At 32.7% G+C, this 65,716-nt stretch overlaps 1 protein-coding gene across 3 annotated transcripts; it reads right to left on the bottom strand.

The window, feature by feature from the left end:
* Window positions 1–16,361: 16,361 nt before the first annotated feature.
* LOC142327349 (DNA repair protein XRCC3-like) lies at window positions 16,362–59,770 on the bottom strand. 3 transcript variants are annotated; one of them, XM_075370317.1, is made up of 7 exons: window positions 59,443–59,763; window positions 41,113–41,173; window positions 35,295–35,432; window positions 30,035–30,238; window positions 24,094–24,230; window positions 23,342–23,554; window positions 16,362–16,654 (listed from the first exon to the last, which is right to left on the bottom strand). In XM_075370317.1, exons 2-7 carry the CDS (start codon window positions 41,168–41,170, stop codon window positions 16,616–16,618), a joined length of 789 nt encoding a protein of 262 aa, XP_075226432.1. In that variant the 5' UTR covers window positions 41,171–41,173; window positions 59,443–59,763; the 3' UTR covers window positions 16,362–16,615. The 3 variants fall into 3 exon arrangements, with proteins under 3 accessions (XP_075226432.1, XP_075226431.1, XP_075226430.1); XM_075370315.1 differs by lacking the exon at window positions 16,362–16,654 and adding an exon at window positions 19,158–19,981 and having other exon boundaries at window positions 59,443–59,761; XM_075370316.1 differs by lacking the exons at window positions 16,362–16,654; window positions 35,295–35,432 and adding an exon at window positions 19,154–19,981 and having other exon boundaries at window positions 59,443–59,770.
* Window positions 59,771–65,716: the final 5,946 nt, after the last annotated feature.

Raw genomic sequence — 65,716 nt, 5'->3', positions numbered from 1 at the left:
ATACCATTATAGTATACCTAGCAGAGATAAATCTTGGAAAACTGCTTAACATTTTTAAAAACTTTCACTCTTAACTTTAAAAAAAACAATTAAGACTTTCTGAAATTGTCATTTAATGATTTCCTTACTGGTAAAAAACTTTACTTGACTACCTAGATTGTTGGCGGTTCATTAATAGTAATATTTACTGACACTTTGAACTTTGCACTTCAGTAATCTTAGAGATATTTTTGAATTTGTTTTGTTTAGTATGGTCTTTAGATATATGATAACATGCACAATTGGCAAGCCCTTTGAAGAATTAGAACATGTGACCTAACATTGGTTCATGACCTTTAAGGAACTCCATCCTTCATAACCGAGAGTATAACTGATGTAGAATCTTCATGACAGTACACATGCCAGTAATTGTGAACTGAATAGAAAAGTATCCTAGATAGCAGTGTAGTCTGTGTTCTGAATTAAACCCGTCAATATGTTTTGTTCAGATGATAACTAAAAAACAAATTAGATCTTTTTAATGAGTCCCTTGATTGTATTAAAGATCTAGAAATTTAACAAATTCATATGTAGCCTTAGTCAAACCAAAGTTGTAGCTTAAAGAATCATCTAGAAAGTACATATCAAGAGGTTGCAGGACTAATTATGTCCCTGGTTTTACTGCTAATGCTGAAGAGCTCTTCCTGAGGTATCAAGAAATTCTTCTTATGTGATTCTTATTAGAAGTTTAATTCCCTTATTAAGTAAGGAATATTTGAAGAATTTCCATTTTAAATAAATAATTTTCCTGATTATAAACAAACTTTGGTTCTAGAGACTGGTTGGAAAAGATTTTTTTTTAACCCTTTTTTAAATATATATATTTAAAAAAAATACATATTTCTTTAAATAAGAATTCATAATTTATTAAAATCAGAAACTGCAGATTTATTTAATCAGTTAAACTTTTAAATTATTTTATTACTTAATTTAATATGGTATTTAAAACTTTTCCTTCACAAACATAATATTTTAATGTTAATATAGGGAGTCATTGTTCAAAAACATGGCTTTTTCTGATCTAAAATAATAAAGTAATTTAATTTGTATTTTCTGTATCCTTAAACAATATATTTGCCAGCAGAGCTGCATTTAAATCCAAAGGTGTAAAATTTAATTTTCAAATACAGTAGATGAGAAACATTCCAAAAACCATTTGGGAAAATCAAATAAAATATGTTGTTTTTTTTTTGTTCATGAGTCAGAGAAATGCCATTTATACATGCCCCATAAATGGGGCAGTGTTGGACTCGAACAGATTCCGCTAGATGTTACTGAGCGTATGTATACCTGCACCCTACTGACTAAAACTCGTCTCACCGATTTTCTACCCCCCTGGGGTCGGCCCTGCAATGTAGTGAAGCATACTGAATGATGAATGAAGGCTCTGCAGAGTGCTGTCCATCACCTCATCACTCTCAGGTCCTGTGCTTCTACCTCGCACTGAGGACTTATAATAATAAGTCCTCAGTGCGAGGACTTATTATTATAAGGTCTCCTCTGATCTTCCGGAGTGGACCACCATTCGAGTCCAAGTAGTATAGCCTCATCTTTCTTCTTCTCTAACATAGAGGCTCCCCAGGGTGCCATCAAGCTCAGGGGTTATGGAGTCCCCGTGCATCATCACAATACCCATCCTTGCAAGTGTGGACAAATGAAGGCTCTGTAGAGGGCTGTCCAGTCCTGTGCTTCTGCCTCAAACTGAGTACTTATAAGTCTGTCTGATCTTGAGGTGTTCCATTATCCAAGTCCAAGTATCCTGGCCTCGTCTTCCTTCTCCACTAGTATGTCTTTAACGAGTCTCTCTACTGCATTCCACTCATGAGGGCCTTCCAACATTTGAGCCACAATATTGTTCGGTGACAGCCACTCAAGATCGTGCCTCTCTTTAAGTTTGATCCATCTGACGCAACTAAAAAAGGTATGCTCCGGAGTGTCCACCTCTTCACAATAGACACACTTTGGAGACTCCCTGTTTCCAAAACAATGGAGGTAGGCAGAGAACCCTCCATAGCACAAAAGGAGCTGGGCAAGGAAATAATTGACTTCCCCATGACTCCTCCAGACCCATGGTGCAGTATGACGGATTAATCTCCTAGTCCTCAATGCTCTACTTCTGTGCTCTTCCTATGTGTTCCCAGGACGCCTGCCAGTGCTCCATGATAATGCATCCTGCCTCACTTTTGGGTGTACCCACATGACAGTTTCAACTGTTTGGCAAATAGATGTACTGGGATGATGACCACCCACCGCTGTAGAGAAGCCAAAATCCACACATTTTAGATACCTAGGCTGGCACCACATAAAGCAATATAGATCTAACCAAAGCAGGATTATCTTTATGGCTCTTTGTCTGGGCCCTGCTCTTACAGTCATTAGTCTGCCCAGACTTGACATGACACCTTGGCTTTACGCATGACCTCCCCAGTGATCTTGTTGAAAAGGCCCAACTTCTTGAACCACATGCCGAAATACTTAACTTCCCTTGACATTTCAACTTGTATCCCATCCACACTTATAACCATATCTCTGATCTGTCTGCTGAGCATGACCACAGCTACTGTCTTGCTAGAGGCCAATCGTGTGCCTCTGTCTGCCAACCACCTACTCATCCAGGCCACCATAATGTTGGCCATCTCCTCTACCTCAGCCGCAGTTTTTCCAGAGAAAAGAGAGGCCAAATCATCAGCATAGGCCACAATTCTTACATCATCTTGGAATGCTAATCTCAACAAGCCATCAAAGGCTAGGTTCCACAGGAGTGGACCCAAGACAGAACCCTGCTGTACACCTCAAATTCAACCGGACCTTCCTCTGTCATTAGTGCCAAGTTCCGGTTATGTAGGTACTCTGTTATGGTGGTTGTAATATACTCACTGACCCCTTGCTTCCTAAGAGAGGCCAGCACCACTGACCGTGGTAAGCTCCCAAATGCATTCTTAATGTTGAGGAGCACCACCACAGGGATCCTCCTCACTTTTCTCATTGTACAGAGAACGCAGTTGCACAATGATCAGAAGCAAAATCGTCCTCAACCAGCCTCGAATCTTGAATGCATGGCACAAATATGTCTGAAGCCACCGTGCCACCATACTAAATGAAGCCAGCATGGAGGCTAAGGCATATCCCCTAGCTGTAGATCTTAGCCTTCCCCATGCACTCGGCATTAAAATCCCCAGTGATGACTGCAGGTTTATGTAGATTCCTGATGAGTCCTTCCAAAGCAACAAGGAAATCACAAAGTGCATCATCCTCACTATTGGGGGAAATATAGGCACTGACCACGACACAGTCTGACAACTCAACCGCAACTAGACCATCACCCTAGTGACTCCCAGCACAGCAATATGATCTGATGTACCTTTAATCGCTGCATCTCCCAGCCTGTCAACATTGCAGCCATCAGAAGCTACCACTTTTGTATTAGGCTTTGTTATTAAAACAAAGTCTACACCATCAGAAACCGCTGCCCTCCAGATTAGGTCATGAGCAACAGAGCATTGGTTGGCGTTAGTTGGAGGAACTTCATACTTTTCCTTTCCACAACTCCGGCTACCTACCTGATGCCTGGCTTCTCCACAAGTCACACATTTTTATGGCTCCTGACACTCAACATGCTTATGTCAGTGTTCGCCGCAGTTATAACAGCAGCGGCTCCTGTCTGGCTCGTTGGACGTAGCTACAATGTGGCCTTTCTCCCAGCAATGGAAACTATTTGTGTCAGGATTACGTACTTGACCCGACTAACATCCTCCTGGAAGCTACCAATCTGCTCACTTCACCAGGGGAGAGCACAACTGTGGCATGCTGGGTTTGTTCGTATTCTGGCCTAAGCGAAGTCACCTGAGCCATCATTGCCTCCTTGAAAGTCCATCTACTGCAGTCAGGACCTCTTGTTCCATAGCCTCTTGAGTTGAGGTACTTAACATATATGATTGTTGATTTCAAAGATCTTTCTCCACAACAATAGCCCCCGGGAGCCTGCAGCGATCTTCAATGCAAAAGAAACCCTGTCTGTGTACCTTCTTCAAATAGTTGACCTCCATATCCTCTCTCCTGCCCCATCTGTCAGAAAGGATATCTCCTGCTAAGTCTCCACCACTAACTTCTTTACTTGTTAACACAGATCAGCATAGGAGGTACCCTGCTACCCGCGACCATCGTTGTAGCATTCGGCCCCTCTTCATGCTTCTTTTTGAGATCTTCCACCACATCCTTAGTCTGGTTAAAGGTTCTGACCACTGCATTCCTGTTAGTTTTTTGGAGTCAGGATGCGTGTTGCAAAGGTCCACCAGAGCCCTTGCCTCTTCCAACAATGTGTCCACCTCCAAAGCAGTACCACTGTCCGTATCACTGCTGGGAACACGCCACCTCTTCTTCGGGCTGGACTTCTCTCCGTCCCCTTCGCCGACGCTGTAATATCGGAAAGGCTTGTAGGAGGGGTAGACATTGGTGACTTCACCATCTTGGCACTACACATGAATATCGCCTCAGATTCCATTTCTTCAGTTTCCTTGGACATTTCCACTCCAAACTTTCTTAAATTGATATCAAAGTCAAATGGGTACTACTGATACATCGGGGGCCTAAACCAACCTCTACAACACCTCACATGCCTCTTTTTAAGGGGGTGGGGGGGTTTGTGGAGAGGTAAAATGTATCTGTGCAAAAAAAAATTTGGGGAGTCAACCAAAAGGGAAGGGCTTATGTTTCCATAAAACTGGAGGAGTTTGGGGATAGCGGTGATAGGAGAGGAGAAACAGAGGAAAAGTAATCACCTTTCTGAATGGACGAGGACTTAGAAAAATTTCTTCAATTTTTCTATTATAAGAGGCGAGTGATTTTTCTAAGTGCTTGTTTACCGTCCAGACTACTTGTCTGTGTCTGCACAGCAAAGTAATGTCAACTATCGTCCTTATTGCCTATGGCAATAAGATCAAACACAAAAAATTTGTCCGTAAACTAAAACACAATAATCATGTAGAGATAACCAATAAAATTACCACCATCAGTTCTCATCCTCCAAAAAGAAAAAAAAAGCACCAACACAGCGGAGCAATAAGTTACATCCTTTATCGCCACGAGAGTTCTTACTCCACTAAAATATGTAAGATTATGTTACATAACTGAAAAGTAATATTCATGAAGTTTAAACAAATTTTAATACATCTGATTGTGAAAATTTATGAATTATCATTCTCATTTTTGTAATTATTTTGTAAATCTGGCAGTAAGATATAATTTAAAGTGACATGTATTTCATAAAAAATGCAATTACTTTTATAACTGTTTCGTTTACCACTTTATGAAATTCTTGTTCTTTTATTTATAGTCGTCCATAATACTGCACATATACCATTACTTTCCTTTTGTTTTACTGAAAAACATGCCTGACACATGTAGTATAAGTAGATGGTAAAGTTTATGTAGGCATATTCTTTCTATTGTGTTGTTTACTTTTATTTTACTCAAGAATAAGACTTAAGTTAAAAAGTGGCTGATACTACTAATAATATTCCCTTCTGACATTAATCTGTTGGCATCCTTTTAATAATACCACTGATTCCAACTGGTGTATCTTTGCCATGTCCAGCCAGCTTCATACTGGTTTCAGATTGGAATATTCCAAAGTAGGAATATAATTAGATGATTGTGGGAGGGACAATCCAGAAATTAAATGAAATGACAATTCCAAAAATAAATGTGTTAATATTATTATGCAGTTTTATTTATTACCTAAAATCACACAGGTAAAACAATAAAAATAAAAAAAAAAATGCATTGTATTTGAAGTTGACAAATAGGACATAAGACATACATGTCTTATTCACATAAGACATGTGAATGAGTTGTTTGGTGTGTTTTTAAACCAATTTTTTTCTTCTAAATTTATTTGTATTATTTTCATTCCGTTTTAATTATGAATTGTCATTATTTAACAGATACTGAAGTTTAACCCTGATATTGGACTATTTTCTGTCATCAGAAATGATCTATTTTTTTATCAGATTATATGAAGATATTCTTCCTTCTTGGCTAACTGAGACAGTCATTAATAGAATATTATCTAAAAAAAGTAAATAGATTTTAATTTGTATGAGATCGAGATAAAGTAACTCTCTATGATTAATTCTTATTGCTCATTAATTTTTTCAATAGTTATTTGTGATCAATGTTAATGTTTACAGGGTAATTTTTTCTTACTGACAGGTAAAAGTGAACACACTTTTACCTGACTGAAAGATATATCCTTTTTGGTGTCGCTTGGGATTTCTAATGTTTTAAAAAATCACTTGTTGAGAAGCTGTCTTACTTTATTTTAATACAATTTTAGAGAAATTTGACCACCAAAAAGTGACAGTTATTTCTCCTACAACCCTCTGTACTGAGTTGTAATAATGCAATTTCAAATATTTTTTTTTTGTAACTCCAGAAAACTCTTAACAGTAGTGAGTTCTTTTTAAATAAATTAAGTTGCATCTTATTGTCATTAGCCACTAATAAATGCTAAAAACATGCAGGAAAAGTGTACTCTGTGTTTTAATTTTTTAGTAAAAATTTGATTATTAATTCCTTTCCAGTTTTCATTTATTTCACACAAAATTTCAATTTTTCCATAAATTATTAATTACACTATAAGTCCACAAATATTGGTTTCTGGTAACTTTAGTTTACAAAAGATAACAAACTACTTTTTTACTAAATGTAAGATAAACAGAACATTTCTTTTTAAAATAAAAATTTATCAAAACATAAAAATAGAAGTCAAAGTTATTTTTTAACAATTGTGGTATCACATTTTATCCTATTATGAAAGTGGCACGCGTTTTAAAACGTTTAATATGTCAACACTATTTTACTGTAATGATGTAAAATTTAAAAAATATTATTTCTGTTGATAGTCAATACATCACTTCTGAACAGTGATTAAGAGGAACTATGAACACACAGCCTGATGTCATTTTTGAGATAAAAAATTTGGCCAAAAGGTAACAGCTTAATACTATATTGGGACATTTTATGACAGCATGATTATATCAGAGGCTGGGAAGCGGTTAAATGTGGCTTAGGGCATTGACTTTTAACTTGCTTTACACCTTTCAATTTCCAGAATGCTAATCCCTGAGACATCCACTCATTACAGAACTATCTGGTTGTAAGCTGATGCAGTTTATTGTCTTAAGAATCTTTTAGTGAGGTTAGATGTTGTATGTTAAGCATAAGTAACTGTATCAGCAATTATGGTTAAAAGAAAGAACATCAATTTCCACTGCAATCTTTCATTTCATCTTATCTTTTAATTTAACTGTTATTTACTTTGTCATTTTTACATTATTGTTTTTTAGTAATCTTTTTTCCCTAGAGAAGCCATTTTCCTTATTTCTGATTGTGTTTATACCAAATTTTATTCTCCTCTTTTTAGTTCTTTGCTCTTTACCATGTCAGATTCTGTAAGTCTCAATTAATTTTGTCATCTGTAAATAATGGACAGTATTATTTTTAAATGTTATGAATGAGATAATTACTAAATTGAGTTTTTTTTAATTTCTGCATTTAATTTCTTTTTAAGTCGTATTTATATGTAATAATTGAATAAAATCATTGTAATTTAAACAATGTTATTTAATTACTTTTCTGAATGTGTCAATTAATAATAGATTTTATTGACTGTTATAAAAAAAAAATAATAAACATTAAATAATTGAATAATTTTGAAAATAAATATATTTATACCAAATGGTTATATTAGTGAACAATAAAGGGTTTTATTAAATGCATCTAAAATTAATTGTCATTTCTATAAATTATTATATTTTGTTTTCAGGTACTGAACTACTAGTTTTCACAATTAACAAGCTTGAGTGATTGCTTTTTCTGATGCTTATTTTAGTTGTAATGATTATGAACATATATTTATGCTATATTTTTAAACATGCAGCCATTCCCTGATTTATGTGTTTTTAATTACTTGATAATTTTCCTATGAGAGACCTAATTTTTAATATTCGACGTCAGTTTGGTTCATAGGAAACAAGAATTTTAGGATGTTATTTAGAATGTGATGTGCTAATCATTTAGTTTATTTATTATAACTGAATAAAGTTAATAATACAAAATACTAAATTATGTTGAGTTAAATATTGCTGAATAATAAAATTATTACTTTTATTAGAATTGAAATTATAAAAAAAACTTTTGGGTTTTAAAATAAATGGTCTGGTTTTTTATGCTCTACTGTTTGTTGTAGTTCACAAAGTTTAATTTTATATCATTTTAAAATAGTCTATTATTTTTCATACTTGGATCATGTGCAGGATTATTTGGAACAACAGTTACAAACTTTTTAATGAGTCTCAAAACTTCTGATAATTCTTTCACTGTTAATCGTGGCGTAGAAGGTAGTGTTACAGTCATGCAGTATTTATAAACTTTCCCACCGGGCTGGTCTAGTGGTGAATGCATCTTCCCAAATCAGCTGATTTGGAAATCGAGAGTTCCAGCGTTCAAGTCCATCTAAAGGTTTTGAATTTTACACGGATTTGAATACTAGATCGTGGATACTGGTGTTCTTTGGTGGTTGGGTTTCAATTAACCACACATCTCAGAAATGGTCGACCTGAGACTGTACAAAACTACACTTCATTTACACTCGTACATATTATCCTCATCCATCCTCTGAAGTAATACTTAAACAATAATTCCCAGAGGCTAAACAGGAAAAAGAAACGTATTTATAAAATTTTATCAAGTGGATCATTACTATTTAAACCAACATCTTGTGATTCTTTGACTGATTCTGCTAATATTGACATGCTTCATTTTTATAAGTTATTTCCACCATCTGAATTTATCTCTTGGAGGTGGAAAGGTAGTCAGTCATATTACAGGTCTCTATTTATGTTTTTAATTCTTTATTCAGATTCCTCAAATGTTATTGATCATGGTTTCTGCTATATTCCTGACCACATACTCTCTTGTAATTTGTTTTCTGGTTTCTCCTATGTTGAAGTCTGAAGGGTTTCTTACTTAAAATATTTTGAAAACCACAGAATCCAATGAAAATGATATCACCATTGAATAAGTTGTTGCGATGCTTAGGTTTCTTTCCCATGACAACTATAAGATTATTTAAAAATTTTTTAGATTTATTAAATTTACAATATCTGTGTTGAGAATCATACTTTACTTATTATGAAAAGTTTTGATCATCAGCATGGTTTATATTGGATGTAGAAACTGGTGCTAGTTTAATATATTTTATCAATTAAAAAAATATGTCGTACAGATATGTTTTTGAGTACCACCTTCTTTAAAGATGTTCATTATTTTCTAATAAATTTTATAAAATTTTGAAAGTAACATTTTTCTGCAAAAATTAAAAATTGAGTTGGTTTTTTATTGTTGTACTAGTTAAATTTTACAAGCCCCCAATTCATTTGCTACATCATTTTTTGTATATATTGTTTCTATCTTCTCTAATTTTGTTTTAATAGTGATTATTCTCTTCTTTTTTTTTCCACAGATTTGTAATCAGTCATCTTATACCTCTATTATAAAATGCACAAAAATAATCATTAACACTATCAAATTACAAAAATAACAATAAAATTGGGTCTCCACCTTTTTAGTTTCAACCATTTGGATTTACATAATTAAATTATACTGTCTTTATTTTAAGCACATTTAATTGGCATACAGTAAGAAAATATGTACTGCAGAGTAGTTCTATAAGCAAAAAATTCTAATTTCCTCATTTATTAAAGCAGTATGTTTAATTATTTAAGTCTTTATCAGAGTTTTTGTCTATATAATTAATCTGTTTTCTCAGTTAATTTGAGTAATAAAGAGTTATCACTATATACAGTTAAACTGATTACATAAATTCCTTTATTATATCATTTTATATATGTATGCATTTAATATTAACTTGGAACCTATATCTTCCTTTGTAAATCCTGTCCAATTATATGTTAACTTTAAGTATTGTTTTACCATATATGCAACGTAATTCACCTGTATGTTGTTTATTGTAAAATGTATTATTTTATATTTTTTAACTGTACTTGAATAATGTTAGCATTCATAGAAGAGCTGTTGGCAATGCCATTTGAAACCATAAACTAAGTTTGATTTTCTAGCTGTATTCTCTTCAGATAGTGTAATCTGGCAAGGAATATTGTATAGAAAAAACAAAGTGATTGGAATTGGATAAAAACTCAAAATAACTCCTTTATATATTCTTTTACTAAACATAGTGGCGTTTATGAAGATATATTGAATAAGTTTGAGTCAGATCCACCTTCAGAATTTAAAATTTTTTCAGAATATATGGAACCTTTGTTTAATAAAATTTGTGACGAAGCTAAATATGCTACGAAGCAACTGAACAATCACATTAAGAAACAGTTGAAAGATGATAATAAATGGTTTCAAACTATGATAGATGTTATTTTGATGTTGTAAGTGTAAAATTTGCATATCCAATTGTTTCGTAGTAAAAATAGATGCATTGACACACCCATATTTCGCAAAACAATGAGCAGAGAGAGATTCAATCTATTTTCAAGTTTTTTGCATTTCACTAGCAACAACAATGAAAATTATAAACTAAAAAAAAATTAAGCCTACCATACAAAATTTTCCAAATTACATCTCCCTTCTCAGAACTTAGGTTTCAATGAAAGTCTAATGAAATTCAGAGGTCGCCTTTCAGTTTTGCAATGTAGTAGATCTAAACGACAAGATTTGGAATAAAATTTTACAAAATTTGTGAATCTAGTTTAAGCTATTGTTTATGTTTCAAAATTTATTTAGGTGATGATATGCTAGTACTACCTCAGTACCTCTTCCTGCCAGTACTAACGTTGTGAATGACATGTGTGAACCATTGTTGGACCAAGGTCACATACTGTTTTAAGATAATTGGAATTTTTTCCATATTTATATAGAAGGCTAACAGAGAGAAAAACAAATATAATTGGAACTGTGGGACATTTTCAGAGAAAAATATTTATTGGTTGATTTTTTATGTATTACTGTGTTCTCCAACATACTGCCAGGGAATTTATATATGACATCATTGGGTTAAGATGTATCTTAGACAAACAAGACATCAATTTATCTTCTAAAAAAACTTCCAGGATCATCTCTTGTGAAGTTCTTGCTTAGACTATGCCACTTATTCATTATTATAATATTGCTCTGTTGTGTTAGCATGGCATTTATTGCAAAGCTTAGTTATTTTTTTAGCTATCTTGAAGAGATCGGTCGGTATAAGAACAATCATTTGATTTTTCTCTTTTTTCAAAATATATGTTATGGAAAAAAGTATACATACATTTGTAATTATAATTAACTGTCAAGAGTATAAAATTGAAATATGGAAAAGTCAGTAATTGCACGGTAAGTTCAAATTTTATTTATAGTCTTGCTGAAGTAAAGATTTTTTAACAAGTTTTGGTTTTATAGATATGTTGCATGGCAAGTTCAGATATATTTATAGTCTTGCTGAAGTGAAGATTTTTTAAGTTTTGGTTTAATAGATATGTTTGACCTTATTCAGTTTCTCTGAGTTGGGGGAAAAAATCATTGATTTAATTCTGGTTGAGGACAGTAGGAATTTATATTTTGTAACTGTATTTATTATCTATAACAATCTGAAAATTAATAATTTCAAAATTATGCTGTAATTGTACCCAAACAACCAAAGTATACTTGTCGATCTGAATTTTAGTTCATGCAACAATACAGAACTATGATCCATCAGTGTTGCATTGCTGACTGGATAATTAATGTATGTGGGATCATAACATGGAGCAGGGGATTGCATGGTCCACACAAAATAATTAATTAGTAATAATTTTGCCCAAAATGTTGGGAGCATTTGCTATGTTCAACTATAAAATTTGTAAATAACATTTCCATATTAATGATGGTACTGTTTCACTACTTTAATTTGTTGCCATTAAAGATGAAAAATTTATTACTAATTTACATACTTGAATTTGCGTTGATTGATTGGGGGTTTAAACGACTATCCCTTCGCAGTCTGGGATTTTCAAATTGCCTTTTTTTTTAAATCTCAAGGCTCAGTTCACCCCTACATTAACCTTCCAGTATGGAATACAGTATGTTTTTGTAACAGTCTTGTTCCATTAAGCAGTTTATTAACATTAATGTAGCTGTGAAGTCCATAATAAAAGTAGGGCTATCTAGAACTTTTTAATTAAATAAAAAAATCAGTAGGAATTACATTAATGGATAATCCATAATAATTGACATCTCTGTTATAAAAATAATGAACTTTATCATTAATTATTATAATTTGAAATTTAAAACTGGAAATTTTAATTTAGTACATGAGAATCAATTATGGAAACCAGTAATGTCAAAGTAGACCGATTGATGAATGTAATACAGTAGTTAATTACAATATAGACTTCTCTTTATACTGGGTGATCAAGTTAGAGGTATCCAAAAATAACAGCTTATATTACGAGATCAGTTAATATAATTTTTGTGGCTTGGCAGACTAGACGATAATCTAATTCTTTCAAGTTGTTAAGAAGCATCTGTGGCATTATTACAGCTTCAACAATTCTCTATAAAAGATTTGAAGAATTCTCTTTAAATCGTTCAAATTTCAAACTTTTCTTTGGCACACACAACTTTTAATAAATCTCTAAGCAACAAAATCCAAAGAAGTGTTACCGGAGATCTAGGTGGCCATGCAGTTTGACCTCCTCATCTGATCCAACATACAGAGAAAGTGTTGTTGAAGAACATAGTAAAATCTTGATGAAACTGGTGGAACACCATCTTGTTGGAAACTGAAGTCTGCAGGAATCTGAGGGACAGTAAAGTTCTCAAGCATATCGAGGTACATGTGTCCTGTCACAGAGGGCTTCATGAAAAAAAAAAAATGGACCAATAACACCATTTTTGTGCAGTCCTAACCAGTGTAATCTCCTTTTTATTTTCAGTTACTGTATGGTGGTTTTTATAACACAAATTTGACAACTGTGCCTGTTAACTTCCCCTCATGTATGAAAGGCCACTAAATAACCATTTATAAAGATAATTAGGATTGTCTTCGACAGTGGATTACCTCTGCAGCAAACTGATAGCGTCACAACTGGAACTGCTGATGACAATGTTGTGAACAATGGAATGAGGAATTTTCAGTTTGTAAGTAACCTGCCTAATTGACTTTCTAGGACTGGCAGTGAATGCAATGCAACACAAGCTACAGTCTTACCACTTACTGAAACTTTTTTATGATTTCCGGTTTGTGAAATGAAGGCTTCAATCTCTCTTAAAGTTGTATCCCACTGATGAATAGACTTGGTTGGATGTTGGAAGGTTGATATTCCATTCAGTTTGTACACATCATTGCACACGTAACTGACTGAGACTCCAGTAACCAAAGGGTGCACTGAAGCTTCTGTTGTGGGCTCCACTTCTCAACTGACTACAACTGCATTGTGTCAGCTTGCCATGTGTTACATTTACTGTACTCATGTACTATTGTACATGTGCTATTCCACTTCTGAGTTTACAGAAGAAATCTTGGAGATATTTTCTGTTAAGAGATTATGGCAACTGGTTTTCTAAATATAAGCCATTACTTTTAGATACCTTTAGCCCTGACACTCTGAATAAAATAAATGAAGTTATTATCTCAACACCTTATTAATCTAAAGACCATGACCAAAATAACCTTTTATATGCTTGTTGGTTACTCAGGTGCCATATTAAACTTAAAATTGATATTTCAACTCATAATGTGAATCAGTCTTCTAATCTAGTGTCTGGTTTTTGCTACTCAAGTAAAATCAAATGTTATCAATTGCATATGACTTTTGTGTTCAATCATTTACTAGTCGGTCTAAAAAAAAAATTAATGACTAGAATTAGATTACAAAATACAAGCGATTTGAATGCTTGTTACACTGACATATTGTATTATTTTATTTATAAAAATGATCATGAGTCTAGAAGTTAAATATTCATCTCTTAGTAATTCTACAGAATTCATTTCAATATTAAAAGATCACTATTTGTTACATTAAATTGCAGCTTATGAACAGTTACTTGATAGAAAGCATTCAGTGTAAACGATAAATACATATTTTTTTATCAGACATTAGGTAATATTAAGAGTACGTTTAGGTTACTTTTAACTAAAAGAGCCGAGTGAATTGAATCAAGTTATAAAGCCAGTTAAAAATATTTAACAATAAAATGTAAATTATAATTGTGAACGTATTAGAATTTATATGGTTGAATTTAACGCCATATGCATATGAATTAATTTTGTTTACTAATACGCAAAATGAGTACATTAGAAAGAAAAGTTAGATGATTATGTAGTGAAGTTTTATAGAAAGAAAATAAGAATATCTAGCTAAGATATCACATAATGCAATATCAATAAAAAATCAAATTATGCATTACTAAGTTATTACATTTTTTAAAAGATGAAATATTAATCTTAAATTTTGTTGTGCGTTTTAAAAGTATATTTATTAGAATACATTAAGAATCCAGAAATGTAAAAATACTGGACATCAACAACTTTAAAAAAAAAGTAGCAACTGGCATACTATAATGAAGCAAGAAACACTGTTACAGATTTATCTGTGATGATAATTTCATTGGTGTATATTTAATGCATTTGTAAATGCAACTAATTCTACTTATTGTTTTAACCCTTTCCAGAATGAATAATCTATTTATTTTGCCCTAAATAAACCTAGTTTTTATTCTGAGATTTTCTTTTTGTAATAAAAGATAAAATTAGTAATTCAAATTAGAATCATTGGGAGTTTGGATACTGGGATCCAAAAATCACTTAAATGTTAATAAAATATTTCTTTTATAAAGGATAAGTCAGTGAAGCAGGAGAATTTAAAACTTCTGTAGTTAAGTAAGTTTTTATTTTAACGTGAATATTTCTTACAATCTAGCAGGCAATGTCACTATTTTTGAAGATATGATTTGAAAAAGTTTTCTTAAAACAGTGCTATGACTTGTGGCATCATCTTTCTGGAACCAGGTAATTTGTGGAAACTGAACTAATTCTTACCTCAAAAATGTTGTGACCATGCTTGTGTAATGTGTTGCAGTGTTTCTCTAATAGTTTATTTTTCAAGGAAAAAGAAATGGTCCAATAATGCCAGAAAACAAAAGTGCACATCACTGTGACCTTTGTACTACTCAACAGTTTCTTATGTATCTGAAGTGGGTTTTCAGTGCTCCAATATCAACAATTCTGCTTATTTACAAAGCCATTCAAGTGAAAATGAGCTTCATATGACAGAACGGTGGATTAAGATTTCTTCATCATCTAAATGCTGCAGCATTTCTTGACAAAACATTTACGAGCAACCAAATCAAGGATTAAAAGATGTTTCTTTTAATCTCTGAGTAATGAATTTCATAGGAATGAAAAATTAAGTCCTTATGTAAGATTCGATGATTCACTGATATAATGCATGTTTAATCAGAACATTTTGCATACATATCACAACATTCAAACTCTTATCAATGTTTTCTGACATTCCAACTTTTTTTGCTACTCTTTATGTTTTAAATTTGATGTGGACTAGTTTCCTCAAACTTTTTAACCCATAAGTTAATTACTTGAACAGACAATATCCACCCATTATGCAGAATATTGATCCTATTTTGAGGTCATTATTTTTATAAAGTGATTTAGCACAGAAAGTATGATGTGCACCTGAACACTACTTACTGGATGACATTTATTGGCTGATAATATATCATCAAATTTTCACTACTCTCTCCTTAATATCAAATGAATAACTAAGTTTTAAATTTTTTCACCAAATTGCTCTTTTTTCCTTGAAAAAATGAATTATAATATAATAACTTTTGATCCAAAATTAATACCAACAGTATATATATATATATATATATAAAACCAACAATAGCCATGTTATTACTTTCCCACCTTTATAGTTATATAATGTACTACAAAAAGGAAAGTATTCTAATTGGGTCAATTTTCTACATGTCAGGTTAATTTGCAGACAATTCACGATCCCCTCTAATAAAAAAACACAATTTTAACAGAAAAATTACATTTCTGAATTCCAGAAATGTATATTTATTGACCTGGTTTTGGTTGATATCTCGAGACTGGATGAAACGATTTAAATGAAATTTGGGATGGTTTATGTATATATATTGTGGGGGGGGGGGGTTGATGCCATTTAATTATCACAGGGAAACAGGAAGGATTTTTTTTTGTATTAGATACAGAAGGTGATTGAAAGTGCTCAGACAGTTCAGTTTTTTTTATTATTATAAATTACAATCTACCACAAATTTAAAATTGTTTTTAATTTAACTATTTTTCTAAAAAATGACTATTACATGTAAATAAAATAAATCCTCAAATTCCTAATACAAATCTAATAGTATGAGTTGTAGCTGGTGCCTGATGATTCCAGTTGAAATCACAAAAATGTTTTTGTTTGTAATAAGTATATATTGTTAAACTTATTCAAGTAATAGCCAAAATAAATTATTGTAACAAGAAAAAATTGTTTCATGCTATATATGATATTTCAATACTGGCAAAACATACCTACAACAGACAGAAATGCTAACCTTTAGACACAGATGTTCTAGGCTAGAAAAATTTTAAAGCTAGTGAATGTTATTTCACTAGTGGAGGGAATGACAGAGTATCCAACAAATTATCATTACTAACAGAGATATTAATTCAAAAAGCAATAATTCCAATTTGAATCATTGGGCTGAATAAGTATGTTCAATTTTAAGTAACTTTTTATTTTAAATAATTATGTATTCATTTTTAATTTGAAAATCGTTGGGATGGTAAACACACAATTGGTTAAACAGTGTATTAATTTCATCTAGAAATGAAATTAAAATTAGTTTAAAATAAACTGGTATTATTTAATATTGAGTAATTTATATGCAAATTATGAAAGTTAATTTATTAATAAGTATTTGTTATATAAATGAATGCTATATCATTTAGTAACTTAGTAAAATTTGTAAATTATTTAAAATATTGTGCATATTCTTAAAATATAATTTATTAATGTTGCCTGCACATAGAAAACATTTTTGTATTTTAGTAATTCCTGATAAATATGCCATTTTAATTTTTTTTTATCTTTCTTTATCTGTTCAGATTTGACAAATAATTTCAAAAATCGATTATATAAAACTTACAAGATGTCTTTAACCTTGAATTAGGTTATAGGTTATAGATTATTTTAAAATTTTCTACTGGACTTTATTGCTATTGTAGAAAAGTTACAATCCTTCTTAACAGATCCATGAAATAAACTGCACTTTTAATCTTACTGTGATTATTTACGAATTGCCCATGTGTTAAGAATTTAGTTGATAGAATTGTAGATAAAGTGTAGTGTGTTTCTCACAAACGTTGGTAATATATTGTAACAATTGTACCATTGCTTAGTGGTTGTTAACATTTGATTCATGAATTTCCTGCCTAAGTAGTGGTTTTTATATGAAAAAAGGTTTTTTTTTAACATTTTAGGAGGTCCTGCATCTTTATAAGAAATAAAATAACACAATATACTGAATAAAACATGAGGGGCTCTTTCTTCAGTAGTCACTTTTTAAGTTTTTTCCCAATTTACTCTTGGGATCAAGATAGTGAATTTGTTTATATCAGTTGTCAGATAATGGGCATACTAATTACAGTTTGGTGCTCTTTATGATCAACTTATAATAAATACTTGCCAATTGTAAAATCTAAAGCTCTTAATTTGGCTTTTGATGACAAAATAGTAACATAAGTTTATTTAACATGACATTGGTTTTCAGAATGCTACTACCTGAGATGTTCATTCAACTAGTTACAAAGGCCATTTGGAAAGTTCTCGACCCGACAAAGAAAACACAAGATTTTTCAGAATTTTTTAAAATTTCAATATAGTCATCTTGCAATTCTATACATTTAGATTGACTATCTATGTTTTAATACTCTCGGTATAATATGATTTCTTCAACACTGCAAACTAAGACAAAAATAACTGAGAAGAGAAAATAATCACTGGGAAAGCACTTGCAGCAACAACCCAAGACCTGTGTGTGCATTATTACAGTGAAAGAGCATTTTCTTTTTGCCCAGATCTGGACTTAGCCTGAATAGGACAATTTAATTGGTTTAGAACTGAAGTGAAATACTCCCTGGTGATGGACCTGCCTTTTCCAGCACCATGAGATCCAAAAAGAAAACATGTAGTCATGATTTTTCCTGCAGATGGAACAGTTTTGCTTTTTTGGTGCACTAACATCTGCTCCCATCCAGTGTTTGGTCTCTGGCATTTGATGGTGAGTCCATCTTTCATCTACTGTTATAAAAAAAAATTTTCATTTCATTGGTTGTAGCAGTTTTTGGGCACCCCAAGCATTCATTATGTTGAACGGATTTATGACCACTGTTATGTTTGTTTAAAATGTGTATACTATACACAATGCCACTGATTGTAAAATATGTGCTATAATTCGTTACTTAAATAGCCGATATTCATTAAAAGATTAATGAAGTGTATGGGGATAATGCTATGTATGATTGAATGGTGAGAAAATGGATTAGGGCATTTAAAGAGATCCATACAAACAATGTGGCAAGGAGTGGGCGATTATCTGTCACTGTGTAGAATTGTAGATACTTCAGGTGAATATGAATATTTTCAAAAAAATTTGCTTGTTATTTTTTTTATCAAAAGGGTACTTACTGAAAATACATGCCTCATGTGTATACAGGTGATATTTAATTACGGAAACAGCATTATACTGCATATCTGAGAGGTATTTGGAGGCAGAAAGAAATTGGGTTTTCTACCTAGTTAAAAAAAAAAACATTATGGTGGGTTTTTAATTTTTATCAGCCTAATTGAATCAAACTTAATTTTTTTTAAAATAGGACATATGACACATGATTTTCATTAAAAATTTTACAAGAAAAACTGGTAAAACCCATTTTTCTTTTAATGCCTTTATTATTGAGTTATAAGCATTCAAAGTTGCATTGACGGAAAAATCATGTAATCAAAAAAACCAAGTAAAATGTGCTGCATGAACAATTTTATTGCATTTTACATTCATAATGCATACAGTAATGAACATTGCTGCAACATTGATAATAATAAACAATAACTAATAATTAAAAACAGTTAAATATTTAAAGTAAATAATATCAGTTGATATAACCATTTTATATATATATATATAAAACAATATATGTTGTACATAAATAAATAATAATGTATGTATATAAAATTCAAATTATTTGCCAATATAGTAGACTTGATGGAAGATATTCTTATCTTATTGAATCATTCTTGTTTATGCATTTTCAGAGGTACTTCCACTGTTAGCAGTTCCTTCAATATAATAAAGATATTAATTTTAAAAAATCCTGTGTAAAGTAAAATAAGAACTTATCTACAACTTTTGGTCTAATGTGTCATGACAGGATTAACGTAACACCTGTGATGTTTAGTTGATAGGTTCACACCACTTTCATAATTATTATCAGAAATCAATAAAATAAAATCCATACCATAAGTAAAGAATTTTCCTCCTATTCTTATTATTTTGGAATATCTTTATTATCTTTTTAATAATATAAATGTACAAAAAGGAATTTCAAAAATATAAATGGAAAGAAATAATAAAAAAATGAATTTTAAATAGTTTCACTTCCTGAAATCCCACTAGCACTTATTTTATAAGGGCATGAAGTTTGTGGTAATTCGGGTGAAAAAATGACATGTAAAGCTCTGTTGTCAGTTTCACCTTGAATCATCTGTAATCTAGTAGTTACTAAATTGGACCATGCAAGTCCTAATGCTGGTACTAATATTGATCTACAATTGTTGTCTTGTTGGATGAGAGAACTAACCTGTGAAATAAACAATTTTTATTATCAATTTATTTAAAAAAAAGAGATCCATTGAAGAGCTTGATGAAATGAAATAAGACTAAAATTATAAAATATTCTATGACTTGCTTCCAAAATACTGGAAATTATCTTTTAAAGCCTTTTTAAATCTAATTAGAAACATCTTCACTGAAATTACTACTGGTATAGTAAATAGAATCTAGTTTAAAGGGATTAGAAAGCACACCTGAATGTAACTGAATAATGTATTTGATCTATCTTAAGTTCACTGAAGTTTATTTCAGATCTTGTGGCTTTGTAAATTTCATATTGCTATAGTATAAGGGCCATTCAATAATTAGAAATAAATGGCAACATCAGAAAAACTGTAACAGAATTAATTGAAATTTGATATAAACAGATATTTTCTATGTCAGTGTGGCCAACTCTGATGTAAAAGTTGGCCACACTGATGTAGAAAATATCGGCTGTTAGAAAAGGATATTTATTATTATAACCTCTTTTGCTTTCTTGAAAATGTCTGCTTCATTTGAAGCATGAAGTGTGGAAGAACAGTTTGCTGGGATAAAAGTTTTCATTTTCAGAAGCTGAAACAAAGAGAAATTCACTTATGGATAATAAAAAGAGTATTAACTGTTAAAAATTTTTAATAAGAGGATTGAACAGTTTAAATCTTGTAGACAGATATAACCGATTTCATCATAGTGGAAGTTTTACTGATGTTTTACAAAAATTCTAATAATGATCTTATTTGCAAGGACAAACTCATAAAAATTTGGGAAATTGCTGAAATTTTTAATGTAATTATCAGCACTATCCACTTCATTATCCATAATAAGCTGAATTTACCCCAAACTATGTTCAAGGTGGATTTTAGGACAGTTGACTCAAAATCATAGCGATATCTGAATTCACATTTATGTCTTAAATGTCTTTAGAGCAAGGTAATTCTTTCTTAAATCCCACAATAATTTATCTTGAAACTTAGATTCATCATTTTGCATCAGAGTTTGTCTGCCAGGAAAAAATTCAAAACCAACATATCACCCAGTTAAATTATGCTAATGGTGCTTTGGGAGTATGAAGAGGTCCAATTTATTGTGATTATTTGGCAGAAAAGTGAGTACTACTGTGACACTATAAAGTAAAGTGAATCTGCAACATGGAGAAAATGTCTTGGTTCTCTCTCAAAAGGCATAATTACGCCCATTCCCAAACCACTGAACAGACATGGGAAGCTCAAAAGTTGGATGGGGAGGTGTTGCCACATCTTTACAGTTCCATGATATAAGAACAGTTTATACACCAAGGTGAACAATTCTTTACAACTGGAATAAGAAAGTTCACATAAAGATGGGACAAGTGTCTAAGTGTAGTCAGATATGCTGAAAAGAAATATTAGTTTCATTGTCATTGACAAATAATAGCTTTTCTAGTCATTTGTCTCTTTAATTATTGAATGATCCATATATATTGAGATCTATCTTAGTTTCTATGTGTTATTTGTAAAATTTGCATGTTGTTTATTGACTGTACATGTGATTACACAGACTATTGTGTACAGGCATCTAGAGTAAAAACCTGTATAAAATTACCTTTGCGATCCAGGTGATTTTCTTAAAATAAAACTACATGCCTGGTCGAAGGAAAATACATTATTTATGATGATTGAATTCCTACAGTGTCATAAAAATATTTCCTTTTAATCAAAATGCATTTATTTATTTCTTTAGAAGCTTACTGAACTTTATAATCAATCTTGACTCTTTCTTGTTGGGGATATAAATCAAACTCGTTGGGTTAAAGGGAGTAAAATACGATTTGATTGCAATATTATCAAAATTTTTCATTGTTCAATATTGCTAGATCAATTTCTTAAATTCAGTGGTAAGTAGCCCTGTAAAGGTGTAGAATTATTTGACAGCTTTACTGCACTTGCAGTTGGTTGTACTACTTTTAAGCTCATTTAGCTTTTTCTTCAGTCATTATTTTTTACTTATTTAACCAAGTAGTGATAAACATATATTTTTCCTGTGTAAATAATTAAGATGTTGGTGATGTATAATTATAATTTTATTATGTAATCTATTTTCAATTTTAAATCTGATACAACAGAGTATTTTTCAAGTCTTTATTTTATTTGTTAACTAGTCTTATAATTCAGGTTTAAATATGACCTAATATACACAAGAAACCAAGCAGGTTTTCTTACTTAATAAAACTGAAAATATTACGATTATTATACTTAAAGTATAGCCATTTCTTTACATTAGCACTAAAAGTCACCTGACCTGACTAATATTCCACAATAGCAACAATCAACATTATTGGCCTTTACAACTGCTTGTTTATTCATCACTGTTATAACTTACAGTGATGAATATTTCCTTCACTTTTTTTGTAAAAAAAGTGAAGGAAAAGGAAATTTTAGTAATTTATGTCCTCAGTATAAACATTGTACTTTTAATCATGCCTCATTCTACATGTGTGAAATCTCCTGCTGTCTTCTTAATCTATGCTATTGGTACCATGAAAAATCCACACTAAAAACTAAATGTGAAAAGCTGTTTAAGCAATTTAATTTATACCTTTAATCAAATTAAAAGATGAGTTACTATTATTAAGTTAAGTAGCAGAAAATCTGTTTCCTTTTAATATTTTAGAAAAAGTAAAAGGAATCTTTTCATAAATATCCAGCTAAAACTTTAGAGGAAATTAAATTTCTATCAATATCATTCATTTAACTGCAAATGCCAACTGTCAGGAAGCTAAGATCTATAGAACCAAGGATTTCTTGAAATTCTAGGACTGGTCAGGTAGCAAAGTATGTTACTGAAGTATTCTCATTAACTAAATCATTTCTTTTTATTCTCAAATGATTTAGATTTCTACATTCTTATTCCAAATCGGTCAAAAAAGTTGATAAACTGACAAGCATGAGAACTATTAGTAAAAAATCTAGTATTTATCTGACAAGTTAAACACATTGCAGCCCAATTGTACAGTTTATTCTTAATGATTTAAGGAGCAGAATATGCAATGTGGTTTCATGAAAATTGATTAGAAGTAAAAGAGGAATGAGTAAATTGTTTGATATTTATAACAGAATAATTAAAATAACGTTTGAAAGAAAGTATGTAGAACAGCATATAAATTCATATGAAGCACTGACATATTAGATATTGAGCTCAGTTATGCTGACTGAGAAGAATGCTAATAGTGAATTATAAACAGATTAAGAAATTACAATATTCTAAGGAAATTATTTTAAAATGTTACTACAGAAATTTGATACGTTTTGATCATCTGTCATTAAAAGCTGTTAGTAGCTTTAAATATACATATTTTTAGCAATCTTACCTGGTTAACACATAATACAGATATATGGAATTGATTTGCCAATGAATGGAGCTGCAGACCGACAGTACGAAGATCTTTTGCCCTTGTAGCCATATCATGTTGATCATAATCAGCACGAAATACAGCTGTAATTGAATCAATTACTACAAGACCAATAGATTGCCGAGTAAGTAAATGTGGCAACTGAGTCATTACACACTGTTTTAAACCATCCTGGTAACAATATTGAAAAAATTGATCTAATAACATTCATTATAAAATGAAAATTCTAGTCTAATTATAGATTTATACTATATATATATTTATAAAATTGTAATACAGCTAAATTGTGTTTTAAAGAATTTATAATACTTTAAGCAGATATATATATTTTATGGGTAACATACTCTCTAAGAATACATTTCTCAGAAGATTAAGAGATATAAAAGTTAAATGCATACAAATTTTATGTAATGTTTGAACATCTTACAATGAAAACAAGGAGTTCAACTCCTCTTTTGACTACTATATTTTTATATTACTTAAACATTCCACAAGCAATTAAATAAAACTTTCAGTTTTTTTTTACTTCTAACAAGAGTTCAGTAACTTTGACTGCAACTATTGGGATGTAAAGTTAAATCTTTTGTGATACTGTGATTTACTGTTAGGGAATACAGTTTAGGAAACATTTTAGTGTAAGAACTTATTACAGAATATAAAAAAAAGTTATCTATGTATTATTAATGGATTTGAAACATAAATATACTAACAACGTCTGCAATGTGTTCTATGAAAACATTATCACCCAATTTTTTTTTATCTTCATGTGTACTTAATGGAAATGTAGTAAACAACTGTTGTAGTCTTGGAGAAGGAAATTTGTCTTCGGTACATATATAAACAGCACCTATAATAATCAAAATAATTCAATTTTTTTTGACACCATCATCAACAGCCAAATAAAAATATGTTCTATTAATGAGAACTGGTCAGTTATATATATATATATAGTATTTAAAAACTACCAGTTTAAAAACTGGTAGTTTATGTGCTTTATAACTACATATAAAGCATGATTGATCTTACCTTCAATCTAATAAGTCTTTTTCAAATCCTTTAGATTCATCATCAGTTATTAAAAATACTAACATTAGTATTGAAATACTTTGTCAACCATGTCAAGATTGATTAAAATTATTAGTCTGATGTTAAAATTCTAATTTTTATATTTATTCTAATTTTTATATTTATAAATATATTTCTTCAAATGTTCCAATTTGTTTTTAACATTACAAATTTCTAATATTTTAAGATTAGTATTGAAATACTTTGTCAACCATGTCAAGATTGATTAAAATTATTAGTCTGATGTTAAAATTCTAATTTTTATATTTATTCTAATTTTTATATTTATAAATATATTTCTTCAAATGTTCCAATTTGTTTTTAACATTACAAATTTCTAATATTTTAAGATTATTTACTAACTCTAATTTTATGTCAATTTGAAATCAAGTGATCTGCCATATTTGAAAAATTTTGTTTTTATTTTTAAATGGTCTTAGATGTTCTGAAAATCTTGCTTTAAATGATCTATCAGTTTTACCTATATAAATTTTGAGCAGATAATTTGTTTAAATTGGTAGGCCTGTATAATAGAATTTTAACTTCTGACTAATAATTTTAATTAATCATGACATATTGACAAAGTATCTCAATGCTAATGTTAATTATAGTATTTCTAATAACTGATGATGAATCTAAAGGATTAGAAAAGGCTTTATGTGTATATCTGGTGATTTGTAAATGCTAATTCAACTCACAGGATAACATGTTTAAAAATTAATATATATATATATATATATATATATATATATATATATATATATATATATATATATATATATATATATATATATATTTATTTATTACTATTTTACTGAAATTAATCTTTTTAAGATACATATTGTTAAATAACATTTAAATTTGATTAAATACACCACCTAGTAATGAGCATACTTTCATGAAGAATAAAGGTAAGATGCATCTCATCTTAATATTCTGTACTAGGTGGTTTTTTAATAGAATTTCAGTATATATAGTGTAGTTATATTGTTATATAAAAATATTTCATATGAATATATTAATGGAATATTTATAATTTTAAAAGTTAATAATTTATAGTGAAGTAAAGCTATGAGTATGAAACAGCAAACAGAGGGAGTTAGTCTAGAATATACATTATTACATCAACCATCGACATAGTAATGACTCAATACAATGCTAAACTCATACCGTTCAAAATGTGTTATACGTAACAACAAATTCAGACCTACATCCCATCCCAACAACGAATTCAGACCTACATCATCCCATCACCTACAATAAACATCATACCTGAAGACCGCCCTTGGCAAGACAATGCCTCACAGCTGCTTGCTGTGAGGTGTGGCATACCATACCCTCGGTAGCGCAGTCACCCCCGCCCACCAACGACAGTGGCACCACCACCCAACTTTAACAACTATTGCTCTAAATTAACTGCGTGACATTTGAAGAGTGCTATTGGCAAGAGAGTACCATATCTCAGGACTGCAACCATACCCTCAGTAGTGTAGTCACCCCCCCTCCTACTGACAGTGGCTTCACCACTCAACTTCAATAATCACTGCTTTTGAATTAACCAAGGCTCGTTGCCAAAATGCCTACCTCCGGCCAATCAAATGTCTCAGCCGTAACCCTAGCCATTCAGGATCCTACTCCCTTCAAACAACTTCAGCCGATTTATGTAATAGAAGGAAACCAACCTCTATTGACCATTCTCCACGAACCTTCCAATTAACTCGGAGATCCAGAAAGAAATTCACTCTCAAGTTCTCTAACTAGTATGGTAATAAGCTCAGCCTCATAACGAGGACAGATATGGAGGACATGGTTCTTCGTATCATCAACCCTGCAATCCGGGCATAGACCTTCTTTTTCTTTTTTTCCTGTTTAGCCTCTGGGAATTACTGTTCAGGTATTACTTCAGAGGATGATATGTATTTGAATCAACTAAACGAAATCTAACCAATCTCTCCTGAAAAGCACCATGCCCAGAAAGGAATTGCGTAATATACCAATTGGGGGGAAATCCACCAATGCAATTGAAAATATGCCATGCATGTAACAACCAACAGGGGAGTTGTCCCACCTGGCCTGCCAAGATGTAACCTTGGTCTTCAATTTCCTGCATATGTTCCAAAGTAAGGAGGAGACCATCCTGTTTGGAAATATAACATTCCTTACATTCTACGGCAAGAATATCTATCAGCTTAATGCCAACAATAACACAGACTGCCTCCCATGACACAGTCATGTAACCACTGACAACAGCCAACAGAAGGAGATGCAGGTCTCTCAAAAGAATGTTTCTATAACACCTAAAGATCATACAATGAGCCCAGACAGGCGCAGTGTATAACATAATAGTCTCACTTACACCCTTGAAGAGGATATGCATGGTACAGAAATTCAACCCCCAATCGGGATAGATAAATTGTGAATTCCAAAATGGCAGCAACGCCCTTCTTGGCAATATATTGAAGGTGTTCCTTGAATTGAAGATTCTCATCAAGGATTACACCCAAGTGTTTGTGAGCGGAACATACCTAATGGGAAGGCTGGCTAATGAAACCCATGTTCAGCGTGAATTGGCCAGCCGACCCTTCAACATCATCGTGGTCTTTTCTGGACCAAAAATCTTCTTATGCTAGAGACTCCACAACCTCAGAATCTCATGTACGAGCAGCTTGGAGTTTTATCGTGTTCCACGAGTCCCCCCTCAACCAGCAATAGCCCATCATCTGCATAAGCAATAATGTGGCAACCTCAACTGTAACATAGAATCAAACTCAATTATCCAAAGAAGGGGACTCAATACACTGCCCTGCAGGCACCCTTTAGATAGGGTCTTCCCTACTTCCGAGCTGCTATCATGGAGGGAGACAGTTCGATGACTAATATAACTTGAGATAATCTTTATTTCATTCTACATACAACTACGTTTCTGCATTTGAAACAAGGCAGAGGGACACCATAAGTTATTAAATGCCCTGGATATAACCAGTAAAACACCTAACACATACCTACATACACTGGAAGAAGCAATATTCATTACCTTCAATATGGTGTCTTCTGTGCTCTTGCTGGGCCGGAAGCTATATTGGCTGTCCATCAGTGCTCAGTAGTTAACCTACTAATAATAAGGAGATACAAAACTTTCCCAAAAACCTTTCCAATTACACGCAAGAGCATCAAAGGCTGATAAGAACTAAAAGAAGGGTCCTTGTTACCTTTAAAAAACAATATCAATTCTCCATGCTTACAACATGCTGGGAAATATCCAGTAGAAAGCATCCTATTAAAAACCCTAGTCACGGAACTGAGAATCATGGGCAATGAGTGAACAAGGAGTTCTACTGTGATACAATCATATCTAGGAGGTTTATGTTGTGCCATACTACAGACCACCTGATGAACCTCCGCCTTGGTAATCTCAAGAGACTGTACCTCAGTATGGAACTCAGCGATTCCTTGCTGAACATGTTGGTGATATAAAATTTGACCAGCCTCAGTGTCATCAGGAAGTAATTCATTTAACAAAATGTGGAGAACATGATCTTTGTCCATCAGAACACCATCCTAAGCTGAAAGGACTTCCTTCCTATGATTATGTCCAAGGACTCTGTACACATCACAAGGGTCCTTATTTGCTTGCTTCTGAACAAATGAGCCCCAGGAATTAAGCTTAGAGAACCTAATATAATGATAGTACCTGGCTCTCTCCCTGCGATAATTTGCTAGTAGAGCCATGCACCAACCAGGATCGCCTTCATATTGTACAGCTCTCCTGAGTTGACACACAGACCACTTCATCACAGTCAAACCGAGTCCACCAGCCTGCTACATGTTCCCGGCCACAGCCCTGGGGAATGGAACTATCAGCAGCTGCTGCCACCACAGAAGTAAAATTTTCTGCCAGGTCATCCAATGGGAGCTTGTCCAGGCTTTGAGAAAAGACTTCAAGCCCGGACTCAATAAAATTAGAAAATCTAAGCCAATCTGCCCTCCTCTGTGGAACAGGAAAATGCCTTCAAAACCGGTGACCAACTGGTTTGCAATATTAAAGACCTCAAAATCATGCTTTGCAATGAAACCTTCAACCAATTCATCACTAAAATCAGTGGTCCCACTGTGCCAAAAAAGCAACTTGGCATTAACATCAGCACCTATAAGGATTGGACAATTGCCTATCAATCTAAGGATCCTATCCCATCTTGCCAGATATTCCTCAGTGGGAGCCCTGTACTGAAAGTACGAGCTGACAACAATCAACTTCTGGCCTTTAATGACAAGCCTGACCACTACATGATGTGTGTCAGAAGCCTGTCGCACAAAAAACAGTATCAAGAGACCTCCTTCACAGGATAGCAGACATTCTATTATATCCTACGTAAAACTTTTTCCAGCCATAAAAACCTGGCAGATCACCCTTAATCATGTACTGGTGCTGCAGGAAAATAACACTGAGGCTCCATCGCTCAACAATTTCACCTAACTCAACTTGGACTACATAAGCACCCTGGGCATTCAGTTGATGAGACTTGGCCTAAGAGATTTAAATTATTGCTCAACTGCCTGCAAGTAACAACTGCATTCTCTACTAGAAACTGAGTGCTTATGATTCTTGCACAACCTTTTACAATTCACATGGGTCGGAGTCTTTGACTTTTGTGGACAATTATCATGTTTGTGTCTTCCTTGCCACAATACGCACAAACCGGTGTAAATTTACAAAATTTGGCTCTGTGACCATACCTACAACACTTAAAACATCTTTGAACATCAAGGTATTCTTTGACCCGACAGGATCCAAAATCAACTAACAATCTACTCTAATGTAAACCTCTGAAAGAGACCAGGACTTACCTCAAAAACTCGATATCTTTGGGCATCATGTCTACCAGTTTTAAAAACCAGCCTACATTTCCACCTAAAAAAAGCTTCGTTCAAATCGGTATTCTCTTCCCTTATTAGGGACAGAACATCCCCATCAAAAAGACTGGTTTTTAAATGCTATTTTTAACATGACTGTATAATCATGAATTTTTCAATCACTTTCCCAAAGCTGTGATCTCTTGCATCAAACAGCATCTCTTTGCTAAGTACTCTTTATTGACATTTCATTTCATTGAGAAGCATACTTTTTTAAACAAAAAACTGTCAGCATGACCTTGCTGTAGTGAAAATTCAACACGATAACCCTCTAACCGGTGCATCACAACTTATTCTGAAATTCTTGGCAAAACTTGATCGAATGATTTCAGCATGTTCCTTAATCACCAGATATGGTTCTGTTATTTTTGACTCTTTCCTAAGCTTAAAATTCTGTTTAAAGAAAAGTGAGAAAGGCACAGAAGAGATCAAAAGAAGTATGATAAGAGGACTTATGGTGGTCACTAGAAATCACTAAAAAATGCTTCCATCAATGGAAACAATTGTGGGTTAAGTGTGTTACATCAGAAGGGGCCTCCTTTGAAGGGACAAGTTGTTGAAATAAATAGGTTAAGTATTTATATTTTTATGAGCATATTTATTTAAATATTTATTTTATATGGATATTTTTTATTGTACTTTGTATGTTTAACTGAACAACTCTTTTGTTTGTACCTGCATTGAAACCTCCATTATAGAATGGAAGTTGAACTGTAATTGTGAGCTGTAAACAAAATTGTGTTTTTCCAGAACCGCTTTCTCCAGATAGTTCAGTTATTCCACGTCTTGGAATTCCACCTCTCAGTAGTTTATTTATATATTCACAGCCAGTTGATAATCTATTCCACTTGGGTGATGAACTTTTAAGCATATCTGAAACTAGACAGTCAATGTTAATTAAGTATTATACATATTAAATTTAAAACATGAAATAATTTTTTTTTAATTTACTTTTTGGCTGCAATGTAATTACACTAGACGCTTATACATCTAATAGTCATCCTACCTTTGCATGACAATTAAATTTTTTAATATGTAAAAAATTCCAATTCTGACCAGAATTTAAATTAAAAACTTTTGGATGAAAGGCATTGATCTGCTACTCCATAGATGTTAGGGGAAGATTAAATTAATAAAACAGATTGACTATGAAAAATCCTACATTGCAGTTATCTTGAATTGATTATGCTCATCAGATCTGTTGAAAGTGTAAATAAGTAATTTTTATAACGAAAGATGAAGTTGATATAACTTTTTATGTTTATAGAATTCTGAGATCTATTTCTTGAAATTTACTCATTAAAAATCATAATCTAGAAAAAAACTAGCTCTCAACATATTTTTTTTTTTTTCATAAACTTTGACAAGATTTTGTCTTAGTTAACATGTTGTGTTTTCCATCTGAATCACTACTGACAATTTTGGATATTTCATTAAATTTTAGCCTCATACAGCATATTTAGTATGTTGTATACCTTAATTCACCATGTTTAGTTACAGCCAAATAAGATTTGGATGTAAATTAATGTTCTCAGCCACTGTCAAGAGTTTTACCAATGCCTCTGGATATTAAGATTTTATTTAAATTGTGATTTTTATTCTTGTGATTTTATAATTGTGATTTTATAATCTTCTTCTCTATGATTTCTTAAAACTCGGTAGGAAAAAGAAATACAAAAGTTGTGAAATATAACAGTAATTTATTACTTAAATTAATTTTATTCATACTAAGTTACAATTACATAAATATAATTAATTTATTCTTTATAATGTTCAATTACCTTTTAATTTATACTTTAGATTTAAAAGAAATATTAGTTTTCTAGTGAAAAAAATCTTGAATAATTTTTTAAATATAATTAAACAAATAATTTATTTTTATTACAATTAAACTTTTCAGCTCTCTTGAGAACAACTACTTTTATGACTTACTCGTAGATTTCTATGGTTCTCAAAAAGAATATGTTTTTGTACTCTGTACAATACTAATAATAAAAATTACAACGAATCTTATCTTACATTTTCATAACAGTATAGAATTGTTAATAAAACTCCATAACAAATACATATAATAAGATATAATTTTCAAAATAAATAAGTTCTTAAAACTTTATAATTACATTACAATATAACATAAATACATATTAGTAAAAGAAGAAATATAGAATAAGCAGGTGGAAACATGATGTAAAAACAAAATATTTAATTTTTTCAGAATTAAAAAATGTTACACCATGATTTTTGCTATTTTAATATGAATCAAAATTGTAGGTAAATGAGTTTTTTATAAGAAACATATTTCGGAATTATACTGTTTAAGAAAGGATGAGATTCACGATGGTGAGGGGAAGGGTAGGATCTCTTCAAAAAAAATAAATAAATGCGCAATATAACAAAGTAGACCCTTAGAACAACTGTGTATATAGTTTATTGCTTTAGAAACTATAATAAACATACATATATATATTCCAAGTTAGTCAGTAGATTTTAATAAACATCTGCAGACATTGTAAAGAGCAATTATGAACGTTTATTAACATCCATAGTGTGAAATGAGTTAAACCATTCATAGGCTTGAGTCTGATACATCTCCTAAGCTCGTTCCTATATGTTATGTGTATCCACTGTAATTTTATGTTATTTCAAACAAAATTTAACACTTATTTTTTGCTTCTTTAAGTCTATTATGTCAATCGTGAGCCATAAACATAAAACAAATAAAAATGTATAATGTAAACAAGATAGGCTTTTTACAACATTAAACACTTGATTGGTTCTTTAGTCATGCTGGAGGTAGCATATTTCTGCATCACATCTTATGAGCAGGGTATTTCAATTTTGGGAATTATAAAAAAGGCTTGTAAACTATAATATTTTAAAAGTATTTGTAACTTTCTTTTTCCAAATTGGTAAGCAACCAGTGAAAACATAAATGGTAGAAAAATAGTTTGATAACTTATTCATAATATTAAAAATTTTCTAAATATTATAAAATCAATATTGAAACCATATATTATTCTTTTTAAATTAATAATATATAGCTTTTTTAAATTTATTGATTAAATAAATGACCATACAATTTATTTTATTATTTCTAGAAAATAATACAATTACATTACTATAACTATTAATTTCCATGCATAAAACCATTTCAAAAAAATTGTATACCAAATATGATTGTCTGTGGCTGTCACTGGATCAGCTATCGGGTGCTACCCCTGGTGATGAGGTATACTCACCAACTATGGTTAGAGGGTTCTCAGGAAATAAAATACTCAGGGTGGACAAACACCAGTGAAGATGCACAACAGCCCTAAAAATGGAAGAGGAAGATATTCCCAATGCTGCAGGGGGCGGACAAGGCTAGGGAGATAACCCGAATAAAATTCAGGTTAGGTAGATCCTCTGTAAGCTGGAGAGAAAGCAATCTACCTATAAGAGAAGGGAACTCTTATAAGAAAATCCCCTGGTCCTTCAGTTTGGGAATTGGACGTGGGGTTAACAGTACTACATGAAAAGAATCTTGTTATGAAACCCAAGAAACAGCCTCAAATTGATAGGACTGCTGGAATAAACACTGCAATTGAACATTGCAAAAGATTTAAGTATACTGACACAAAACTGGCTACGTGGAATGCGAGGATGATGTTACAAACCGGGAAGATGCATGAAGTTGCCAGGGAAATTACTAAGTTTCAAATGGAGATAGTTACCTTATAGGAAATAAGATGGTGAGGACAGGGCAGATTAGACAAGAAGGAGTTTGTACAGAGTGACAGAGCTGTTTGGAAGCATATCATATGGGAGACCAAGGTTCACACTGGACTGTAGCATCAGTGAAAGAAAGAAAGAAGATAGGACTGGACTCTATAGTCACCTGCAGATCATGCTTATTACTAAATGATTTTGGATACAGACTTACACCATCTTTAGAGCTGGTGATGTGATTGCAAGTGTAACAGAGACCCTTCTGTTGTACACATGCTCTCTGCGATGGGAAGCATGTAGTAAGGTCCCAGGTATGTTGGTACATAGAAGCCCTGAAAGCTTCAGTTAGTAGAGGCCTAGATTCAGTGCAGAGACTGCACATTTGCTCTCCGCTAGGACATATGCTGGTTCCACCAGAGCACTTGGTCAGACCTCCAAGATTAGTTGCCCTGGAGGGAGGATGTACCCCGACGATTAGCCTTGCTTCAAAAAGAATCAACATTTTATGCATAATCTTGAACAACTAAATGTAGCAGAGAGTTCAAGTAATCACCTTCGTCTAGAAAGAGCAGATTTACCAGAAGTAAACACGAAACAAAGTAAGGATACAGATAAACGTTCAAAAAAAATTGAGAAGTTGACAAGCTTTTTTTTGACAACAGTGCACCCAGGAAAAGGCATCTTGTGATTATGAAAGAGAATGGTATTGCTTGGGTGATATCAAACTGTGCTGGTGGTCCTGTCAAATATGTAACACTTTTAATGGTTAAAAGTGTTGAATGGTTGTCATGTTGAACCGTGAATAACAGTTAAACCCAAAAATTCAAGCTTTAGATCAGTGAATTCCTTGTGTTTGTTCAACCTCATAGCATATTTAACTTACTGAAAGGAGTAGCTGCTTGACGCAATCTTTTTAATTGTACAAAAGAAGAAATAGTAGAGGAATTGTTAAGGTGAAACACAATGACGAAGGTTGATCATGAGAGGAATTGTCAAGGTGTGACACAATGCCGAAGGTTGATCATGAGAAGAAATGGTAAGGTTCTTACTTCTGCTTCACATGTGTTAATGTTCCATGGACCTAAATTGCCTCAGAAAGTACTTGCTGGCATACATAGTCTAGATATGCGTGCATTCATACTGCAACTTATGCAAAGGTTTAAGTGCCAGTGTTTTGGATACACAGCAGTCAAATGTGAAAGGCAAGAAATCTGAGTGTGGAATGGAAACTCATAAAGGTGATTTGTGTAAAGATCCTCCAGTTTATGTCAAAGAGCATCACAACTGCCATTCAAGAAATAGTCGGGTTACAAGACGAAAACAGTGATTTGGGAGGATAAAATCCTGCAAAAACTAAGTTATCCTGAAGTAGGGAAAATTGTCACTGGTCGAATACCTCGACCAACAACAACTTATGCAGAAGTGACTGTTGCCCCTTCTCATCCAAAGTTAATGTGGAACAATTGCTTTCTGCTCTTGCATCAAGCCACCTTGCTGCTATGACTAAATCATAGATACTAGGATGGAATCTCCTCATTACAAAGAACCAGTAAAAACCCGGAAGATGCAACCACTGATGGAAGCTGTACATAAGGATGTCAAAGAGACATCTGAAAAGGCCAAAAACTGATCAAATGACTAGTGTTATGACTGATCAGTCATAAGGGGAAGGAAGGTGTGTTAGGGCAGGGCGCAGAAGAAGTCTGAGCTTGGTGCGATACAGGTTCAAGTTACAATAGAGAGGGCCTTGGATACAGAAATTGTACAACATGCAGCTATGGAACCTCCAAAATCTCAGAAGTCTCGTATAGAGAGGGTAAGTACTTCAGCTGTCTCAAAGATATCTCTGAAGAGTACATCAAGTCTGGACTTTGAGACAACAATGCTAACTGCTTCATCTAGGTTGGTATCACTGGATGCTGGCAGCAGAACCTCTCTGGTATCAGAGAAAGTTGAAGATACTATCTCTGAGGCCTGAGACACCTGTCATCAGAGGTGGAGGCCATCAGGAGGATGAAGGAAAACAGTCAGAACGAATGGCCTAAGGGAAACCTTCACAATAAACAATTGAGATATGATTTCAGTATATATTTTCTAAAATATTTTATTAGGAGGATGGATGGATGATAAAAAATCACATAAAAAAACATATCATAAAAAATATCATAAAAATACATAAAAAAATCCCAATCCCATTAAAACTAATTTCATTTAAAATGTATCTTACCACTTTGAAATCTTCTTTTGAAGTATTTTTCAGCAGCCATTTTATGAATAATCTGTACATCTTTTAATGATATATTACCTAGTTTTAATAGTTCGTAATTCGATAACTGAATTAATTCCTCACATTTTGTAACTTCAGCTGTAAAAAAAATTACTGTAAATTGCTGTTTATTACTGTGTTTTGATGTAATAAATCACTGAGCTAATCTAATGGTATTGTTTTTTTTGATCATATTTCTTCTCTTTACAAGAGTGGAAATTCATCCTACTCTTAAAAGTACATTTAACTTTGTAAAATTTATGTGTTTGTGTTTATGTATTACCTTCCACTAAGCTGCTCTTAATGAATAACATTTACAAACATTTCAATGAATTTTTTTGTCTTGATCAAACATTACATTAGAATTATAATAAAAATTTGCTAATTCTATAAATAACTTTTGCAAAATTTATTATTCATTCAAAAGCAAGAGAAAATGAAGCAAATTCTAACATTTAGACCAGTTTTAAAGTCAGATGTATAATTCAATAAGTCCTTAGAAAATGATAGAAAAACAAATTATTTTGTGTTGATTTTTTTTTTTTCAACAATCTCCTTTTAACTCCATACTCTTTTCCAAGTGTTTCTCCAACTTTTTAAAGCCATTCAAAAAGTAGGATTTCGGAAGGTCCTCAAAATAAGTATCTGTTTGGACGATCATCTCCTCGTTCCGACATGAACCGTTGCATGCTGAACCATTTCTTCAAGGTTGGAAATAAAAAAAAAAAATCACTGAGGCCAAATCTGATGGATGTTGTAATAATTCAAACTTTAATTCCATAATTTTGGCCTTCGAAACTGTGTAGATGTGCACTCGTGGCATTGTCTTGATAGAAGAGGATCTTCTTATGTTTCAAATGAGGATGTGTTTTCTTCATTTCTTTACTCAACTGGTGCAATAACAACGCATAATACTCTCCAGTTATTGTTTGTCCTTTTTCCAAGTAATCAGTGTAGATGATACCACATGCATCCCAAAAAACCGTGGCCATCATCTAGGACCGATTTCACCATTATCACCATCTTCGGAGCCCATTCACCTTCAAAAACCCAATGTTTTGACTGTTCCTTTGTCTCTGGAGTGCAGTAGTGTACCCATGTTTCATTCACAGTTACGTATTGACACAGAAACTTGTCAGAATTGCAACAGAAAAGCAGCCTCAGAGTCGACCACACAATTGCTTTTATTCTCCACTAAGAGCAAACATGGTACCCATCTTGCCAAAATTTTTTTCACACCCAATTTTTCATACAAAATTGACAATACTGTACCTTATGATATGCCTGTGGCCTCAACTATTTCGTGTACTTTGATTCATTAATCACTAAAAACTATATCGTGAATTTTGTCAATCATTTCAGGGGTGGTCATTTCCACTGGATATCCCGAATGATGTTCATCTTTTGTTGATGTACGGCCATGTTTAAACTCATTTACCCAATTGTAAACAGTTGCAAACACAGGAGCAGATGTGCCATGTACTTCATCCGACTCAACTTTGATCTCTTTTGGTGTTAAGCCTTTTAAATATAAATGTTTAATCACTACTCGAAACTCACTTTTTTCCATTTTCTACATAAACAATAGCTTGTTGCTTCAAATGACTATGACAATGAAACCACGTGATGGATACAGCTGAAACTGCACTCTAGCGACAAATGACGCTTACTAAACGCAAACCATTTTCGATACTACGAATGCCATCTCTTGGGTTTTTTAAGGACTTATTGAATCACCCTCGTAAAAAAAACTAGGCTACAGACATATATATTTAGAGTATTAAGGCATTTAAAAATGCAAAATGGATCAGCATATCTGAAAAATATTTAAGGACAGAGGCAAAAAAAAATTCTTAAAAATATTTGCCATAAATTAAAGAACTGAGGCTTTAGAAATATACTGATATAAAAGAATATTGAAAATTAAATAGTTTCTGAAGAGTATAACTTGAAGGAGTCTAAGATAAATTAGAGAAGGCAGAAGTTTATGGCAGAATCTTGGAAAAATAACAAAGTTAGTGGATCATATATTAAGGCATCCAGAATGAATGAAACTGGTTTCAGAAATGAATAGAAGCTAAAAATAAAAGGTATAAAATCTGGAATATATAATCTACAGGGAGGGAGGGAAATCCCTTTACACTGTACTAAATGCAGCTTAATTGGGCTCTACTATGACTGCACTACTTAAATGCTAATAATAATTCTCTCTGCTGATATTACTAACTGCTGCTGGAAAAGGTGGGGAAGATACGCCATAGTGGGGATCGTCTGGTGTGTTCAATCATGGTGGGATGACCTTAATCAAAGTTGAATGTGGAACGATGGCGGATAAGGGTGAGTTCACTGTCAAAGAGCATTTGTAGTTTGTGTATAGGTCCACGAACATCTGTGCACTGGTAAAACATTGGATAACATTATGAATGACTCTTTGTGCATTTTGGGAAATCATCACCATTACGGCAAACGTTACTGACATGGGAGAAGAAGGCTTTTGCAACGGTAAGTATTCTTGATGTGCCATGAAGTGAGAGGCCGAGCCTCAAGCTGAGACATGTGCTGCTGTGGAGGCACTGATTCAACAATGCAAATGATATCAATACAATAATGTTCTGCAGAGTTAGGCGTTCGAAGATTGAAAATGCAAGACCATATGTGGAAGGACTTGAAAATTAAATGTTTTCGTCCAGCCACAGTTAATGAATTGAGTGACAATGATCTTGAATGATTTGTTTATGTACGTCAGTTATTGCTTGAAAACTTTCTGAGAGCAAACTATAAAAAGAACATCATCTACTCAGGTGAGAGTGCAATTTATCAAAGCTCTCATAACTGAAATGTTTTTTCTGGGCAAAAGACAATCCTCACTTTTTTGAGGAATCAAACACCATCAGCCTAATGTTATGATTTGGGCTGGGATGACAGCTGAACACCCCCTTGGTCCTTATTTTTTTCGATGACGGAGTTAATCAACACAGTTATCTGAGAATGATCGACGAGTGGTTACTTCCAGAATTAACAGCAAAAGGGGTTCTCTCACATCATTACGTTTTAGCAAGACGGTGCTCCAACATATTTTGCTTTGAATGTCTGCAGATGACTCAATGAAATTTTTCTGAATCGCTGGATTGGACGTGGTCAGAAGACTTATCAGCTCCATTGCCTTGTCCAGTAAGAAACGCTGACTTCAACACACCTGAAAATGCACGGTAGGTTTCATAAAAGAAGAGATCTGAAAACGCAGATATGTCAACAAGCAGCTCCAAGATGCTGTTCAGTCAGCATTTAAAATGATCATACCTGATATGCTGTTGTGGATGAACAACAAAACAGACATGGAGGTGAATACAGCTGTGTTTTGAACATGGTGGAACCCATGTTCAGGTAAGCTGTCCCAGCTTACTTTATAAAAATAAAAACTGAACCAACACACAAGCCTCTTATCCTGTTTTCATCTGAAACTTTTAGAGTACAATAAAAAGAGTTTAAGAAAAGAGTATAAGTTGTAATGAAATAAGTAAAAGTAGAATAATTGTGTTATTGACTGAAAAAAAAAATATATTTTTTTAAATACTAGGTACTAAACAGTATTTAATAATTTTTTTCTTTCTATTAAGTACTTTAGAAATTTCTTATTACTATAAAGAGAACATCTGAGTAAATATTTTTATACATCTTTATATATTTTACACATATAAATATTTTCATGCATACTTTATATTTATCATGTATACCAAAGTAAGTAATGTGTACTGAAATCACTGAAAATATAAAACTTTCTGAGAAATAATTTACATCATATTCTTTTTACACATACCTCTACAACCAGAAAAAATATTTTTAATAAACAATTTATACCATCAGAAAGCTTGTCCAGTTTACAAAAAATATATTTCTACAGAAGCGAAATTAACAAAAAAAAATTAAATATGTTAGGAATGATCTTTCAAATAGGTAGTGTTACTTTAAAGTTCAATTAATGCAATTGTATGTTATGTATTACAGTTTAATACATAAATGTTATGTATTAACAGTTTGGGAAAATAGTCCTTGCTCTCTGATTTGTTGAAGTCATAAAACACATGTCTGGGTTTAAAAATTCAAATTATTATATACAGCATAACATATTTTATATGTACTTCATCAATAATGAACACCATTGAGTTCAATAATAATATAAAAAAATTAGGATAAATGAACAGAATGTGAATTAATTTCAGCATACTAGTCAATAATACTTACTGATGTATGGATTATCAACTCTAGCATCAAGCCGCCAACTATAAAGAGTGTTTGATAAGTCTATGAAAAAAAAAATAAGAAGATAATTTTCCAGGAAAAATCTTTTTTTTCTCAACACATTCTCCTTTCAAGTTTAGGTCCAACAATGCTCAAGTTTTAGATCACATCCTTAAAGTATGATTTAACTAAGTCTTACAATAGGCAGATATTTTAGCAATTACTTCTTGTCATTTTAGATGAATCTCTTTCTAGCATGTGGCTTCTTTACATTTGAAAACAGATAACAAAGGTGTTAAGTCTGGTGAATAGTGGATGAAAAAGAATTTTTAAAGTATTTCACACAATTTTGCTGTTACAGTAGCAGAAGTGAGCTGGCGCATTACCTTTGTGAAAAAGAACAAGTTTTTTATCAAATGTGGTAGTTTTTTCTTTATTTCTTCATTTATTAGATCCAGAAAAGATGCATAATATTAACTATTTATTGTTTATCCTTCTTTAAAAAGTTAATATTATGCAACAAGCATCCCAAAATACAGCAGCCATCACCTTCTTTGTAGCAAGTACCTGGGCTGCAATCCACTGTTTTGATTGTTCCTTGGTTTCAGGTTGATAGTATATCACTATCAACCTGAAACCAGATAGTGATATATCCAATTTCAGCAACTGTTATAAAATGACACAAAAGTTTCTCTCAATTACATTGAATCAGCCTAAAACCTTGTATAGAAATGTCTATCTATTTATGCTTTTGATCAATTGTGAGTAAAATTATGTACTTCACATCTGGATAATTTTCACACATGCAAATATTTGTATAAAATAGATCCATTTGTTCATTTGATATGCCAATTGTCTTAGCAGTCTAATGTGGTTTCAATCTTCTATCAACAAATAATTGATTTTTGCAAAGTTTTCTGAGTTGTAACTTCCAGGTAGTCTGGAATATTCAGTGTTTTGTGCTCATATGAAAACTAAGAAAATACCCAAACCACAGTGGAACTGACTCATCATACTTATCCACCTTGGCTCTGGATTCCTGTGCAGTTTTGGCTTTCAAAATATAATGTTTGATCATCACATGAAATTCTTTTTCATCCACTTTTCACAAATGACAACATTTAATACATTCAAACAACTTACAACATAAAATCATGAAGGTATCTGGGTGAAACTTGGTGTTTGCTGATAGTGGAGATGTGCGAAAGTAAGAACAATTTTCATGCACTAAAAAATTCACAACAGCACTGCTGTTTCTTGATTTGCATGGACTTATCAAAGATCTCTATTGTATTATGTAATCTGTTATAAAATGATATTACATTGGTGAAACAAATAAGTAAAAAAAAAAAACTTGAATAGTTTATAAAATTTTAAGAACTGATTCAACCATTGAAGTGGTAGCTGATAATGAAGTTAAATAAAAAAAAATTTTTCAACAGATCTACAGAAAATGATTCAGGTGAAATAGCAGGTTTATCTTCACAATAACATACAAAAAAAATTCAATAAGAACATAGCTTAGTTAACCATTTCTCACCTTTTTGAAGAGAATCAGAAAGTCTTGAATCTAGTACTTCTAAATTTATGTCTCCCATATTCTGAAACACATTTTAAAATGTTATGTAGCAAAAAAAATTTTCCCTTGTATTCATTATAAAACAAGATAAAATAATCCTTTATATTTAACAGCAAACAGGGAAGAATTAATAAATAATTTTGAATCATAGCCCTCACCTGTCTTCCAGTTACAAATACCAGAAACTCAAATCCATTACCTATTATGATAGAAAGTTTTTTTGTGTTAATAATAACAGATCTGATTTGAGGAAAAACAAATCTAATCCAGTCTGTTTCCTTAATAATACGTAATAATAGCTTGCAAAAAAGTCTTATATGTTTTACATAGTTTCATGAAGATAAAAGCATACATTTAACTAATCAAATACTATACTACAATTTAAAAATGAACTGGGTGTCTATTCTTTCAGTCATCATTTAGATTCAATTAGGTTTACATCATGAACTTAACAGTTAAAGTAACAATGAATTACACAAAAAGTAAATTCATTTTTAATTTACTGCTAAATTACAGTTGCTACTTAAAATAATTTATAACATGTTGTAATAAAATTTTATGATTTTGTAGATCTGTTTGGAGCTCTATCTGTGCACTCTTCTTCATTCTTCAATTAAATTATTTTAGTGTCATTGCAGTCAATGTTATCAACCAGTAATACAATATGTTTAAGAAACGTGTTTAGTATGTAACTGAATAACATAATTGATTTTTGTTGTGTTTGTTCATTTAATATGTTTTTGACAATTTGATGCATAAGTAAATTTTATATTGTTCAAATCTTGGTTTTTATGTGCTGTGTGAAATCTACATGTTGAAGTTAATCATCAAATAACTGCTACATTAAAGGACTCAAACATTTGGTACAGTTACCCACACATACAGGTAACAAATAGGTGATATAAAAATAGAAAAAAATCAAACCACACTGTCACACTAGTGACAACAATCATACAAAATTGCCAAACATTTTCAGGAAAGAATTGTAAAATGATAATTTCAAAATTACTGAGATACACAATAACATACAGTAAAGTAAAAAATGCAAACCATCAACAAGAAAACCTTCTGGATTGGTATATTTATTCCTGAAACTGAATCAAAAACCAATGATTGCACTAATACAACAATGGGCAGAACTGCACATACATCTGATTCAGGAATTTTTACATATTAAAACAATATAGATAAAATACGATGAAAAAATACACACAGTAGCATCAACCTTTGCAGATTCTCTCATCGAAAAATAAATATTAAGACTTTAATCACAACATACTAATTTTAATATGAAAAATAAAAACTATAAGCTCAATACACCAGAACAATCAGAAATTTATAAACTAAAATTTAATTAGAACAATTAACAAACAAGAAATATTAACGTATATTAAATTTATTACTCAAATCATTACTAGAAAGGTTTCCCAACCACTTAAAAAGGGTGCCAGCCAGTAACAGTAATGCAGGTAACTCCACTGAAGAAAAACTGCATAGTTAGCTCTGAATCCAGAAGAACATTTCCACATAATTAAAAAAAAAAATTAACATTTTTGGAAGTGTCATCATATTTTATTATGCTATTCAACAAATTTAACAGTTTATAGATATGTATATCTATCTATACAATAAAAAATGATTTCCTATAAACTGTAAACAAATGTATAAATTATCCTTGTGCAATAAATTGTTTTGTTAAATTTAGTGAGTATCTAATTTTCATACTGTTCAATTGTGTTGGGATCTTGGATTTTACGTGGAATAAGTAAAATTTGGATGCTCTGGTAAGTGGCTTTAAGTATGTATCCTGTTTCTATAAATGCACATTTAGTACATCTGATGTAATATTTAATCTAAGTGTATCAGTGATATTCAGTGAATGAAGTCTTTGAATTTTATGGATTTGATTTTTAACTCATCTCCATCTTCCACTGCATTTCTCAAGCCAATGATTTCTTTTTTAAATCAGCTCCAGATAAAATTTGAACCATTTGGGAAAAAATAAGTTTACCGATTAGGGATTTCTCTCTTGTAGAAAATACAGCTCTCAGCCACGAGACATTTAGAAAATTCCTTTTTATGGGTTTCATAAGCCAAAAAGGGATATACCAATAATATTCTGATTTTCCAGGTATGAATGGAAGTTCTGAATATATATAATTAATTATTCCATAACACAATAGTGAAACAAGTAATATACGTAAGATGGATCAATTGTAACAGACATCTTGAAAAATAACAACTGTAATATCAATAACAACTGCAATAACTGAAACAATATAAATCAACTAAATCAATAAAGAAAAATTTACCAGCTCATTCTAAAAATTATTATACATTCTAACTATTATTATACATTCTAAATGGATAAAACAAACCTAGTAATGAGGGTATTGGTAGATTCATACACAAGGTAATATTTTCCTTGTGTAAAAATAAAATAAGATTATGTTACAAAAAAAAAAAGAATAAGATGTATAAGTAGGTAACCACGGGAAAAACTAATTTTAAATTCAAAAAGATTAAATACAATTTTTCACAGACAATTCTTTTTCCACACTGAACATTCATTGAAATGTTGAATATCTTCAGTTTGTTCTGATAGCCTCTCACATTACTTTATACAAACAATGCCGTTTACAGAGCAAAGCTGAAAAAACAGAGATAAAATTGGGATAAAATTTACACTATGAATAAATGGCACAAAAAAATTAAATTACCCACTTGGCACAAAATTATCACAATTTTAGCCAGCGCACAGTGTGCAATTTTTCAAATTTAGAAGAAAAAATTCATTTTTTTGACCAAGCTGGAAGTGAAGAATTTTTTATTTCTCAAAAGCAGAATACCTAACACATGAAAACATGGTTGTTTTTCTGTAATCGTAAGTGATGATGGTGAATGGCCTTGAACACGTTAGAACACGCACTGGATATGTATGTCTTGATTGTTTTTAAGTTTGTCACAATAGTTTTGCTTTAACTGTGACTATTAACAGTCTTCTTTAGTGGTTTATCTGGTCTTAATTTATCATTATTATAGTATTGTAAGTTATATTCTGTGATTACTTTCTTTACACTGTGAAATTTATTTCCAATCCCTCTTATAAAAAGTGAGCTAATACCACATTATACAATATTGTATTTATAAACAATTTAAAGCGAAAACTCTTCTTTTTAATAAATAACAAACATTTTGGACAAAGTTGTGTATTCAATTTTTACAATTATTTACACACAATTTCTAAAAAGTCTCTGTTTGATGTATGGGTTGAAAACCAGAAATGTTCAAAATTTGAAGCAATGTTTAATTTTGTTTTGGAAGAAATGGGAAACAAGACATTTCCTGAACCAGCTATAAACAATATTAAAGCTACAATAGGAGTTTTTCTTAAAACTGAAACAAAATGGGAGAAAGTGGCAAGACATTGAGATTCCTGAAAAATTACTCATCCTGGCTTGAGGGAAATATTTCATCTTCTGAAGATTTAGATCAAATTGTAAGCATGTCTAGTACTTGTAATAGACAGGGTAGGCCTGTAAAAGAATTTAGTGGCTGTGGTTTTAAGGCTAAACAACTAAAAATAAAGAACCTCATTCTTTCAACCTCAAAAGAAGAGCTGTTGATGGCAACTCAAATGGAACCTCAGAAAGAAGGTAAATGAGACTCTGCAGCTATCGTTAAAGAGCTCTGTACTGGTTCTCTAAAGAGGTATTACAATTAAGAAGGCTTATATATTCCAGTTCAAAAATTCACCCACGTTATCTGCAGATAAAGTGCTTTTATTAATAGTGGACACAAATCTTTCAACTTGTCAATACAAGCTGATATGACAGCAGGCTATTGACATAAATAGTAAATTACGAGAGCTATTCAGAAAGTAAGGAACGTTTCCACCTGACGCCGCCAGGCGCACGCCAATCGCGTAGAGTAGACGTCCGAGCATTGTGACTGACGATTTGGTCTCCAAAGTTGACGAAAAGATTCGTGAAAACCGCCGTTTCACAATAACTGAGCTTTCTCTATGTTTCCCACAAGTTTCACGGACTTTATTGTTTGAAATTGTTTCACAGAAGCTAGGCTACCACAAATTTTGTGCAAGATGGGTGCGTCACTGAATGGTTGAGATCACAGGCGGCAGAATTCTATGACACAGGAATTTCAAAGCTTGTCCACCGCTATGATAAGTGCCTGAATTTGTATGGTGATTATGTTGAAAAGTAGTATTTTAGTCCCTCTTTCACATGTATACAATAACAAGTTTTTCTAGTACTTTGTTTTTTTTAAATTCCAAAACGTTCCTTACTTTCTGAATAGCCCTCGTATATCCAGCATATTATGAAGTTAAACTTGCAAAACAATTATGCTATCCTATGGGAATTATGACATCAGAAATAACATTCCAGTCCCTGATTGAGCATACAGTGATATGGTTGTGTCAATGTGAGAGTCATTGAAATTTTTAGCGTGCTTGAGATTAGTTCCGCGAAAATAATCATAAAATGGGGTTGCGATGGGCCAGGCAAAATAGATATAGACAGAAATTTTCTGAGGAACATTTTACAGACAAGAGCTTATTTAACTTTTCCATGATGCCTACACAAATGTACTGCGGCACAGATTCATCTAAAACTGTAATTTGGCAAAACCCTATTCCATCACTGACCAGATACTACCACCCGGAAAATTAATGTGTGCAAAGGAAACAGTCGATTTAATAAGTATAAAAGTTACAAAAATTGGGAATCAAATCAAAATACTTTCAACACCCAAAATATATTGTAACAGAAAAGAAATTACAATAAATGCCGAATTAGTATTCTGTATGGTTAATAGTGAGGTCTGTAATCCCATATCATATACATCAACACAAACATGTTAATTGTGCAAAGATTCAGTGAAATGAATTGGATGGATATAATTAAAGTAAGGAAGTAATTAAAGATTGTTTGTCTTTTGATTTATCACCACTACATTCATGGATCAAATTATTTGAATACATCCTTCATATTTCCTATTGGTTAGAAATAAAATCATGGCAAGCTCTGGGTGTAGAAAATAAAGAAAAAGTGTCTAGATAAAACAAATTTGTGCAAGAAAGAATTAAAATTGAGTTAGATTTATTGATCACCATGCCTAAACAGCAAACAGGGAACACGAATGATGGAAACACAGCAAGTAAAGTTTTTAGATGCAGAAAAATCAGCTGAAATAACAGGAGTGAGTTTAGAACTAATCAAACGATTCTGTATTATTTTAGAATCTATTAATAGCGATTGTATAATAAATTTGCACAAGTTTGATATTTACATCAGGGAGTCACGAGACCTATATCTTAAGGAATATCCTTGGTATTAAATGCCCGAAGTTTACACAAAACACTTTTTCACGGAAGGGACATAAGTATTTTGCCAGTTGGCCAATTTTCTGAAGAAGTCCAGGAGGCAAGAAATAAACAGACAATACCGGGAATTATTCACTTCAAGAACCAACACTAATAATGATTTACTGACAGATTACTAATCACTTCAGACCCATACATTACAAGTTTACAGTCACCTCCGAAAATAAAACATGAAAAAATGAACCTGGGAAGTATTGAATTTGTTAGAACCTATGAGTGATTGCAGAAGATTCTTCTGATAGATCAGAGGAATGTAGTGATTCAGACTATTTTCTTATCAATTGTTTAATTACTTTGTATTTGCAGGACTATACAGTTAACACTAGACTGGTTCTAACTGCCATAGAAGCACTGATGTGCCAAACACAGCACAGCAATGTAGTTTATTTACTTTTATTATTAGTATTAATAAATACAGTTATTAATACTTTATTTATTCATTGGCCAAAGACCAAACCTTAATATATTTATATTAATGAATTTTGTAGCATGTGAAAACTGGCATGCCTGATCATACTGGTGTCTGGAAACTGCAGACAAAAGACTTCCACAGAAACCCATGGCGGTTAAGATAATAATGAATTTAAAAAAAGATAATATTGTTTGTTGACTGATGGAAAAGTGACACTACAGGTTAACAGAAGTGGATAAAGAATAAAAGTTGGATGAAGGTGAGAAAGACAGAGTTGGCTTATGTGAGATTTAACTCAGGTTTAATAAACGTGGAGATGGAAGGAAAATCTTGGTTAAATGTTTAATTTAAGAAAATTCTAATATCTGGAAAACCATGAAGGATAACTTGCCAAAGAAAATAAACAGACTTGCTAAACAGACGTATAAATGTCAGGATCTGGACTTATACGTACACTGCCACCTCATAATTTCGTTAATATGATACAGACAAAATAAGTCAGTTTAGAAAAGGATTCCATCAAGTACAGCTACCGTATGATTAATTGAAGATAAATTTTTGTGTCATAGTTACTCGACTCAAAACAAGATATCACAGTAAATTAGTAAGCACTCTATTGTTTTTATTATTTGCAAATGATTTGAAATCGGTTATCAAGAATTCATGTTGTTTAATGTTTGTGAATGACACATTTTTTAACTGAATCATTATGCTTCGAGATGATCCAGATGGTATACTCAATCGGTGCATTTAAAGTGATCTAGATATGAATAAGGGAACCCATCGGGTTGGTCTAATGGTGAATGCATCTTCCCAAATCAGCTACTCTGGAAGTCGAGAGTTCCAGCAGTCCTAATAAAGGCAGTTACTTTTATACGAATTTGAATACTAGATTGTGGATACTGGTGTTCTTTGGTGGTTGGGTTTCAATTAACCATACATCTCAGGATTGGTCGAAATGAGACAGTACAATACTACACTTCATTTACACTCATACAATATCATCCTCATAAGTAATATCTGAATGGTAATTCCCTGATGCTAAACAGAAAAAGAAATAATTAAGGGGAAAATGTAATGTAATTTATTCTCTTTTTCACTCATTAAAGGAATCCTCCTTATCATAGTTGTACAGCAAACAGTGTTCTAAATCATGTTAATAATGCAAGAGGTTTTCGATTTATTTTGAAATTCATATCATTATTAATTTACAGGTGTCCAGGCTTCAACAAAAGGATGAGGTCCTTTTTTATAAGGAAAGATTCATTAGTATACTTTTATAATGCTCCCTTGTACAAATTGTGATTGTATATAGTCCTGGGAACTAAAATCCATGTCATGATCAAGGCACGGTCAAACAATGTGTCCAACATTGGTCTCAAATTTGCTTCAACATGACTCCAATGTTTGCCATTGTACACTCTGTCTCACCACATGTTTTCAATGTTGGAGGCAACGCAAAGTTCCTTTTTCAAATGCAGCAGTCTTTGCAATGAAAATTATACAATTGGTGCAGTTGCAGAAGCCGCCAATGTGATCTCTTTTGCCTCTTATTTGTTATAAAGAGAAATTATGCAGAAGGTGATAGTTTCTTTCAATTGGAGTTAAGAAAGGTAAGGAATTTAATTAAAATACAGTATATGAATTGCTGGAGTTGACGAACCACTCGGTAAGCTAATGCTTTGAAACATGTCCATTGATTGATGTATGGTGCAGCCAAGTCATGAGCTTCAACTCAGAAGGCATTAATAAAAAGTAATTGATGACACTTACATACACAATCTGCAAGATGCAGAAAATCAAAGGTGTTTTTCATTTGTATTATTTAAAATGCATCAACAGAGCAACATCGGTTCTTCAAAACAATTTTTTTTAATTGTATTTAAAATAAATTGTAAGAAATGCAAGATCGATTAAAAATATTCTCACTCCTAATCAATTACCTTACCAGTTTCTATGCTATTGACATTAATGACACCGTTAATAGAAATGTGTGGGACTGCTCTTCTGTCATGAGCCGTCTATTGCTACACAAATATCATGAATACCACCATTACCAATAATTACTTCAACTGTTGATTTCATTGTTTTCAATGAAACATAATTAAAACATTAGCATCACATCAATGTATCTTGACAATCTAGCTGGTGGTTTTGGAACTAGTTTGCTACAAAATAATTCAGTAGAACCCTTTCATTCACCAGTGTAGCATAAAGCCCGTACATTAATTTACATCCATGATACCCTTGTGTTTATAATTACCACAAAAAAAAGAAAGTTAGGGCCCAAGCCAATACTTTAAAATTAATTTAAATTTAAAAATTGTTTTGTTACAGGCTACTGTACCTCTAAAAAGAAAACGTTTGAAAAATGTTAAATAAAATTATGTGATTAGTATTATTTGAATGTAGTTCAACTATTGTTAGAATTAGTATATGCCCTGCATAGTACTGGTCGAGAATGGCTGTATGTAGAATGTTCTATGATTGATCTGGCACCTCCTTAAAAGTTTGAGGTATAAGAAAATTATGGGTCCAGCCATAGAAGGTGTCGCTCAAATTTTAATGAAGCAGGCTGCTGCTAAAGCCATTGACGATTAGTAAATAATATAATTATTTTAAGTTATATTAATAAAATTATTAACAGAATATTTTTTTTCTTTTCCAGACCATATATGATAAACTTACACTAAATATTTTTAAATTCTGGTAAGCATGTGTCGGCAAGTGAAAAAGTTTTCTGTCTATTTCCAAAGACAATTTAGTCTAACCACACTGACATGAAAATAAATATTCGCTGTTTTTACAATATTTTTATAAAATATGATTTTATCAGACGTTCAAAATTTACAGATTCTGGCTTTTTCTGTGGGTGACCTCAAACAATGAGTATGCATTTACAACACATATTCCAATTATCATATCGAAGGCTACCTTCTGTACAATTAACTGAGCAGCACAGATAATGAGAAAATTCTGCCATTTGAAATTTACTGAAATTTGAAATTTCTGCTTTGAAAATTTTCAAAATTCTGAATTAAAATTTGAGCAACAACTTCTATCGCTGGACCCATAATTTTCTTATACATCAAACTTTTGAGGATATTAATATTTGAAAATCCTGCCCCTTTGTTGTAAATAACAAATATACAACAAATTCAGGTTCACGGTTTTTCATACTACCACCACGCTTAATTACATCAAATATTTCTTCTCCATGCTTTGTAGATGGTACTGGAAGGTTTGTTGTACGACCTTTTTTGCAGCCTTCCATTTCAAGGCTACCACATGTGTACAAATTTACAGTGCAAATACTTCGGTAATATCTGTACAACATAACTACCCTATTACTTCTCAAATTCCTGCAGTGTGTACATTCCTTAATTTTTCTGCCTGACCTACGCTATTATACCCCTGGTTGTCTGCTGCTAATGTGTGACCAAAATTTAAATATGGTTCTATGAGTTTCTTAAATGTCTCCTTTCATAAGTGTCTCCTTACAAGCATATATATAATAGCTCAATGTATAGAAATCTTTGGCACATTTTATATATTTTAATTGAATTGACAAAAAATTATGCGTCTAAATTATACGATGATGAATTTTGCAGTCTGTTTCCAGTTTTGTCATTTGTAGAACCCATCATTAGTGGAAGATAATTCACATGGGTCATTTTTTGTTCCAATAGTTTCTTAATTTGGTTACTGTGTGAAGGCCTATGAACAAAAAATTGCCTGTGGTATCAGCCAAATTTTAACACGAGCAAAAAAAAAATCATAACTATAATACCACATAACTGAATTAAGTTATTTTATATAAGTTATAAAATTCATCAAGGATAATTTGTAATTTATTTCAACTTCATAAAGAAGGTAAAACTACATATATAATCTTTGTAGGAAAATTTCCCGGGTTAAGCAGCCTAACTGGTCCCTTGGATTACTTACTTTCATTTCATCATAACAAAGCCATTATTCAACCATATGGTCTAACGGGCTGAATAAGACTCAAAACCTACTGAACTAATTCACAGTTGAGGGTTACAAATATCCTCAAAACCGCTACTGAATACTTCACTACTTAAAACACACACAAACTTAAAATTAACAAGAGTTGTTCTGTCATTAGTTTTGAATTATTTATTGACTCTGACATACATGTCTGGCTTACAATGAAATGACATTCAACTTGTGTATCAAATATACAGATGAACTAACTAGTATTATTTGTTCCACGAACAATGAAACAAATCTAAGAGGTGTAAGTTAATCGTGACCGATTATTTCGGAATACATGCTCAGAAACTTTCAGTTTACCACTGAAATGTTAGGTTATGCACAATTTTTATTTATTTTTTATTAAAAAGACTCATTTCATTTGGGCTCTGAGTTTAATGAAGCAAATATCCTCAAGAGATTAGGATTAGCTAGATTATGAAAAGTAAAATGCCTCATACTCATTACTGCAGCAGGCAGAAGAAAATGTTCATAGTTTGTCATGACGTTCACTGGTTTGTCTTTGATTGAACAGAGATGAAGATATTCTGTTTCGATCCTAAAGATGTGAAACCAACTAACTAGATAGTTTGCTTAGAGCAATGTTTAATTCTTGTTTGTAAATATTGCCTAAGCGAATTTACTATTTGATTTGGCCTAGCTGTTTCATTTAAAATATTGTGCAAAAATTGTGGTACACAAACTGTTTTGTAATTTTGAGAGTAAAAATATTATAAAACTAGTGTTACAATTAGTATATACCCTGCATATTAATAGAAGAGTAGTAGCTCTGCAAGTAGAATGTTGTATGATTGGTTTAGCACCTCCTGAAATTATGGGTCCAGCCATAGAAAGTGTTTCTCAAATTTGAATGAAGCAGGCTGCTGCTGAAGCTATTGAAGAAGGTGGATACAATGAAATTTCTACTGCATTTGATGGAAAACGGGAGGTCATACTCAGTTTTTGTAGTGATATATTGAAAATGGTGTTGGGAGTCTGTCTATATATAAACTGTATATCTTGGGACTACGTCCCCACGTCTCCGGGTGGGGACTACTAAGGAAGGGGTCACCAGAAAATTAAAAAATAACATTCTATGAGTCTGAGCGTAGAATGTTAGAAGTTTAAAAAAGGTTGCTAGGCTAGAAAATTTAAAAAGGGAAATGGATAGGATAAATGTGGATGTAGTAGGAATTAGTGAGATTCGGTGGGAAGAGAAAGGCGACTTTTGGTCAGGTGATTTCAGAATAATTAACTCAGCTTCAAATAATGGGAAGGCAGGAGTAGGTTTCATAATGAACAAGAAGATAGGGAAGAGAGTAGAGTATTTCAAAACGCATTGCGATAGAATCATTGTAATAAGGATAAAATCAAATCCTAAGCCAACAACGATTGTTAATGTCTATATGCCTACAAGCACCCATGATGATGATGAGGTAGTGAGTATACGAAGAGATTGATGAAGCAATTAAACACGTAAAAGGAGATGAAAATTTAATAATAGTTGGAGACTGGAATGCAAGCATTGGAAAAGGCAAGGAAGGAAATATAGTGGGTGAATACGGGCTGGGCAAAAGGAATGAAAGAGGGGACAGACTTATAGAGTTTTGCACGAAGTATAATTTAGTAATTGCCAACACCCAATTTAAAAATCATAATAGAAGAATATACACATGGAAAAAGCCAGGCGATACTGCAAGGTATCAGATAGATTATATCATGGTTAAGCAAATATTTAGAAATCAACTTGTTGACTGCAAAACTTACCCTGGAGCAGACATTGATAGCGACCATAATTTGGTGATAATGAAATGTAGATTGGGGTTTAAAAGCCTGAAGAAAAGGTGTCAGATGAATCTGTGGAATTTAGAGAAGCTTGAGGAAGAGGAGGTAAACAAGATATTTGAGGAGGACTTCGCAAGAGGTCTGAGTAAAAAAGATAAGGTAGAAAATGAAGAAGAAGAATGGGAGAATGTTAAAAAGGAAATTCTTAAATCAGCAGAAGCGAACTTAGGTGGAACAAAGAGAACTGGTAGAAAACCTTGGATTTCAGACGATATATTGCAGCTGATGGATGAACGTACAAAATATAAGAATGCTAGTGATGAAGAAAGTAAAAGGAACTATCGACAATTAAGAAATGCTATAAACAGCAAGTGCAAACTAGCGAAAGAAGAATGGATTAAAGAAAAGAGTTCAGAAATGGAAAGAGAAATGAACATCGGTAAAATAGACGGAGCATACAGGAAAGTTAAGGAAAATTTTGAATAAAAATAAAATCTAATAATGTGTTAAACAAAGATGGTACACCAATATATAATACGAAAGACAAAGTTGATAGATGGGTGGAATATATTGAAGAGTTATACGGATGAAATGAATTAGAAAATGGTGTTATAGAGGAAGAAGAGGAAGTTGAGGAGGATGAAATGGGAGAAACAATACCGAGATCTGAATTTAAGAGAGCATTAAAAGATTTAAATGGCAGAAACGCTCCTGGAATAGACGGAATACCTGTAGAATTACTTCGCAGTGCAGGTGAGGAAGCGATTGATAGATTATACAAACTGGTGTGTAATATTTATGAAAAAGGTGAAGTTCCGTCAGACTTCAAAAAAAGTGTTATAGTCATGATACCAAAGAAAGCAGGGGCGCAGATAAATGTGAAGAATACAGAACAATTAGTTTAGTTAGTCTAGTTTAGTTAGTCATGCATCAAAAATCTTAACTAGAATTCTATACAGAAGAATTGAGAGGAGAGTGGAAGAAGTGTTACAAGAAGACCAATTTGGTTTCAGGAAAAGTATAGGGCCATGGAAGCAATTTTAGGCCTCAGATTAATAGTAGAAGGAAGATTAAAGAAAAACAAACCAACATACTTGGCGTTTATAGACCTAGAAAAGGCATCCGATAACGTAGACTGGAATAAAATGTTCAGCATTTAAAAAAAATTGCTAACATGTACAGGAACCAAACAGCAACAGTAATAATTGAAGAACATAAGAAAGAAGCTGTAATAAGAAAGGGAGTCTGACAAGGATGTTCCCTATCCCCATTACTTTTTAATCTTTACATGGAACTAGCAGTTAATGATGTTAAAGAACAATTTAGATTCGGAGTAACAGTATAAGGTAAAAAGATAAAGATGCTACGATTTGCTGATGATATAGTAATTCTAGCCGAGAGTAAAAAGGATTTAGAAGAAACAATGAATGTCATAGATGAAGTCCTATGCAAGAACTATCGCATGAAAATAAACAAGAACAAAGCAAAAGTAATGAAATGTAGTAGAAATAACAAAGATGGACCACTGAATGTGAAAATAGGAGGAGAAAAGATTATGAAGGTAGAAAAATTTTGTTATTTGGGAAGTAGAATTACTAAAGATGGACGAAGCAGGAACGATACAAAATGCCGAATAGCACAAGCGAAACGAGCCTTCAGTCAGAAATATAATTTGTTTACATCAAAAATTTATTTAAATGTCAGGGAAAAAAAATTTTGGAAGTATATGTTTGGAGTGTTGCTTTATATGGAAGTGAAGCTTGGACAATCGGAGTATCTGAGAAGAAAAGATTAGAAGCTTTTGAAATGCGGTGCTATAGGAGAATTTTAAAAATCAGATGGGTGGATAAAGTGACAAATGAAGAGGTATTGCGGCAAATAGATGAAGAAAGAAGCATTTGGAAAAATATAGTTAAAAGAAGAGAAAGAGTTATAGGCCACATACTAAGGCATCCTGGAATAGTCGCTATAACATTGGAAGGACAGGTAGAAGGAAAAAATTGTTTAGGCAGGCCATGTTTGGAATATGTAAAATAAATTAAATAAAATAAAATAAGTAAAACAAATTGTTAGGGATGTAGGATGTAAGGGGTATACTGAGATTCCACTAGATAGGGAATCTTGGAGAGCTGCATCAAACCAGTCAAGTGACTGAAGACAAAAAAAATCTTGGGACTGAAAAAATAGATCAACTGAGAATTGCACTTCGGTGTATGCGGTGTGCAGTAGACTACTCTCTAGTGAAAGAAACTATAAAAAGGAAATGTAAAAAGAGGCCATTTTAATGAAGTGTTAGTAGACCTGAGTATGATGAAGGTCTTCATTTGAATTGTAAATTTAAAAAATTATATCATGCTTCACTCAAATCAGTAATAGCTTTTTCAAATTACTGTAAATTTGCATTACCGTAAATTTAAGGTATCTTTTTCTCAAACTATTCCAGATAAACTGGATGAAATTTGTCACATAGCTCTTCCTGATCTATATGTTAAGACTTTCATAAAAAATCAGTAATAAATGTACCTTTTAAAAAACTTTCATGTTAAATATATCAAACTCAAAGACCAATTAGCACTACCTTGTAGAAAAAAGGCTGCTGAATCAACATTTTGTTTATTCGAAAGTTCTACCTAGTAAATGGAACTGAAAAATCACTAAATTGTTATGCTAAATAAGTGACCTGTTAACTTGTTAAATATTTCATATTTAAAAAATATTAATAAGTAATATTAAATAATCATAAAGCATATGATGTTTTAGCAAAATTCTTCATCAGGCCTAGTTTTATGAGTAGAGGTGGTAAAAACATTTTTTGGCCAGTGTAACATTTTGTAAAGCCACTTTGGTGACCCGAGAATAAATCCCTTTTTTGACATAGTATTTGTTGAAACGTGCAAATTCCTGGGTTCACAACTCACAAATTAGGTCGTCTCAGTTCTGCTTGAGTAATGTTGAGGGTCAGTATTTGATTCTTCTGTAATGTAATTTCATTTTGTCATTTAGAATGTCATTTATTTATTTCACATCTGGTTCAATATGAAATGACATTCGTCTTAGGTATCAAATACAGGTCCAACAACTTATTTCTTCATTGTTCCGTGAATGATGAAAAAAATTTAAGTGGTTGTAATTTAAAAACGTTACACGATGGGTTCTATCATCAGGTTAGCGGATTTGAGGGTCATCTGTACCCTCACCTATACTTATGGATAAAGTATTATTTACTATTTTATACTATCTTATACTATCTTGACCCAAATTGGGATTTTTTTCAAAATACTATCAAGTATTGTTTATGCTAGGTCATGTTGTTCAAAAGAAAAGGGTTAATATTTTATATTACATTAGGGTTAATGTTTACAGAGATACAATAAACATGGCCGCCATTTTGTAATTTGCGAAGGTATTTAGAATCCTAATTTTTAAAAAGTTTTAACAAGACGTTTTCAAAATATTAATGTGATTTAACTAAATTGCAGACAGTGCTAGTCCGACACTCTCCTATTTATGGTGGATATGTAAATGGTATTTCTTAGTCATCGACAGTGAGAATGAAGGTGAAATTGCAACTTTTCTGCCACTTTTCCTAAGTATATATTTTGTTTAATTTTGCAAGTAGAATCTGAAAAATTATAGCCACCCCCAAAACACGAAGTATTTAGTGCAAATACATGATTCATTAAAAATTGCAGGTAGTAAAATAAGGCTTTGTTAAAACTCATCCAGACCTTTAGTATGTTAATTTCTATATTTATTATTTTATGCTTTCGCCCCATAAGCATGAAGCTTATATGTGGGATATCAAAATGGTATGTAACAGTGAATAAAAATTGACATGCCTAACCGGAATTCAAACCTTGGACCTACAACGGCTGAAATAATACCAATCACAAAGAATAAACTGATAGTCAAAAAGAATATCTGAGAAATAATATCAAGAACCAAATGAAAAACCAACAATCAAGTATAGAATCAATAAGGTCAGACCTTTCACAGAAACTAATATGGCCCGTATACGAAAAGAAGTCCTCAATATAGAAAAATTACACTACAACATAGTACCATGACCAGAAATCGTATGACAGACTCCTACCTACATTAAGACAAGGGGAGGAGGTATGGTGACTGGAATTGTAACAAGATGGGCGTCTTCCCCTACAGGGGTTGGGATGTAAATCTGTTTTATGATTTCTAGTTATTATCTCACTGCCAGAGTCAATTTTCTAATCATTCAGGAAACAATTTCACCAACTGTCTCCAAATAATGCAGTGCTGCAGGTAACCTTATTCCTATTGTCCTCTTATCCAGAAAAAAAATTAATTAAACGCTACAAATGAAGAAAAGAAATGATCAACCCACAAAGGTATTTCCTTACAAGGTCTGGATATTTCATCGTCTTAGCCAGGACTGTTTGTCATCTTCCCTTACAGGAATCCTAACAGTAAAAATGTTTTAAGTTAAATTTACTCTTTTCCAGATATGTTTTTCAAGATCAATTACATTTCTTCAGTCGATCAAAACCACTTTAGTAAAGTTTAGAAAAAGTTAACATATAATATTCACTATTTCTACAAGGGGTGTCTGATGTAGAGTTGTTGACACTGCTAACAGAACTTTCGAGGGGATAGAGTACTGTGACTGGACACCATAGGTAGCAAGAAGTTTGAAACCATCCATCTATAATCCCTCAAAAATGAGCTTTCTAAACGTTGATAAATAATATTATTTACCACCAACCATACAGTCGATCAAACAAATAGTTTTATTTATTTCCTTAAGCTTACAGAATGTCTTCCTACTACAGCTACAAATAAGAGAATTTGAATATGAAAAATTCCAATTCTGACCAAGATAAAATTTCAAGAATTTTTTTCCTATTCCAAAATTGATGTTTAACACTAGCCCTCTGATTTTGAAAAAAGCAAAAGTTTACTTTTGATACCTTCCTTATGTCATTCCACTTTTGAAATTTTACTTAACAAAAGAATATTTAATTCTAATTTAGTAACGTTGAGTTTGTTTAGCTTAGGTTTTCCATCTCAACCCACTGGGTTGGTCTAATGGTGAACGTGTCTTCCCAAATCAGCTGATTTGGCAAGTCCACAGTTCCAGCGATCAAGTCCTAGTAAAGGCAGTTACTTTTATAGGGATTTGAATACTAGACCGTGGATAGCAGTGTTGGTGGTCCAAAGTTAGGGTCTAATGGGTACAACATTAGGTATTTCTTCAGAGGATGAGATAAATGATTTGTAGCGTGTGTGAAAATGCCATACCTGACCGGGAAGGACCTCTGTACAAAAGGTCAAAACGCTACCACTTTTGGTGGTAAGGTTTCAACTAACCACACATCTCAGGAATCGTAGAACTGAGACTGCATAAAATTACATTTCATTTACACTCATACATACATCATCTGAAGTAATACTTGAAAAAGGTAATTCCCAGATTCGACAAAATTTCAAGAATTATTTTCCTATTTTCCATAATTATGCGCGACAGTGTGAGCAATAACTTTCAGGTTAGTTGAATATTCCCCAGGGCCCAGTTATTAAGAACCTATTCTATTTATAATTTGTTAATGACCTATTTCACATAAATTTTATGGTAAGAGAAAGCTAATATTTATTGCAGATGTAAAGAATAGTGATAGGTTGTAGATTGATCTGGAATGCGTTAAAAATCAAATATCTAATTTCTTCTTTATAATTTGCTTCCAGGTAATTAGCTCCATTAACATACCAGTGTTGACTGTGCTCTTATACAACTACAATGCCAGTTTCAGTAATATCTTGGGTAAATTCTATTAAATATTAAGGGTTGATGGTAGTTTATAAGAAATATTTGTTTACATATATTAAAAAATATTTTTTCTATGGATGTTTGACAAATCATTTCTCTAATTCATTCAAAATTAAACTATGGATTGGATTGCATTGCTACAGATCAACTTTTTGGCTCTCTTGATTTGATTATAATTTTACAAAATGCTAGTGTACTGGTAATGTGTGGTGCAAGCAGGTAAACATTCTTTCCCTTTATTTTCAATAAATATCTGTATTTTGCATTGGATTTCTTTGTTTATAAGATCTTCTAACCTTTTTCAATGAAGTGGTAAAAACAGGGTGGTGATAGCTAAAGGGGAACGCTATTATATAACTAGGCAGACATTTGCAGTAAATGTTACTCTTCCAAGGCCTTATTGTGCACCGTTTCAAAAATCTTTAACACCTAAGTTCTTTAACTCCCTGCTAAGTAGTGTAAGAAGTACCTGTAATTTTAATTTAAATTTAACTTAAAAAGAATGGATTTCCTACTTTAGAGATGGAAACACTGTATTCAATGGTGATTTAGTTTAAATGAAAGAGTAGTCAATATTAAATATTATGATAATATACACGATTGGTGTAAATATTGTGTTCTGTAGGTATCTGTGAGGGGGGAGTACTGGAAGAGATAACTGAAGAAATCTGGGTGTGTGTAAGAAGATAGTTTTTATTCTTTTTTTCTCTAAATACAATGTGATAACCCTACCTACGATCAAGCTTTTGGTTTGTAGGTAAAATATTCTTATATACAACTACAGTAATATCAAAAACAGTGGGTTAAACTTATCGACATATTAATATGATTAAATGTGTGTATGTTAAATTAGAAAAACATTGTTAGAAATTTGGCATAACCTACAAATGTTACCTGAACTTAAAAATAAACCAGCACTTCCTTCTATATTAGCACGTGCTTTTTTCATATCTTCCTGGACGAGTTGCAGTTTTTAAACTAAATATTTGGTGTTTGAGGACTTTTTGTAGTTAACAAAATAAGCAAAATAACAAACGAACGATAAACTCAAACTATCACCAAACATTCACATGCAGTGCTCACTTGAAGCTGCAAATTCAAAAAATGAAATATTAATTCTTTTTATCGTAAAATAGCTCTCTGGAAGTCAGTATTAGAAATTATAAAAATATTGTATATTATTCAGAGATAATACTAAAATACGCGCAAGATAATCTTTCGGAGGAAAAAAAATCAGAAACTGTGATACCAAAGCTGTAATTTAGGTATAATCTGAAAAATTATACTTGAATTTGGAAAAAAAAATTAAATTAAAATTAAAATAAGTTACTAAATTTTCCACCACTAAACATACCACCACCCATTAAACTACTATCAATTACGAAGCATAAGATAAATTTGAAAAGATACATTTGGCAATACCTAACGGTGGTTAAAAATAAATTATTCAAAAATAAACTTCCTCTGAATTATTTGCAGTACCAAAAATATTAAATAAAACGATTGTCCAAAAAAAACAACTAACAGTTCTTTAATACAGGTTAATTAAAGAGCGTGTGAATGATAATTTTGTATATAGTATAATTTTTTGAAACGTGTGTATATATATATATATATATATATATAACCTATGAGTCCTGGTAAAATGATTCCAACTTGGGGTCATACGTCTAAATTGGTTCAATTTTTCAGCTGCTACTGTGGAACAAACATACATGGATCCTATATAAATTACACTCCTTTTTCAGTAGTGTAAAAATTGAGATACAACAATCAATATTCATTGTTCTTTTATTATAATTCAAAAGCAGTGATTATTGAAGTTGAGAGGTGAAGCCACTGACAGTAGAAGTGGGTTGGGAGGGGTGACTACATTACTGAGGGTATGGTTGCAGTCCTGAGAGGTACTGTCTTGCCAATAGCAAGATATGTGAAAAAATGTTAATATAGGGAGTCATTCTTCAAAAACATGGCTTTTTCTGATCTAAAATAATAAAGTAATTTAATTTGTATTTTCTCTATCCTTAAACAATATATTTGCCAGCAGAGCTGCATTTAAATCCAAAGGTATAAAATTTAATTTTCAAATATGGTAGATGAAAAACATTCCAAAAACCATTTGGGAAAATCAAATAAAATGTGTTTTTTTTTTTTTTGTTCATGAGTCAGAGAAATGCCATTTATACATGCCCCATAAATGGGGCAGTGTTGGACTCGAACAGATTCCGCTAGGTGTTACTGAGCGTATGTATACCTGCACCCTACCGACTAAAACTCTTGTCTCACCGATTTTCTCCCCCCCTGGGGTCGGCCCTGCAATGCAATGAAGCATACTCGGCCCTGAGAGGTGCCATTGAGCTCAGGGGATCTAGAGTCCCTGTCCATCATCACCAACACCCATCCTTGCAAGCGAGGATGAATGAAGGCTCTGCAGAGCGCTGTCCATCACCCCATCACTCTCAGGTCCTGTGCTTCTACCTCGCACTGAGGAATTATTATTGGTCTCCTCTGATCCTCCGGAGTGGACCACCATTCGAATCCAAGTAGTATAGCCTCATCTTTCTTCTTCTCTAATATAGAGGCTCCCCAGGGTGCCATCAAGCTCAGGGGTTATGGAGTCCCCGTGCATCAGGTGGTCCATTATCCAAGTCAAAGTATCCTGGCCTCGTCTTCCTTCTCCACTAGTATGTCTTTAACGAGTCTCTCTACTGCATTTCACTCATGAAGGCCTTCCAACATGTGAGCCACAATATTGTTCGGTGACAGCCACTCAAGATCGTGCCTCTCTTTAACTTCGATCCAGCTGACGCAACTAAAAAGGTATGCTCCGTAGTGTCCACCTCTTCACAATAGACACACTTTGGAGACTCCCCGTTTCCAAAACAATGGAGGTAGGCAGAGAACCCTTCATAGCACAAAAGGAGCTGGGCAAGGAAATAGTTGACTTCCCCATGACTCCTCCAGACCCATGGTGCAGTATGACGGATTAATCTCCTAGTCCTCAATGCTCTACTTCTGGGCTCTTCCTATGTGTTCCCAGGACGCCTGCCAATGCTCCATGATAATGCATCCTGCCTCACTTTTGGGTGTACCCACATGACAGTTTCAACTGTTTGGCAAATAGATGTACTGGGATGATGACCACCCACCGCTGTAGAGAAGCCAAAATCCACACATTTTAGATACCTAGGCTGGCACCACATAAAGCAATATAGATCTAGCCAAAGCAGGATTATCTTTATGGCTCTTTGTCTGGGCCCTGCTCTTACAGTCATTAGTCTGCCCAGACTTGACATGACACATTGGCTTTACGCATGATCTCCCCAGTGATCTTGTTGAAAAGGCCCAACTTCTTGAACCACATGCCGAAATACTTAACTTCCCTTGACATTTCAACTTGTATCCCATCCACACTTATAACCATATCTCTGATCTGTCTGCTGAGCATGACCACAGCTACTGTCTTGCTAGACGCCAATCGTGTGCCTCTGTCTGCCAACCACCTACTCATCCAGGCCACCATAATGTTGGCCATCTCCTCTACCTCAGCCTCAGTTTTTCCAGAGAAAAGAGAGGCCAAATCATCAGCATAGGCCACAATTCTTACATCATCTGGGAATGCTAATCTCAACAAGCCATCAAAGGCTAGGTTCCACAGGAGTGGACCCAAGACTAACCCTGCTGTACACCTCAAATTCAACCGGACCTTCCTCTGTCATTAGTGCCAAGTTCCAGTCATGTAGGTACTCTGTTTTGGTGGTTGTAATATACTCACTGACCCCTTGCTTCCTAAGAGAGGCCAGCACCACTGACCATGGTAAGCTCCCAAATGCATTCTTAATGTTGAGGAGCACCACCACAGGGATCCTCCTCACTTTTCTCATTGTACAGAGAATGCAGTTGCCCAATGATCAGAAGCAAAATCGTCCTCAACCAGCCTCGAATCTTGAATGCATGGCACAAATATGTCTGAAGCCACCGTGCCACCATACTAAATGAAGCCAGCATGGAGGCTAAGGCATATCCCCTAGCTGTAGATCTTAGCCTTCCCCATGCACTCGGCATTAAAATCGCCAGTGATGACTGCAGGTTTATGTAGATTCCTGATGAGTCCTTCCAAAGCAACAAGGAAATCACAAAGTGCATCATCCTCACTATTGGGGGAGATATAGGCACTGACCACGACACAGTCTGACAACTCAACCGCAACTAGACCATCACCCTAGTGACTCCCAGCACAGCAATATGATCTGATGTACCTTTAATCGCTGCATCTCCCAGCCTGTCAACATTGCAGCCATCAGAAGCTACAACTTTTGTATTAGGCTTTGTTATTAAAACAAAGTCTACACCATCAGAAACCGCTGCCCTCCAGATTAGGTCATGAGCAACAGAGCATTGGTTGGCGTTAGTTGGAGGAACTTCATACTTTTCCTTTCCACAACTCCGGCTACCCACCTGATGCCTGGCTTCTCCACAAGTCACACATTTTTATGGCTCCTGACACTCAACATGCTTATGTCAGTGTTCGCCGCAGTTATAACAGCAGCGGCTCCTGTCTGGCTCGTTGGATGTAGCTACAATGTGGCCTCTCTCCCAGCAATGGAAACTATTTGTGTCAGGATTACGTAACTTGACCCGACTAACATCCTCCTGGAAGCTACCAATCTGCTCACTTCACCAGGGGAGAGCAAAGGTCCACCAGAGCCCTTGCCTCTTCCAACAATGTGTCCACCTCCAAAGCAGTACCACTATCCGTATCACTGCTGGGAACACGCCACCTCTTCTTCGGGCTGGACTTCTCTCCGTCCCCTTCGCCGACGCTGTAATATCGGAAAGGCTTGTAGGAGGGGTAGACATTGGTGACTTCACCATCTTGGCACTACACATGAATATCGCCTCAGATTCCATTTCTTCAGTTTCCTTGGACATTTCCACTCCAAACTTTCTTAAATTGATATCAAAGTCAAATGGGTACTACCGATACATCGGGGGCCTAAACCAACCTCTACAACACCTCACATGCCTCTTTTTAGGGTGGTGGGGGGGGGGGGTTGTGGAGAGGTAAAATGTATCTGTGCAAAAAAAAAATTTGGGGAGTCAATCAAAAGGGAAGGGCTTATGTTTCCATAAAACTGGAGGAGTTTGGGGATAGCGGTGATAGGAGAGGAGAAACAGAGGAAAAGTAATCACCTTTCTGAATGGACGAGGGCTTAGAAAAATTTCTTCAATTTTTCTATTATAAGAGGCGAGTGATTTTTCTAAGTGCTTGTTTACCGTCCAGACTACTTGTCTGTGTCTGCGCAGCAAAGTAATGTCAACTATCGTCCTTATTGCCTATGGCAATAAGATCAAACACAAAAAATTTGTCCGTAAACTAAAACACAATAATCATATAGAGATAACCAATAAAATTACCACCATCAGTTCTCATCCTCCAAAAAGAAAAAAAAAAGCACCAACACAGCGGAGCAATAAGTTACATCCTTTATCGCCACGAGAGTTCTTACTTCACTAAAATATGTAAGATTATGTCACATAACTGAAAAGTAATATTCATGAAGTTTAAACAAATTTTAATACATCTGATTGTGAAAATTTATGAATTATCATTCTCATTTTTGTAATTATTTTGTAAATCTGGCAGTAATTTAATTATATCTTCACTTGAATTTAAAGTGACATGTATTTCATAAAAAATGCAATTACTTTTATAACTGTTTCGTTTACCACTTTATGAAATTCTTGTTCTTTTATTTATAGTCGTCCATAATACTGCACATATACCATTACTTTCCTTTTGTTTTACTGAAAAACATGCCTGACACATGTAGTATAAGTAGATGGTAAAGTTTATGTAGGCATATTCTTTCTATTGTGTTGTTTACTTTTATTTTACTCAAGAATAAGACTTAAGTTAAAAAGTGGCTGATACTACTAATAATATTCCCTTCTGACATTAATCTGTTGGCATCCTTTTAATAATACCACTGATTCCAACTGGTGTATCTTTGCCATGTCCAGCCAGCTTCATACTGGTTTCAGATTGGAATATTCCAAAGTAGGAATATAATTAGATGATTGTGGGAGGGACAATCCTATGCAGTTTTATTTATTACCTAAAATCACACAGGTAAAACAATAAAAAAAAAAAAAAAAAATGCATTGTATTTGAAGTTGACAAATAGGACATGTCTTATTCAATGAATGTCTTATTCATTATGTCTTGACAAGACATACATGTCTTATTCACATAAGACATGTGAATGAGTTGTTTGGTGTGTTTTTAAACCAATTTTTTTCTTCTAAATTTATTTGTATTATTTTCATTCCATTTTAATTATGAATTGTCATTATTTAACAGATACTGAAGTTTAACCCTGATATTGGACTATTTTCTGTCATCAGAAATGATCTATTTTTTTATCAGATTATATGAAGATATTCTTCCTTCTTGGCTAACTGAGACAGTCATTAATAGAATATTATCTAAAAAAAGTAAATAGATTTTAATTTGTATGAGATCGAGATAAAGTAACTCTCTATGATTAATTCTTATTGCTCATTAATTTTTTCAATAGTTATTTGTGATCAATGTTAATGTTTACAGGGTAATTTTTTCTTACTTTCTTTTTTCTTAAAGTGAACACACTTTTACCTGACTGAAAGATATATCCTTTTTGGTGTCGCTTGGGATTTCTAATGTTTTAAAAAATCACTTGTTGAGTAGCTGTCTTACTTTATTTTAATACAATTTTAGAGAAATTTGACCGCCAAAAAGTGACAGTTATTTCTCCTACAACCCTCTGTACTGAGTTGTAATAATGCAATTTCAAATATTTTTTTTTTGTAACTCCAGGAAACTCTTAACAGTAGTGAGTTCTTTTTAAATAAATTAAGTTGCATCTTATTGTCATTAGCCACTAATAAATGCTAACAACATGCAGGAAAAGTGTACTCTGTGTTTTAATTTTTTAGTAAAAATTTGATTATTAATTCCTTTCCAGTTTTCATTTATTTCACTCAAAATTTCAATTTTTCCATAAATTATTAATTAAAAAATTTTCTATATCTAAAACAAATGTAAACACTATAAGTCCACAAATATTGGTTTCTGGTAACTTTAGTTTACAAAAGATAACAAACTACTTTTTCACTAAATGTAAGA

Source organism: Lycorma delicatula, chromosome 7 (genome assembly GCF_047948215.1).
Source record: "Lycorma delicatula isolate Av1 chromosome 7, ASM4794821v1, whole genome shotgun sequence".
Taxonomy (NCBI): Eukaryota; Metazoa; Arthropoda; class Insecta; order Hemiptera; family Fulgoridae; genus Lycorma; species Lycorma delicatula.
The sequence above is the reverse complement of the archived record's forward strand: the minus strand, read 5'-3'. Positions and strand labels throughout refer to the sequence as shown.

Excerpts from the sequence above, each read along its gene's own strand:
- LOC142327349 (XM_075370315.1), bottom strand. The coding sequence starts at position 41,170 with ATGGGAGACATAAATTTAGAAGTACTAGATTCAAGACTTTCTGATTCT. Across the intron at positions 23,555-24,093 it reads TAGAACACATTGCAGACGTT|GATGGTTTAAAACAGTGTGT; the intron begins GTTAGTATATTT and ends TATTGTTACCAG. Across the intron at positions 19,982-23,341 it reads CTGTATTATGTGTTAACCAG|GTTAGTTCTCTCATCCAACA; the intron begins GTAAGATTGCTA and ends TTTATTTCACAG.